Source organism: Brachyhypopomus gauderio, chromosome 5, assembly GCF_052324685.1.
Source record: "Brachyhypopomus gauderio isolate BG-103 chromosome 5, BGAUD_0.2, whole genome shotgun sequence".
Lineage (NCBI taxonomy): Eukaryota > Metazoa > Chordata > Actinopteri > Gymnotiformes > Hypopomidae > Brachyhypopomus > Brachyhypopomus gauderio.
In genome coordinates, this window is record NC_135215.1 from 18,980,692 (window position 1) to 19,052,780 (window position 72,089).

The 72,089-nt window shown below is 43.9% G+C and overlaps 2 protein-coding genes and 1 long non-coding RNA gene across 6 annotated transcripts; 2 read left to right on the forward strand and 1 right to left on the reverse strand.

Moving 5' to 3' along the window:
* Positions 1 to 5,955: 5,955 nt before the first annotated feature.
* Positions 5,956 to 13,912, forward strand: LOC143514709 (TGF-beta receptor type-2-like). Its single transcript, XM_077006235.1, has 4 exons — positions 5,956 to 6,445; positions 9,368 to 9,503; positions 10,058 to 10,248; positions 10,651 to 13,912. Exons 1-4 carry the CDS (start codon positions 6,370 to 6,372, stop codon positions 10,887 to 10,889), a joined length of 642 nt encoding a protein of 213 aa, XP_076862350.1. The 5' UTR covers positions 5,956 to 6,369; the 3' UTR covers positions 10,890 to 13,912.
* Positions 13,913 to 15,817: 1,905 nt separating this feature from the next.
* On the reverse strand, positions 15,818 to 24,123 carry LOC143514710 (uncharacterized). The gene is made up of 2 exons (XR_013130944.1): positions 20,130 to 24,123; positions 15,818 to 18,089 (listed from the first exon to the last, which is right to left on the reverse strand). It is a non-coding gene; the product is annotated as an uncharacterized LOC143514710 (long non-coding RNA).
* A 15,587-nt stretch (positions 24,124 to 39,710) lies between these two features.
* On the forward strand, positions 39,711 to 59,626 carry tgfbr2a (transforming growth factor beta receptor 2a). Of its 4 annotated transcripts, none has more exons than XM_077006231.1 (8): positions 39,711 to 40,197; positions 42,137 to 43,679; positions 49,649 to 49,784; positions 50,225 to 50,415; positions 52,553 to 53,313; positions 53,535 to 53,676; positions 57,746 to 57,870; positions 58,429 to 59,626. In XM_077006231.1, exons 2-8 carry the CDS (start codon positions 42,215 to 42,217, stop codon positions 58,606 to 58,608), a joined length of 3,000 nt encoding a protein of 999 aa, XP_076862346.1. In that variant the 5' UTR covers positions 39,711 to 40,197; positions 42,137 to 42,214; the 3' UTR covers positions 58,609 to 59,626. The 4 variants fall into 4 exon arrangements, with proteins under 4 accessions (XP_076862346.1, XP_076862347.1, XP_076862349.1 ...); XM_077006232.1 differs by having other exon boundaries at positions 39,712 to 40,197; positions 49,652 to 49,784; XM_077006234.1 differs by lacking the exon at positions 42,137 to 43,679 and having other exon boundaries at positions 39,826 to 40,197; positions 49,652 to 49,784.
* Positions 59,627 to 72,089: the final 12,463 nt, after the last annotated feature.

The following is a 72,089-nucleotide window of genomic DNA, read 5'->3' on the forward strand; positions in this document are numbered from 1 at the left end:
CACTGCAGCCTCAACACATGGCTGTCCTGTAGTGTGAGGAAAATGCCATCACAGCTGTCCTGTAGAGTGAGGACAATGCCATCACGGTTGTCCTGTAGCGTGAGGACAATCCCATCATGGCTGTCCTGTTCTGGTGTGTCACATCTCTGACTCTGTTTTTAAAGTGTTATGGCAAGAATATTTAAACTATGTACTTTATCTACATAAATGAGGTTTCGGGGACAAAAGAGATTTGATTAAGCTGTTTTCCCGCTCTTCCAGTGCGTCAGTTTCCTTGGTAATGCGGCTAATGTTTACTTAGGGTGACCAGACATCCTCTTTTTCCCGGACATGTCCTACTTTTGATACCTAAAAAAATGTCCGGGGGGAATTTTAAAATCGTCCGGGATTTTGTTCGACTGCCTCAAACATAGTACATGTACAGTACATTGTGATTAGAATAGCCACTCCGTTCCATTACACTCCATTCCAGGTTTCTCTGTATCCCAAATTAGTCACACCCTTCTCCTCAAATCTATCTATACTGCTAAAAAAAAATAAAGGGAAAACTAAAATAACACATCCTAGATCTCAATTAATAAAAATCTTTGAAATCAGTTGAAAATCTCTCATTTCTACCTGTTGTCTGTTCCATTTGCACAAGAGCAGTTGAAATTGATTCACAATCAGTGTTGCTTCCTATCTGAACATGAAGTGTGGATGACTTGGAGTTAAATTGTGTTGTTTAAGTGTTCCCTGCTTTTTTTGAGCAGTGTACTTTACATTGTGTGTGTGTGTGTGTGTGTGTGTGTGTGTGTGTGTGTGTGTGTGTGTGTGTGTGTGTGTGAGTGTGTGTGTGTGTGAAGAAGAAAGCGAGGCCTGCCTATGGAGTGATTTTTGTTTCAATAGTTCCACAGAAGCAAAAGTAAATCCAAGAGCAGAAAGTATATGTTATGAATGCAAAACAGAAAAAATATATCATAAGTATATTTTTTTAATATAATTGGTTATTTGAAACTTATTTTGGTTTGCATTTGCAGTTTTTGGTTCCATTGTTTTTGTTTTTTTGGATTTTCCCAGTAAGGTCTTTTGCTTCTGGAATCTCTCTTTGCTTCTGCTTCGTTTTTTGCTTCTGACTTTTGGAACACATTTCACGTGTGGGAGGGGCTTAGATGAAGGTGTTCCTCTGCGATCTCCATTGGTCACTGATTCCGGACTAACACAGAGCTCTGAAACCGCCTCTGGGACCAAGCCACGCCCACCCCACCAGCTTCCCAGCGTTTTGAAACATGGCGGAACGCGGGGGTTCTGTTTCACAGTAGCATGTAAACTGAGTTTTACCATTAAAGTTTATACAAAGGTTATAATTAATTGCTAAATGGTCTGTAGATATTGCAAATGTACACTGTATAATAACTACATTAAGCATGACGGTTAATATTTAGCACACTTCACCAGCATGGGCTTTTTAAAATTTTATGCAGTCTTTATCCTATCCTTCAAACTGACTGGGAGTTGTAGGTTAGGCAAGATAATTGTCATTTCAATACATTAAATTTGAAAATGGAACTGCTCATAAAATTTTATTGAAATCTAATTATTGGCACACAATTTTTTTCAGCTACTCAAAGTGATGTGAAAATTATAAATCAGAGATTAAACTACTTTAGCTGAATGTTAGAATTTTGTTAGCAATATAAGTTAGATCTGCATTAGAAGACTATATGTGTATCATTACCAAAATGGCAGGTCCACCATTGAGATGTGTGTGTAGAGAAGGCAGCTATGTGGTCGTGTGCTTGAAGCTGGGTGGAAGCTCCAGTGGGATGAGACAAGCTGCAGTTCAGCCACAGCCGTCTCACCCAGATAAACACACTGTTGGTCTGACTGAAACAACCCAATGGGTTTTGTAGTGTGGAGGGCCAGTTTGTTGTTGCTTTATTCTATTTAACCAGAGAACATCCTTTTTATTGATTTGTGAATGGTTATGTTACAGTGTGGTGTTCCTGTGGCCTGGTCTTGTGGTAAAGGTAGAAACAGAATGCTAAGGAACACATGTGTCTCTGTATGAAAAGATGAAGAAACCTGTTGGATGCTAAACATCTGCATGAATTCATGTGTAAAAGATGTGAGTTGTCAGGAATAGCAGATAACATAATCACGTTCACCTGTCTCACCACCACGCCCACATTCCGGGCATACTTAAGCACCCAGACTTCACTTCCTGGTTGCGAAGTATTGCCTCATGTCGTTGCATACCATGCCGTTGTTCCTGATTGTCTCTCTGTGTGCCGAACTCTGCTTGTCCCCTAGACCACGTCTCCTGCCTGATCCCTGGATACCTCCCGGACTCTGCCCTCGCCTCTCGACCCTGGACAGCACTGACCACCGCTCCCACGCTACTGCTCTGCACCTGCCATACGTCACTTTGCTCATCGTGTGGCTAGTTGTACAGAGTTATTCAAATAAAGAACGTGTTATTCCGCATCAGGATCCCTCTCAGTGTGTTCTATACGTTACAGAATACTTCGCCAGCCTTGCCATAAGCTCAAGTCTAGATACATCGGGCCGTTCAAGATTACCCGCAGGATAAACGCTGTTTCCTACGAACTGCTGCTGCCCCCTCAATACCGCGTCCATCCCGTCTTCCACGTATCCCTCCTAAAGCCTGTTCACTACAGTCCCATGTCTGTAGCCCCGGTTCTGGATCGCCCCCCCGAGCCCCTGGACATTGACGGCCGACCTGCGTATATAGTACGGGAGCTGCTGGAATCACGTCGACGGCGTGGGGGTCTCCAGTATCTCGTCGACTGGGAGGGCTATGGTCCCGAGGAACGAGCCTGGGTAGCCGCTCGCGATGTCCTCTGCCCGTCGCTCATCGCCGACTTTGACGCTGCACACCCACATTTCCCCGCCCCCCGGGGCCGTGGCCGGCCGCCTTCGCGGCGTGGAGCGTCTGGAGACGCTCCGTTGCGGGGGGGTACTGTCAGGAATAGCAGATAACATAATCACGTTCACCTGTCTCACCACCACGCCCACATTCCGGGCATACTTAAGCACCCAGACTTCACTTCCTGGTTGCGAAGTATTGCCTCATGTCGTTGCATACCATGCCGTTGTTCCTGATTGTCTCTCTGTGTGCCGAACTCTGCTTGTCCCCTAGACCACGTCTCCTGCCTGATCCCTGGATACCTCCCGGACTCTGCCCTCGCCTCTCGACCCTGGACAGCACTGACCACCGCTCCCACGCTACTGCTCTGCACCTGCCATACGTCACTTTGCTCATCGTGTGGCTAGTTGTACAGAGTTATTCAAATAAAGAACGTGTTATTCCGCATCAGGATCCCTCTCAGTGTGTTCTATACGTTACAGAATACTTCGCCAGCCTTGCCATAAGCTCAAGTCTAGATACATCGGGCCGTTCAAGATTACCCGCAGGATAAACGCTGTTTCCTACGAACTGCTGCTGCCCCCTCAATACCGCGTCCATCCCGTCTTCCACGTATCCCTCCTAAAGCCTGTTCACTACAGTCCCATGTCTGTAGCCCCGGTTCTGGATCGCCCCCCCGAGCCCCTGGACATTGACGGCCGACCTGCGTATATAGTACGGGAGCTGCTGGAATCACGTCGACGGCGTGGGGGTCTCCAGTATCTCGTCGACTGGGAGGGCTATGGTCCCGAGGAACGAGCCTGGGTAGCCGCTCGCGATGTCCTCTGCCCGTCGCTCATCGCCGACTTTGACGCTGCACACCCACATTTCCCCGCCCCCCGGGGCCGTGGCCGGCCGCCTTCGCGGCGTGGAGCGTCTGGAGACGCTCCGTTGCGGGGGGGTACTGTCAGGAATAGCAGATAACATAATCACGTTCACCTGTCTCACCACCACGCCCACATTCCGGGCATACTTAAGCACCCAGACTTCACTTCCTGGTTGCGAAGTATTGCCTCATGTCGTTGCATACCATGCCGTTGTTCCTGATTGTCTCTCTGTGTGCCGAACTCTGCTTGTCCCCTAGACCACGTCTCCTGCCTGATCCCTGGATACCTCCCGGACTCTGCCCTCGCCTCTCGACCCTGGACCGCACTGACCACCGCTCCCACGCTACTGCTCTGCACCTGCCATACGTCACTTTGCTCATCGTGTGGCTAGTTGTACAGAGTTATTCAAATAAAGAACGTGTTATTCCGCATCAGGATCCCTCTCAGTGTGTTCTATACGTTACAGAATACTTCGCCAGCCTTGCCATAAGCTCAAGTCTAGATACATCGGGCCGTTCAAGATTACCCGCAGGATAAACGCTGTTTCCTACGAACTGCTGCTGCCCCCTCAATACCGCGTCCATCCCGTCTTCCACGTATCCCTCCTAAAGCCTGTTCACTACAGTCCCATGTCTGTAGCCCCGGTTCTGGATCGCCCCCCCGAGCCCCTGGACATTGACGGCCGACCTGCGTATATAGTACGGGAGCTGCTGGAATCACGTCGACGGCGTGGGGGTCTCCAGTATCTCGTCGACTGGGAGGGCTATGGTCCCGAGGAACGAGCCTGGGTAGCCGCTCGCGATGTCCTCTGCCCGTCGCTCATCGCCGACTTTGACGCTGCACACCCACATTTCCCCGCCCCCCGGGGCCGTGGCCGGCCGCCTTCGCGGCGTGGAGCGTCTGGAGACGCTCCGTTGCGGGGGGGTACTGTCAGGAATAGCAGATAACATAATCACGTTCACCTGTCTCACCACCACGCCCACATTCCGGGCATACTTAAGCACCCAGACTTCACTTCCTGGTTGCGAAGTATTGCCTCATGTCGTTGCATACCAAGCCGTTGTTCCTGATTGTCTCTCTGTGTGCCGAACTCTGCTTGTCCCCTAGACCACGTCTCCTGCCTGATCCCTGGATACCTCCCGGACTCTGCCCTCGCCTCTCGACCCTGGACCGCACTGACCACCGCTCCCACGCTACTGCTCTGCACCTGCCATACGTCACTTTGCTCATCGTGTGGCTAGTTGTACAGAGTTATTCAAATAAAGAACGTGTTATTCCGCATCAGGATCCCTCTTAGTGTGTTCTATACGTTACATGAGTGATATTCTAAAGACGTCTGAGAGAGGCGATTTGAAGTGCTTGGTGCTACTACTGTAAATATCTGTGCTTGGTGCTACTACTGTAAATATCTGTGCTAGGTGCTACTACTGTAAATATCTGTGCTTGGTGCTACTACTGTAAATATCTGTGCTTGGTGCTACTACTGTAAATATCTGTGCTAGGTGCTGATGTTTCTGAAATTTGCTCACATTCTCTCATGCATGCAAGTGCACACATACATACCCACACACACATACACACATAAAAAAATCTAATGAATAACTTTGTTGTCATTGAAACATTGGTCTACCTGCACGTCCAGGTGAGCAAACGCATGCACAAGCACACACGCAAATTCACACACACAAATGCGCACGCACGCACACACACACACACACTACATACACTACATATTCACATGCACCAGCAGAAACACAGACACTTTAATTAAACAGACTTTCATACGAATTAGCTTTTTTCTATTCTTTCTTGTGCTGTGTGTGACTGAGCTGAGATAACGCCATCATAGCTGTACCCTTGTGGTAGAGTTTACACCACAAGAAGACGGATCAGTGCAGCACATCCAGACTCGGAGCAAATCTCCCCTCTCCCTTCATCGCCGCCCTGCTGGCTGAACAGGCAAACCCATTTCCCTTGTTCACCTGCATGACTGCAGGTCTCCACAGCACATCAGCAATTCTGCTACACTGTTCAAATGTAGATGTGGTGCTGTTGTGTGGTGGCTTCTCTCAACGTTTTCTCCTCAGGCCAATAGTCCTTTATCACCGTCAACATCTGCTTGCTGTTCAGTGTTACATAACCCAACTTCTGAAAGCGATTAAAACATGTACATGCCCAGACAGTATTCAGACACTTTGTCATACTCAGTCAATGCACACACACACACACACACACACACACACATGCACACAGAGAGACTAAACAGACATTCTGCTTATCTTCATAGATGTTCCCACATTGCTTTTTTTTGGCAAGCTCTAATGTCTGAGAATGTGTTAGCCATGATAGAGAGTAGAGACAGTCGAGAAGAACGGCTAGACATTGAGTCAGAGAATCAGACATAATGAAAAATCTTCTGTACTTCACTAATTTCCAGTAGTGGTGTCCTTACACACTCGGTGATTACGAGAAGCGGGGTGCAAGAGTGATCAACACTCCTACCTCGAGCCTCGTGTTCCCTTCCGCTGGAGGTGGTAAAGTGGAAACTAACCGCAGCCAGCTGCGGATAAAAAGGGGTTCGTCTCATTGCTTGAATAGCTGTCAGCATTCAATGAACACAACGAAGTAATACTTATGGAGCGTCTATGGTTTTCCGTTTATTGGTATGGAGAGATATTCTTCGGCATTTCGCTTATGAGTGGGCACACTGGTGAGTACGAATGATATTATTTCGGCATAAATGAACTGTTAAATGGATTGAATTTGGTTTAACATCACATCCGTGATCCGTTTAGCTTCTAGAAGAGCGCGCGTTTGCTGAAAATGTTCCTATAGAAACACGACCGTTCTGCACGTGATAAGTATAGACACGATATCGATGTGCAGAAAGTTCTTCATGTGATATCTGCTGAATTATGAGAAAGAGTGGATACGCACGAGGCCTAAAAACTGCTAGCATTACAAGTAAAACATTATAAGTAAAACATTTTTCATAAACATATGTGCACATGTGTAACGTTTCTCCTGTTTAAAAGACACCTTCATAATTCCTTCATGCCAACTGGCTTACATAAACGTTAATAAACGCTGATTCCAAAAGGTGACAAATGTGTTATAAAGGACGTTTTTACTGGGTGTGCAGATCTGTGTGTAGGTCATTGCATTGTTTTCATTATTATTATTACTACAAATAATAATGCATTCATATAATGCTAAAATAGTTTACACCACAATTAAATATAATAGAATATAATGAAACATGGGCAGTTTAAAGCAGTTAAAGTATATTGAACAAATGCGTTTTAGGATTTCTTTAAAAAGTGCCATTTGTATGTCCGGATGTCAGAATGCTGAGCAGTGCTGTAGCTTACAGAGTGACGCTACGTCTATAACGCACTTGGTTGTGAGGTTGACGTGAAGAACTGCTGCGTCACATGGCCTAACACAGATTGCCATGGTGGTCCAACTCGTCTTCTGTGTCAGGTCTGGACTGTGGCCGTTATCAGTCTAGTTTAGTTCGGTTCAATTTATATCAGTTCAGACTTTTACAACCATTTTCAACTATTTCTGTAAATACTGTACATTAATTATGTAGTTCATGGAATATACAGTATAATGCTTTGTAATGCTTTGTATATACCATATACCTGAATAATTAAGCATAAATAATTATAGCTACAGACATAACACATTATAATAAAGCTCTTTGAAGAGACTTTTTAAATGTTTTATAAAGTTATATAATGCATTTCCTAATTTGTTGATAAGGACATTGCTTTTGTAATTATCTAGAATAAGTTCTTATCTTGATGTATTCCAAGCTATAATGTATAATGTACAGCTTGGTTGGGTTTCTCAAATTGCTGTCAATTAGACAGGTCAGATGTGTGCAGATAAATATCAAGGGTTTTAATCTCACTTGTAGTTGGGCAAAAATACAGACTAGCACAATCAGGTATATATGGGTGTGTGTAAGTGGGGAACAGATGTAGATAAATAATGATAGGAATATTGGACCAGCCAGGCTGTGAGATTCTGAGTAATGGATTTTTGGGCGCTGAATTTAAGTCAACAAAAGGACAAATAATATAACCAATACTTACCAAAATGTCTTCACACTTCTAACTTACTATATGTGCATACTCTCAAAAACAAAACATGAAAACAAATACTTTGAGAGTTCCTGTCAAATTCTCTCTAAAACCACATAACTGAGTACTACCCTTAACTCCTCCCTTTTAGTACTAATCTACGGGTGCTAGCAAGCTGCAACTTTCACTATCTAATGCCAACCCAAATTAACATACATGATACCGTAGCGTAACCAGCTGAACTACCTTTGGCTTCAGCTCTCGCACACATGCATACACCACCACAATCTTTCTCCAAAAACCCACATGCTAGTTATGATGTGTTTTAATTTAAGTTTTAATTTAAGCAAAAATTTAAGAATAAAACAATGTCTAGACCAATGTTAAAATACTTCTAATAAGAGATAATGCTAAATTCCAAACAACTACAACACAAGTACAGGTTACCTAGGAAGAGAGCTGTAGATTAAAACAACCTCTCAGTGCACCCACATCTAGCTCCGCCCTCCCCACAGAGCTCTCAGTGCACCCACATCTAGCTCCGCCCTCCCCACAGAGCTCTCAGTGCACCCACATCTAGCTCCGCCCTGCCCACAGAGCTCTCAGTGCACCCACATCTAGCTCCGCCCTGCCCAAAGAGCTCTCAGTGCACCCACATCTAGCTCCGCCCTCCCCACAGAGCTCTCAGTACACCCACATCTAGCTCCGCCCTACCTACAGAGCTCTCAGTACACCCACATCTAGCTCTGCCCTTCCCACAGAGCTCTCATTGCACCCACATCTAGCTCCGCCCTGCCCACAGAGCTCTCAGTGCACCCACATCTAGCTCCGCCCTCCCCACAGAGCTCTCAGTGCACCCACATCTAGCTCCACCCTCCCCACAGAGCTCTCAGTGCACCCACATCTAGCTCCACCCTCCCCACAGAGCTCTCAGTGCACCCACATCTAGCTCCGCCCTCCCCACAGAGCTCTCAGTGCACCCACATCTAGCTCCGCCCTGCCCACAGAGCTCTCAGTGCACCCACATCTAGCTCCGCCCTCCCCACAGAGCTCTCAGTACACCCACATCTAGCTCCGCCCTACCTACAGAGCTCTCAGTACACCCACATCTAGCTCTGCCCTTCCCACAGAGCTCTCATTGCACCCACATCTAGCTCCGCCCTCTCCACAAAGCTCTCAGTGCACCCACATCTAGCTCTGCCCTCCCCACAGAGCTCTCAGTACACCCACATCTAGCTCCGCCCTACTTACAGAGCTTTCAGTGCACCCACATCTAGCTCCGCCCTCTCCACAAAGCTCTCAGTGCACCCACATCTAGCTCCACCCTCTCTACAGACCTCTCGTGCCATTTAGGAGCCCAACTACCCATGTTTGCATGTCATATATACAACTCTACTCTGGTCTTGCAATACCCTAACCAGCCAGAAGACTCAGAGGAACAGACAGGAAAACTAATCAAACATCCAGTAAGATCTAATCTCACATCTGAACTGTTTCTTCTCTCTCTGTTGGTCTTTTCGTCCATCTCTCATTATCTTTAGAAGGACTTCCCTTCAACCAACTCTGCAAGTTCTGTGACGTTACACTAACTGACTGCAAACCCACTGGAAGCTGTCTGTCCAACTGTAACATCTCCTCCATCTGTGAAAGACGGGAGGAGGTCTGCGTAGCTGCATGGTAGGTGTGGCCAGGTGCTCCCAACTGAGACGTGGTCCCTGAGTGGTCAGCTCAGCTGTCAGTCAATCAAAGCACATGTTGGCCAGCTTTTCAGAGAGCTGTATAATTACCAGTATATCACTTATTCCACCCCAATATTGTTGTTACATTGTGTCTTTTACATTGTTATTGCTAAGTCATAACTATTAAAATAAACATAACACACTAATTTATTGCAATATTCAGTGTAACAGAGTTAAATACTTCTTGTCACCAGTCAAGAGTGGTGGACATTTGTGTTACAGGCAGTTACAGAGAAACACAGCACAGCTGTTTGTGTTACAGGCAGTTACAGAGACACAGCACAGCTGTTTGTGTTTCATGTTCTGTCACAGAGAACACAACTGTGTTTCAGGCATAGAGATGGAGAGATCATGACTGTGTTTGTGTTTCAGGCACAGAGATGGAGAGATCATGACTGTGTTTGTGTTTCAAGCACAGAGACGGAAAGATCATGACTGTGTTTGTGTTTCAGGCACAGAGATGGAGAGATCATGACTGTGTTTGTGTTTCAGGCACAGGGATGGAGAGATCACGACTGTGGAGACTGTTTGCCATGATCCCTCACTGACCTTCCATGGTATCATGCTGGAGAACTACAAAAGCACAAAGTGTGAGATGAAGCAGATTAAAGCACTGGGCCCACACTTCTACATGTGCTCCTGTACAGGGGAGGAGTGTAATGATGAACTCATCTTTACACCATGTAAGTGTGTGTGTGTGTGTGTGTTTGTGTGTGTGTGTGTGTGTGTGTGTGTGTGTGTGTGTGTGTATGTGTGTGTGTGTGTGTGTGTGTATTAAAGTACTTAATAGTTGCTCTCTGTGTCTTAGGTTATTTTGTGTGAAAATATTGTCCTATACAAGCAGGTTTAATCTCTTTATGTGTTAGTCTCTATATGTGTGTTCAGTTAGTCTCTATAAATTTGTTGTTAGTCTCTATAAGTGTGTTGTTAGTCTCTTTAAGCATGTTTGTGTGTGTTTGTGTGTGTGTGTGTGTGTGTGTGTGTGTGTGTGTGCCTGTCTATCTGTCTGTCTGTGTGCTTTCAGTTCTTCACATCAAAAGCTGATCTCTTTTATTTTCTCTTTTTCTTTCCTGTCTGGCCTTCAGTAACGGCGCCTCCAGATGACACAATCCCTCGTGTTCCTGTGATTCTTGCCAGCCTACCTTCCATCCTGCTGCTGGTGCTTCTCATCATCTCTGTCCTCTACTGCTGCCGCGTGCGTGTCTTCCACCACAGCCGGTTCAGGAGGCGGAGTGAGTGCAAGGGCCCTGCCCACAGTGACAGCGAGACACATGACATCATCAGCAACGAGGAGCACTGTTCAGAGGCAACATCTGAAGCCTAAAACCTTGCCAGTGCAGTGGACATGATGGACTTCCTTCCTGCTAGACCAATATGTTTCAGGTGATCCTGCTCTTCCCTTGAGGCCTGTTGGTTTCACAATGAATCCTTGGGTCGGGATGTCTGAGGCAGCTCCAGAATGTGTCCAGGAAGATCTAGGGCTCATAATTCACCCCTGTGTATCTGTGTGGGACTCTCCAGCAATGACACATGCCAATACTGTTCTAACTGTTCCAAAACTGCGCGGGGGGGCTTGGGGGGGGGCGCGTGTAACGATTGTCGAGCGGCCAAGGGGGCACCATGTAGCGATTGTTGTAAAATAAATGGGTCTTATTTTTTACATTGAGGGGGTGGGACACCTCGCCTGAGGGGGCGACGCCCCCATTCGGGGGAAAATGGCGAACAACGTCAGACAAACATTGACTGAGAGAATTAAAATGAGTAAATGCTTCTCACTGCAGTTAGATGAATCCATAGATGTCGCAGATTTAGCCAACTTGCTTGTTTCCGTGCGATATGAGTATGAGGGCATGTCGCACGAAGACTTTTTGTGCTGTAAACCCCCACCAACACGAACTACAGGAGAACTACATTATAACATATGTGTGTAATGAGCAGGGTTGCCAACTTTCACGCATTGAGCGTGAGACACACGCATTTGACCGTCTTCACACGCCACACATCCGATTTCTCACGCCGACAAAAAAAATCTAGTTTATTTACCTCTGATCCACATCTATGATTCAATGAGTTACTAGTTCGCTCTGGCACCAACCACCGCGATATAATACTTATCTTGTGTCCATTTTACATCCTCCCGGTAACAATTTACGTTCGCTAACCCCCCGTCAACAACTTAAACTCGCCAAACAGCTTTTTCTTTTTTTTTTTTTTTTTTGGTACGTGGAGGTTTTTCGTTTGACAGTTGGTGGTACTTTGTGTAAAAAGTTTGAGAACCACTGTTCTAGTTCATCCTGTATGTTTGATTTGTATGTGTTTATTCTCGTTCCCTCTCTCATATACTACTACATTATTCATAGTCTTTATTTCAGCAACCCATATACAATAATGTACTATATTATTATGTAAAGAAAAGTTTAATTGCACGTATCAGCCACTTCATTAAACATGGTGTGTGAGCCATGGTTGTCCCTCTACATCAGGGGTGTCAAACTCTTTCTCACCGCGGGCCACATCGGCATAATCGATACCCACGGAGGGCCATATGCAGAGCCGGAGTGGCTAATCGGGAGATTCGGGAGGATTCCCGATGGGCCGGTTCATGTTAACCTCTAGTTTGGGCCGATTGGGAGGGAAAATAATTTTGGGCCGGATTTGGGCATAAAACTCCCGGGCTGAAAAAGTGTCCCACTCCGGCCCTGGCCATATGTAACTTATAAATGTACCTACACCTTAATGTTAAATACCTCTGAATTTATTACTTATTCAAGTTACAAATATTACAGATATATTTGCGTAAATGTAAAAAAAATGTTTGCTTGTTGCTGTTATTATAACATAAATCCTTTAGATTTGTTAGGTTATGAAACCCACATTACTCCATTAATCAACGATCAAACTATCCAAGTGAATAAAGAAAAATTGATCAAATATATCACATTTACTTTGTTCAAAACTTGAAATATCAAATTACTGTGAAAATAGCGATTGCTTCGAAAAATGCTCCCTTGAAAAAGACTGAAGCCCGGCGATTTCTTTGGCCACATCAAAGCAGCTTTTACTGCCGTTTCGTTTGTGGTTGTGAACACATTCTGTTGCGATCACAGTTTGCTTTTTAATTATGACGTCAAATCTAAGTCAATAATCGCGAGCGCGGAAAATCATTTCGCGCGAGGAAAAGTGCTTATTCGCGCGAGCAAAAATGCTCTCGGGCGCGGAGAAAGCTTCCTCGCGCGAGCAAAATATGGAACGCCGTTTGGCTCAATACGTCTAGAATGACGTCCGTGTTAACACGTCAAATTTGGACGTCTTAAGACGTACAAAAATGCCGTGTTAAGACGTAACTTTTGGACGTCTTAAGACGACGTTTAAAATTGGGTGCTACCACTTCATCAACCTCTGAGGGGAGAAATCCAAACACTGCCAAAAAGCTCGCCCCATTGTGAAAGCAGCAAAAAGAGCAAAGAGAACACAAAACCCCTTCTCTTTAAGTAAAGATTACAGAGATGTTCTCTGGTTGCTTGTTTACTTGTAAGATTTGGCTATAAAAAATAAAAATAAAAACTTTTATCTGCTATAAAAGCCAGTTCTGTGCTAAGAAGATCAGCCATTTACATCAGAGAAATGGTATGCTACTGTCACTTGAGTCAAATTCCAGGGCATTTCAAATGTTTTATAATTAGACTATACTGTTCTACATTTTATAATTGAATAAAACATGCAGTCTACAATACTATGCTTAATTTGATTTTTGTTTAAGTGCAGACAGAACCAACCTAATTTCATGTTGTTGTCAGCTTCATTAAATTTTTAATACACACCATTCCTGCACGTCAACCCTGCAACACATTTTTAAAAATGATTTTGCTTGTTTAAGGTGATCGTAATTTCAGGCCATTGCAGAAGGCATTGCACTAGAATGATCAGGCTATAAATGCTGCGGAGTGTATATCAGGATTTGTACATTGAGAAGGGGTGGTACAGTGCAGTGAATGTCTTGTTTGAATCAATCATATGTGTCTCCCAGCAGTGGCAAAAATTCCAGTCTACTGGAAATTCCTGTCAGAACTACAGCCGAAACATGAAACTGACTGGCAGGGACCATTGGACAGTTATAAGCCTTGCTACATGTTATGCATTTCTCTGCAGAATGTTATTTTAGAAAATGGTTGTGAAGGACCTGCATTTACTTCTAGAAGCAATTATTACCTGGAACTAAAGCAATTTTGGTCTTGACTAGAATTCCCAGCGGATTGGGATTTTTGCTACTGCACAATACCATTCGATACACCTGCATACTACATCTACATCTGTTTTGTGACCATTTGTAATAAATGGCTGAGACTGCTTGCTTATTCTAAAACTTAGTGTAATGACCTTAATTCAAAGTTGTATTACCTCACTGTCACAACCGATATTTTTACATGAACTTCCTATAGCCATATACAAAGAATTAACATGACAATCATAGAACAAATTGATATTAAATCTGTCTCACTACCCTGGCACCTTGAAATAACTTATACCATTAACAGTTTAGAACATATTTGGTAAAAGTTATACTTCATCAAAATGTGAGCTAGTAGTAGTTTAATCACAACCATGGGTATTGTCTTCTGTTTAGCGAGAATCGTTGGTTTCTTCAAGAAACACAGGAGTGGAGATTTCCAAGAAAGAAGTTTATTTTTGTGCGCTTCTTATTCCAAAGTAATCTGACAGTCTACCAACATATAGGTTATATACAGAAAAACCACACCGCTTGAGGTTTTAAAGAATTTACATACAGACATACATTGTCAAGGGGGAATCCCATATGGCAGGCTGTAACAGACCCGTAGCCAGCATTGTGATGGGGGGGGATCTTTTTCCCCCAAAAGTGGACTTCATTTGCCTCTCTACTCCAATGCCCCCTAAATACACGAGCACACTTCAAACCTTTTAATTTACACATATTTTATTCATTATAAGCAAGGTTGCCAACTTTTCAAAATCACTAGGACTGAGATTTGATTTGGGGGCGGGGGGGAAGGGGGTGGTGTGTGTGTCAAACGCTGACAGGGGGGGGGGGCGGGGGGTTATGTCTTATATGTTTCCTCGATCGATCACCAGTGGTTGGCGCCAGAGCGAACTAGTAACTCATTGAATCATAGATGTAGATCAGAGATAAATAAACATGATTTTTTTTTCAGCGTGAGAAATCGGATGTATGACGTGTGAGCACGTGAAAACGGTCAAATGCGTGTGTCTCACGCTCATTGCGTGAGAGTTGGCAACACTGTTATAAGTTTGTTGTGAGTCCGTTGTTGCTGTCCTTATTTGTTCGTCTGTATATTCACCGGAGATTAACAATTCATTCATTGAATAGCCCACCTATCTTGAGGGGCATGTGTGTACGGAGGGAGGGTGCGGGGGCAGTGGGGATCGAACGAACCCTTCGATCCCCCCTGGCTACAGGCCTGTGTAAGATAACCCCAGCGGTTGTTACATCAAAGGAGCGCACCATGATAGATGCAATCAAGATTAACACAATAGGTAAATAGAACAAAGAGAGGTCTCGCGGGAGATCGGCACACACACAAATCATGTATGTTTTTTATGCAAATAATTAAAATCAATCCAAGCTGCACTATACCGTATCTTGAAGTAGTTACTCCACCCCTTACTTGATATATAAATTTTATGTGTTTCCACTTAGAATTTCCTATTTAAATGTCCAAAATACACAAAAATTTGGATGGAGGGGGCCACCACTTTGAATCACAGTTCATGCTTTATCATGCTCCATCAGGCACTCTATTCCAGATAAGAGCTAATTAGCACAGGTGTCTGTTAGCTAATGGATCAGAGCTAAGCAGTGTTCTACTGCGAACATGTTAGCTTCCTTGTGATGCTGCATCAGTGTTAGTTCAAGACAGTGACTGTCTTCACATATATCATGTGTTATTCTACATCCCCCTGGTGTGCAATTAGATTTGCAGTTCCAAAATTATTAAATTTGTAGACAGAACAATTCACAAATGTTTCATATAAGTGCTTTATAAAAAAAAGACCTATCAACACATACCTTAACTGTCGCTTCACTGTGCTTCTTGATACACCTAATATATTTGCAATCTGTTTACCAGAAAAGTTAATTGATAACATCATCAACTGTTGTTGTGTTACTTGACACACTGATCTCCCCACGTGTCCTGCCCTTCGTGGTACAGTGTGTCGTGGAAATTTCCTAATAAATGGATGAGGACTCAGACGTGGTTAAATGATTAATTTATTACAAAAATATAAATATATATAAATAGGACAAAGACAGATACAAGACAGACACAGACATGAGAGTCTCATTCAAGCATGACAACTCTGAAGGCAGGGGGGCGCTCCCCCTGCTTATATACAACCTTAAACACAATTCAGCAGTTCTAACAGCAGGTTATCTTTAGCACAGCATGTTCCAAAACATAAGCGTCCAGCAGGCTACTTTGTCTCACATGTGTGTATCTCCTAATATGGACTTCCCTAGAGTTAGCGGAAGCAACTGATGTAACAGTTGAACACAGAGAAAGCTAAATGACCCAAGACTAGTAGCCTAGTGACTACCAGTTAACAGAGTGCTCTTACCCTCAGCACTCTCCCTGACCTGGGTCACGTATAGCACACATGCATAATATGAACTAAACATGGTTACACTGAATCACACTACTTCATTATTGTAGTCCTTCTGCTTAGTCAGAATGGACATGTACTAAATCATAAAGTTCATAATGATCTCTTATAATAACTAAACATGATCTAATCAATGATAATTAGTCAATAATCAATAATTTCTCTCACACTTCCCCCCTTTGATTCTGTGTAATCATTAAAAAGGAGAGAATAAATCATTAATTTCATCATAGAATATCAACTTAAAACAGGCCCTGGAGTCAGTTAAGCTGCTCAGGGCCATCGGGCACAACCCAGCCAGTCGCCAGGTCGTCTCAGACGTCTTCCTTAAACAGACGTCCCAAGGAGTCTGCTATCTCAGGCTCCTTTAAGTCGTCATGCAAGGCCATCTGAAAATGCTGACGCATAAGGCCAGTAAGCCACGACGAACAGCAAGACAAAATACAAGGCACTAAACACAACAACAGCTAAATGATTATTACAATTGGTAAAATCATAGTCAGCATCCAATGTCCCCATGGGCCTAGACATGAAGTGATCCACCCAAACCAGGTTCTTGAACCCCGGCCTTCATGTGATCAATTAAATCAGTAATATTATCATAGTAATCTGGAATGCTGAAACAACATGAAACATTGATTTTCTTACACACATCTCCTTCTTTTATGAGGAGGAGGTCTAAAGCTAGTCTATTCTGGACCTATACTTGTCTAATTTTTTTCACTTCTTTGTTTAATAGGTCCAGGGCAGTCTCAGTACGAGAAGCCAAAGTCAGAACTTGCCATGCAAGTCCGTTGATCTTATCTATCGTCGCTGTAGTTCCCCCTCCGAGGAACAGTGACCATCCCACAGCAACCGCTGGGGTAGTCCAGGGGTCTGCCAGCGTGTAACCTTTAAACTTACCAGGGATCCCCTCCAGTGAGGCCTCCCGTGGGACACGATCTGGTATGGTATAAATTGACCCTGGGGGGGTAAGGAAAACTGGAGTACAACATCCTCCCCAGGCGAACTGAAAACTGACCCCTGTTGTATGATCTCTCAGGTAGAGCAGAGTAGGTTTTCTCTCTGCATGCCCACATCGTCGCCCAATCTGTTACTGGGTTCACGATGCCATGACAGGAGGTGAAACTCCATTTTGCAGAGGAGTTATTTAGTCTAATGGTGCATGTTGATTCGTCTCTGCCTGTTGCTACCAGATCAACCTGGCACTTGGTGTGCTCTATCCAAAGATGGCCTTCAAGGCCCCCTCTGTGCATAGACACCACTCTCCCTCAACAGGGGTGGTGTCAAATGTCATGTTGCGAATGCCGACTCGTGACACCTCGTCATTTGAGTCGCAGGCGTTTATTTCCTATGATCCATACTTGCAACATCATCACCTACCCAATCAGGAACCTTACCACTGTGAATGATGGCGTGAGACATGTTGTAGAATTGACCTGTTATCAATCTCGCATATGGGTCTGTTAATTAACATTGTAGCCATTTCGTAAGTGATTGGTGTTGGTGTTCACGGCATGTGGAAAGGATGGCAAACCAGGCAGGGCTGGTTTGGTTTCACTGCAGTAGCAGTGACATTGGACATTACACATGCTTTCTTTCCCTCACACCTCTCCTCCGGTGTGGGGGAGATGACAGTTACCCCTCCTGTTGAGAAAAGCATCATGTAAAAAACAACAGCATAACATTCATTCTGGCGGCTGCTCTGGAGCTCTTTTGCAGTGGGTGTGGTGTGTCCACGTGGCTCGGCCGCTGGTCTTTACAGCTGTGTTGGTTGTTAGCAGCACGTGGATCTCTGATCAGCACCCAGTCTCCCGGCTGGAACTCGTGCAGTGGATTCTCCGACACCTCTGACAGCTTTGACCTGCTCAGACAAAATAGAGACAAACTTGTGCAGGATAACATATTAATGGCTCAACGTGTGTGTGTGTGTGTGTGTGTCCCATTCCGGCGGCACTACTCCCATGTTTGGAGGCCTTCCAAACACAATCTCAAAGGCTGATAAGCCTGTGCGAGCTTGGGGCAGAGTGCTGCTCTGTTCCCTGTTTCCTGAGTTAATTTCCTTTAAAATTTAGTTAATTTAGCTCCTTTAGCCCTTCGTGTACGAAGGGAGTGCCATTGTCACTCGACACCCTCCTGGGTAACCCCCATAGTGGGATTATTTCCCTTAGTAGCATCTTTGCCACCGTATCTGAATTCTGCTTTGTGGTGGGGAAGGCCTCCGTCCATTTGCTAGACATACATACACACAAGCCTGTATTTCAGCAGGTGTTAGTTCAACAAGATCAATTTGCCAGTGTTGAAAGAGTTCGGTCGGCGGCAGGTGTCCGGCGGTGCATGTTTAGGTCTGTTATATCCCTGTGGTGGGATACCAGACATTGTGTATAAAAATTTTGGGTGAGTGTGGTTATTCTTAGTGCATGCTAGTGCATGCTACTATCCCCCCTTTTGCTCATTGTGACTCCTACCATGAGCAATCTCAATCAGTCCTCTCATGTAGGCTGTAGGGACACACGGCTTACCTGTCTCCGTGTGTGTGTCCAGACTCCCCCCATTGTTTTGCACCCCCCCTTTTGCCCATCTCTGTTTGTCTTACATTGTGGCTTGTGTTTTTATTGCTCTGGTTGTTAAGGGTGTGTCTTCTCTGTTACTGTGATCTGTTAGCATCATTTGTGTGTTTGGAGCCTGCAAACCTGTGTTGGGCTGTGGAGTCTGTGAAGGCATTGCCTTTTGCTACTGTGTCGCCTGTTCTGGTGTGTGCGGCACATTTGATGATTGCAGTTGTGAGATTAGTTGGTGCTTTATCTTTGACCTTGAGCTGGTAAGGAATGGTGAGCTCAGCTGCTTGGGCAGAATAATGTGGCAGGGGTGTTATTGTTTACAAAACCTTTTTTTTCCCTTTAAAATTCGAGAAACAGCATGTTTGACCCAAAGGGCGAGTTGAGCGTACCCCACTATATCTCTGAATGCTACCAGTGCCCGCACCCCGGCTGCCCCGGGGTCTAGTTTTCCTGAAAAGTAGGCTACTGGCCTCTGTCTGTCACTGTGGGCTTGAGTCAAAACACTGGTCCTCTAACGTCAACACTCCCCACACACATACGAACACTGAACACACACATCAATTCCGAACTTTTATTTCAGAATTCAAAACTGTTCTTAAGACTCATTTGTTCAAACGGGCTTATTCTCTTTAACAAATGTTATTTTTATCTCTGTTTGTTGTGTCAGAATTTCAATACATACTACGTCATGACCCAGGAAGTGCACTTTTTTCAGCAATATTGCAATTTTGCTTAGGAACCTTGTGGCCTTCCCTTGCTAGGTGATGTAGCAATGCCACTGTGGCCCTCTTTGCATACTTCTCATGTGTTTACACAGAGTATCAGAACATCTATGTAGTGCAACAGTGCAATGCCCTCTGGAAGTTTCAGAGAGGCCAGACTGTCTCGCAGCGCTGCATTGTAAATGGTGAGTGATGTGTATGTTTTTTTACTTCAAAGGAAAATGCCAACCAGTACTGGCTATCTGGATGCACTGAAAATGCATTTACTAGGACCACTACACTGAACCACTGGCTATCTGGGGGAATCTGGGAAAGAATATTGTGAGGATTTTGCACTTTTGGGGCTCTAACGTGTACTGCTGCATTGACAGCCAGCAAATCCTGCACAAACCGCCATTCTTCCCGCCCTGGTTTCTTAACTGGAAAAATTGGAGTGGGCACGGGTGAGTTAGGGCACAGTACGATCACTCCAGCTTGCCTAAGTGATTGGAAAAACTGGCCTAATTTCCTTTGAGCGCCTCAGGCTTCAAAGGGTATTGATGTTGTTTTGGCCTATAGTCAGATTTTGGGGTGATGTGTATGGGCTCACACCCCCTGTATGAGCCCCAACATCGCTCTTACCTGGTGCCCATAATGTTGCAGGAACAGTTCTGAGTTCCTCTTCCTCTCATTTTTTTTTTTTTTTTTTTTTTTTTCCCTGAGAGGGTAAGGGAGGCAGCTAAAAAAATATCAAGGGGGTTAATCAGTTCCACTCCCCGCCTGCAGGGGAGCCAGCACGGCGCCGGCTGCATCCACGCCCTCCTGCTAGGGCTAAACATGGTGTTCCTGCCAGGAACTCTCTCCCAATCGGTAATGTCAGACATCTCTGTCATCCATTCACCGATGTCCTGCCATTGAGGCTCCTCGCACACGTTTGCTAGTGACACGTGTGGTTTAGATCGAGGAAATGAGAACAGGTCTTCCTGTTCTAATGGGGTTTGCACCATTGCCGCAGCCCACACGCAATCCCACACAATAGCAGTGACAACCAAACAATTATGTTTTCCAACCTTAAATTTATCCTCAAAACCTCTATCGGGGCCCTCACTCACATGCAGCGTGCAGTGCAGTGACCCCTACGGTCTCAACATCAAATCACCTGGCAACAAACTACACACTTCACACATGAAGTGTTCCCAACGCTCTCCTCCTGCACTCTGCAGCTCATAAGCATACAGTGGAACTCCTGCTGATAACTGAACCCCAACACAGCTAACTCCCACTCCATAAACAACCCCTCAGGCCTGCTACTCAGGCCCAATTTACACATTAAATCAAAACCCATAACATACATTTAACAGTTAAAATTAAAAATTAATGTTCAAATGTATTATTTCATCTACATCGGAGAGGCTTTTTTTTTTTTTTTTTTTTTGAATGGGTGGCACCACTATAAACCTAAATCTTTTATTTTAGTGCCGTTTACAGTCAGTGTTATTTTAGGCAGGCCCTGCGGCCCTACACTAATCTTCTGCAAGCATTGATAAATTAAATGATAATTTAAACCAGTTACTTTCCTTTTTGTCGTCTTCCAGTGGTCCTGTACCGTCCAGCCTCTCCACTGCCCGTCAATCTCTGAAAGTTCTGTTTCTCTGCTCAGCATTTTCTTCATTTTCAGGACAATCTCTTGCAAAGTGTCCTAGTTTTCCACAGTTGTAACATTCACCACCTCTCCTCTGGGGTAACTCTCTCGTCTCCATCCACCTCGTCTTCTTCCTCTGCCTCTGACATGGCCCCTCCCGTGTTCTCTGGGAGTTCTCTGCACCATGGTCTCAGCTTGCTTCTGGATTTTCTTGTTCACTCTCCATGCCAGCTGTGCCTCGTGATGCTTGGCATGATCTTCTATGGTTTTCAGGGTGGCGTTGTTGTACCCAATGCACTGGGCTCTGATGAGGTCACTGATGTCTTTTCTCATGCTTACCAGGAAGCTGTTTCTCAGGTGGGCTTCCCATGGGCTGGCCTCCGCCGGCCTCCGCTCGTGTGCTGGTGCTACGAGGCCGCTGTGGTCGGTGTGAACTCTTTTCTCACGAGGAAGTCGCTGACAGGTTCTCCATCTTCTTGTTTACATGCAGCTATTTTGGACGTGTTGATAGTGGCTGGGTGTGCAGCTTCCAGCCTTGCGACCAGGCGTCCTACAATCTCTCTGTAGGGCCTGTTTGGATCCTCCTGTCCAGCTGCTGTTCCCACTCAGTGTTGTGGAGATGGACGTCTCCTGGTGTCTGGTCTCGGTCTATCTTGTTTGACTGGATGACAAGACTGAACAAAATCTGTTAGTTCTTCGCCGGAGCGCTTACCTCCCATCTCTGTCGGTTTACCCAGGCCCACCGCCGCCTTCATGATGTCATCTCCTGTCCAGTGACGGTGGACCATGATGTCTCCTTCAGGGCCTGTGACCTCGACCATTGGGAAGGTCGTTGCGCACCCTGGGGTGGTCAGTTCAAGCATCACCTGACCCTTTCTTTCTGTGGCACGGCTTCTTGTGTGTGCTGCCACGGGTGAAGCTGGCGGCGGGGGTGGTGGTGGCGTTGGGGAGGTGGCGCTTCCCATCGTCCGGCTGGCGCATTCCATCGCCTGGCGGACGTCATCATACGGGACTAGCGGCCCTGGGTGCAGCGGCAGCTGTTGGGCTGGTGGGAGTGAGGGAGGCAGAGGTTGTGGTTGTGATACCTGATGGGAACTGATGGCACTGGAGCTCGCAGTGCAAGTGTGGCAGACAGAGTTTGCTGTCGTGGTGGCGCCAGAGCTGGTGGCGCTGGAACTGGCGGTGGAGGTGCGGGAGGCAGGGGTAGCGGCTGTGGGTGCATCTGAGCGTGGCGCAATTGCTGAGCCGGGTTGGCTGGCGCAGATCTCGGTGGGGCAGCGTCGAGGTCTGGTCGGCTACAACAACACACTGAGAGACTTTGTTAGTACACTTTTTAATCCCTACCTGTCGTGCTTGCCTTTTCTCGGCTTCTTCAAGCCAACATTTAGCTTTTTCTTCCATATCTGCTTTATGTTTAACAAAATACTTACGAGTTTTTTTCTATCTGCGACCTTGGGCTCTGTTTTTATTCTCTCAACTAGTCGGCGCAGATAGTCTACACTCAATGTTCCCTTTGAACCAAACCCATAATGCTAAAAAAAACCCACATGTCGAGTTACATCTTCTAAATAATCTCTGGTCATTTGGTAATTTACACTTATAATAATAATTATTATTATTATGCTATGAGCCTCCGATGCTTTACTCTTATTATGTATTCTACCCAAATGATGTTTACCCATAATTCTAGATAATCCCAGAGATGACCCTTCACACTTTTTTTTTTTTTTTTTTTTGTGAGGGGTCCAAAAAAAAATCCCAAATCAATTAAACACGTCAGAAAAAGTCCTCAAAATTTAGATCCGCTACTGCATACCAACGTAACAAACAGTTCCACCCGCCCCTATCGGATATCTCTGCCGCTCCGGAGCTAGCCAACACCGTATTACGTCTAATCAGTGCGCTTCTGCCCAGCTGGATCTCTGGCCAGACTGACGGGCGCTAGGCTAAGTCCTATCTCGCGTGGGCGATATCGCAGTATCCCCACCTTATAGACTTTATATTCTCAGGCGATACCTCTCTGTATCCCTGTAGGCGATACCTCTCTGTATCCCTGTAGGCGATATCTCACTATATCCCTATCGTATAAACAGAGATCATCCGGCGGGCAGACACTGGCGGATATTTAACACTTAAAAACAAAAAAATTCCTAGAATTTTATAAACTGAAAATTCCCACTCACTGCGGTTTGTTTGATCGGGCGGAGAACACCACCGGAGACTGGCGGTGACATCACTCCCTGGATAGGTACTTTCCCTTTGCTCGTGGGGTTCCCACTTTGCCCAGCCCAGCCAGGGATCTCATCCCCCGGGGAGCGTCCTCGAAGATCAGTCACCGCCTTTCCGGGGTGCCTCTCGCCGATCCTGTTCGTGACGCCAAATTGTCGTGGAAATTTCCTAATAAATGGATGAGGACTCAGACGTGGTTAAATGATTAATTTATTACAAAAATATAAATATATATAAATAGGACAAAGACAGATACAAGACAGACACAGACATGAGAGTCTCATTCAAGCATGACAACTCTGAAGGCAGGGGGGCGCTCCCCCTGCTTATATACAACCTTAAACACAATTCAGCAGTTCTAACAGCAGGTTATCTTTAGCACAGCATGTTCCAAAACATAAGCGTCCAGCAGGCTACTTTGTCTCACATGTGTGTATCTCCTAATATGGACTTCCCTAGAGTTAGCGGAAGCAACTGATGTAACAGTTGAACACAGAGAAAGCTAAATGACCCAAGACTAGTAGCCTAGTGACTACCAGTTAACAGAGTGCTCTTACCCTCAGCACTCTCCCTGACCTGGGTCACGTATAGCACACATGCATAATATGAACTAAACATGGTTACACTGAATCACACTACTTCATTATTGTAGTCCTTCTGCTTAGTCAGAATGGACATGTACTAAATCATAAAGTTCATAATGATCTCTTATAATAACTAAACATGATCTAATCAATGATAATTAGTCAATAATCAATAATTTCTCTCACAAGTGACACTGGGCAGTTGTGGCCTGGTGGTAGGGAACTGGTCTTGTGACCGGAGGGTCGTGGGTTTGATTCCCAGACCTGAGGCCATGACTGAGGTGCCCCTGAGCAAGGCCCTTAACCCTCAATTGCTCACTTGTATAAAAAATTTAGATAAAAATGTAAGTCGCTCTGGATAAGGGTGTCTGCCAAATGCCATAAATGTAAATGAAACCAGGAAAAGCTATAGTACAAGAGAAAGTAGCGTGAATTAATAAAAATAATAGAAAATGGAAAAAAACTTGTCACGTAGGGCTACGCCCCCCTCTCCCCACTGTCACTCCAATGTCTGTTCCTCGTGTTTTCTGTTATTCCTTGCCCGTTAATCCCGCCCCGCTCGTTTGTCTTCGTGATTCCTTGTTTGTTACCACGCCCCTGTGTCATTGTTATCACCTGTCCCTTGTTTCAGTTCTATGTATAAAGTCCTAGTATTTCCCCAGTCCAGTATCCGTGATTTTGTCTATCCAGTTGTTCATGCTGTTGGTTGTGCTTCCCTGTTCGCTGTTTGGTCCCGCTCGTGAGTTCGCTTAGTGTTTACCGTCATCCGTGTTCGTCTGCCTGTTCTGTGTTTCCCCGTCGGTTTAGTTCCCTGTCTGATTATGCCCGTTATCCTTTCTTGTTCTGGCTGCCCTCCCGGTTTGACCCATGCCTGTCCGTTTAACGTTGGTTTTGGTATTCCCATGAATAAATCTCGCTCTCCTCAGCGTTTGTGTCCGTCTCCTCGCTCCGTGGCGCGAGCCATGTTACAAAACTAATCATCTTCAGATTTGAAATAGAAAAACCAATGAGCCCAAGTAAAATGATTTGCTTTGGAATTTCATATGTTGGTTATACAGTTATATGGGTATATATATATATATAGATATATATATATAATGGATTTATATTAGGGGTGGACATAGATTAATTTGTTTAATCTAGATTAATCTCAGTGAAATCTTAAAATTAATCTAGATTAAATGGCTCATATGCGTGCTACCCAAGTAATGACTAAAAGTCAGTTTTTGAGATAGGGTTTCTTACAGTTTTTCCCAGTCGGTTTGGTTCATTTCTCACATCATGCTTTACATTGGCATCACAACTAGTGCATTTCTCAAAAGTTAGTGCAAACAGCAAAACTCAATGAAATACCAGCAAAATCACATACTTCACTCAAAATTCTTTGTTTTTGCCCCAAAATCAAATATTTAGGTCAGTCGATTTGTCAGTGCCATCAGAATATCTAGTCTGTGTGCCATTGCCTATGAACAAGGCAGTCAAAATACTTAGTCATGTTGTCAGTGCAACTATAAGTCACAGTCATTGTAGACTGTATATTCTGATGGAAACTAGCTAAGCTTTTGATTTCAAGAACGCTGCACATTCTGTGGTATATCAAATACATGGTACACACATACACACAAAACTACAGACGGAACACAGTTACACATGACTGTATGTGGGAGACTGATAGCAAGAAATTGGACTGGAATCAAATTTGTACAGCAATATTGTTTGACGGTATTGTTCGCACTGCAATTTGTTGACAAAAACACTGACTGAAATTCAGAAAAAACAGACAACTGACTGGAAAAACTGCAAAATTAGAAACTTATTCTACACATTCAAAACAACCTGAGCACATACAGCCTCCTCTTGCTGTGTGAAAATTGAACCTCTGCTACCACTATGAGCTAGTCTTGATATCCTATATGGTATAAGAATGCAAAAATGCAAAAAAAAAGAATAACATGTCAGAAAGTATGTCAATGTGCAGCATTACAGCAGAGAGCACATTTCTGAATTACAGTACAGTACATACATGTTTTCTCTATGAAATGTTTGAACGATTGAAGACACAGATCTTCCAATATTCGGCTGCACCCAGCAACCGGCTTCAGCCATTGTGAGACCATGACTTACATGTAAAACATGGTCCACAATTGTTGTCCTTACTGTATTTCACTGTTTTGTCCCCTCAGCCTTACACCACACAGTCTTACCCATCTACACCATATAGTCTTACCCCTCTACACCAGAGTCAAACTTCTCCTATTGACTGTTCACCCTATACATGGCCTTTCCATTATGAGACTTTGTGATACTGCCGTGTTTAGCGTCTATAAATGTTTGCCAATTACAGTAAAGGTTCATGAGACGCACCTCTGACCTGTGGTTGAGACCATTGGTTGATCTAAGCCTTCACCAATTCCCTTTCTTACTGTAACTGAATGTTCACTTGCAAACAATTTAATCAAATTAGGATAAATCACCAAAATGTAACAAAAACATTAACTAAATAAATGTAAAATGATGCCGTAGAGATTATGACAACATGTTCAGCACTTTTGCATATAATGACCTAGGCGATGACCTAAAGAGTAAATGTTTGGGAGGGTAAGACAATTCAACAGCCAATCCATACAACACATTTTGATAAACATGTCATAAGCAACTGATAATGTAAAAAACAACAGACAACTGCCCATGTCCATTTGCAATATGTACAAAAGCATTTGGAAAATGTTAAACACAAGGAGAAATTCAATTATGATGTGCACAAGTGACAAGGAGATGTGGAGACTGAATTAACTGTTTTGAGAATTTCAATTCTGATCTGAGAAATGAACTAAACCGACTGAGAAAAACTGTAATACAGAGGGTGCATTAGACCAGGGGCTCATCTCCTGTTTCCAAAATGCATCAATGACTGCTTGAGAAAGCTGTTCTACTTTGATACTTGAAGAAAAAAAACATGCTCAATAAAATGTAAGCTACTCGTGTTCAACGGTTTATTCAATTAAACATGAATTTGTAAGCCTATAGCCTACTGTACATTAAAAGGGGTTGATACATGTTTAGTCAGCTAAACATAATATTTGAAATGTAAGCTAACATTTAGTACATTTAACCTCACGGACGTAATTTGGGGGGGACTTTTTCAAAAGGTCTTCTGCAGATTTAACGGTTAAAAAGAAATATTTAAATAGCGGCGAATCTAGCGCAAGGACCATGCAGAAAACGACCGCTCCGAGTTCCGCTCCGTTAACACTTTACGTTCCTAAAAATGAATTTTCCATGAAGCAAACCTGGCGACTTCGTGGCTGCATCCACACGTACGATTAGTAATTCACAGGTTTGAAAACTCGTTCTCGCCCCTACTGTGCAATTTGATTAGGAATACAGCCGAGCTAATCTATCAAGTTGAAAGTCATCATAGTTTGCTTACCCATTTTGGCCCAGTTCCCAACCCAACTTTAAGAATAGATTAACGGCGATAATTTTTATATCGCCCGATAAGAGTATCAAATTAACGAACACTGTTAACGCCACCACTAATTTAAACATATTATTAATTTTAAGCAAGGTTGCCAACTTTTCAAAATCACTAGTGAGATTAGATTGGGGGGGGGGGGGGTCGAACGAACCCTTCGATCCCCCCTGGCTACGGGCCTGCTCTGGTAAATGTACGATGTAGTGGTAAATGTAGTGGTAAATGTACGCTCTGGTAAATGTAGTGGTAAATGTACGCTCTGGTAAATGTACGCTCTGGTAAATGTACGCTCTGGTAAATGTGGTGGCAAATATGATCTGGTAAATGTAGTGGTAAATGTTCGCTCTTCTGTCTTGTCCCCGGTGTAGATAGCACTAGGTCCTGCTTCACAACATGAATGAAGAAGGTTCATATAAACGCAATTTGGCTTCTGTGATGGATCTGGGCGGAAATTGCTGGCCACTGTGTCATTGAAATTGCCGATTTCGGAAGTGCTGTTTGCTTATTAAGTCAATATGATAATATATCTATAGAATATCTCCCGGACCCCCCCCCCCCCCCCCCCCATAAAAAAACTCCTCGGATCTACACTATTCGCGTAGGTCACCCTTTTCAACTTCAAAACGGCGAATGACAGATTTTCATGCCTGCACTTTAAAATATCACAAAGCCACAACTACATTTATGTGAAGAAACCACAGTATATCAAATAACAGGTTGTACTAGGGCTGGGTATTGATTCAAATTCCAAGAATCGATCCGATTCCGATTCTGAAGATTAAGAATAGATTTTTTTCGATTTAATCCGATTTAATCGATTCGATCCAATTCGGGGGTTAGTGTTATTTAAAATGTATTTGAGCTGTTTCCTGACTGTGTACAGAAGCAACATGTTAAAACTAGTATTATATAGATATTAATCAGCAAATAGTTACTGGTAGTTGGTAGTTACTGATGGCTGGAAGACTGGTGAAAAGGGTCATCATAAATCTACCTTCAAGAAAGGTAATCCAGGACAATAAACAGAGGACATCTTTGAGGTGTCTATATCTGCAACAGTGGGCTCCTACTGGGACACTAACCAGTGCATTATTATTATGATTGAAATAATTAAGAATTCACCCAAAAGCTGTTGCTACCAAATGCATTTTTATTTTTAAAGTGCTCACACTTAATAAACTGAAAGTATAAAATGTAAACGTGTATTTTTCTTTAAAGTGAGAATATAAGAACAGAACTCTCACGTTACGGTCCCCGACCCCTCCGTTTTGGGCGTGTTAACGTCGTCTGCGTCTAATCGTCTACGTCGGTGTATCTCCGTGGGTGCGGGTGCGTCTTGTGATAGTCCTCACCTGTGGCTCGTCTCGTAATCACGTGGGGTTGATGTGGTTTGTCTATTTAATTTGCGCGCGCGCAGCGTCCTGTGCTCGTCGTTGTTTGAGTCACACATGTTCTATGTAAACGTGTTTTATGTGCACTGTCTGCGCTTCGGTAAATGTAATAAACGTAACGATTTGGAAAGTGCAAAGGATTCTGTCTCGTCCATCGCCTTGCGCCCAACGTTACAAGAACATTTTAAACTTTTTTTAAACTGTAAAAACGCTGGGTAAACGGTCAGTGACACGGACTAACTGTAAATAGTCACTGACACTGGATAAACTGTCCTTCTGTTTTTACATTTCCGATTTGACTATCGTCGTTACCGGCACTGTCCGACGCCAAGTCGTTTTACAGTTAGTTAGACCGAGCACGCCTGCGTGAATTCAGTGACGAGGCGGGGGTAAAAGTTCACTAAAAAATCGATCTTTGGACGTACAAATCGATAATCAGATCATCATATGCGAATCGATTCTGAATCGGAAAATCGATTTTTTCAACACAGGCCTAGGTTGTACATTATCAAGTTGCTGATCATCCGACGATAAAACTCGTGTACACTCTAAAAATGTTCTACGACAGTTGTTCAAAAAAAATCCTGGACGCCATCGCGTTCTCTACTCGACCAAATTACCTGCGCAAATAAACCCACATGGACTATTCCAAACACACCTTCACAACCGCGTCTAAGGCACGTGATAGATACGTAGCCCCAGAAACAGCCCACGTAAGGCCCATGTGACCACAACGTAAAGCCCATGTAAACACAACGTAGAGGCCATGTCACCACAACGTAGAGCCCATGTGACTAAAACATAACCCCTACGTCAACAAGGGGTGGGTATATTGGCGGCCACCAATAGTATGGAGGTCCTAAACATCTAAACATCTTAAGACGTTCAAATGTCACGTATTAACACGGCACATTTTGTCGTGTTAAGATGTTAAAACGTCTTAAGACGTTAAAAATTTACGTCTTAACACGGCATTTTTGTACGTCTTAAGACGTCCAAATTTGACGTGTTAACACGGACGTCATTCTAGACGTTTTGAGCCAAATGGCGTTCCATAGCAAAACGACTTCCGCGCGCGAGGAGAGAGTTGCTTGCGCGAGGAAAATTTGTCACACCCTTTCTGCTTGCGATTAAGCTCCTGCTCGCGGAGCAGATCGTTTGATTTTTGAAAGTCGTGGGAGGGACCCAGATAGGATTGGCTGCGGCTGTTTTTAGGATGTGAATTGTGATTGGCTGTCAGTAGGATCCGGTTCATGTATATTTTTTCGCGATATCAACGCATTTAGGCAGCTGGATGCTCCAAATACTATGAACTATGGCAAAACAAATAACCAGCTAGCTAGTTAACCTAGCTAGCTAGTTATTTATAAGTCTGACGTTTGCATTGTTTACATGGTTTGTTAGCTAGCTAGCTAAGTTGGCTATTTGTAGTACACAAAATAAATCTGCCTTAGCAATGCACTTGGCATGTAGCTAGCAATACACGATTAAAGCTGAGGGATAAATGGTTCAATACAGGTAATAGATATGTTGCAGATATCTTCCCATAATTTGGTAGAAATGGGAAATCGGTGAATTCTGCAGAAAGTGCAATTCGCTTCCATGTCCTTTATAAACCATTGTTAAAAATGTTTTTGATGGATAAACTGTAAATTATTTTAAAATATACTTCTTTCACTTTATGTATGATATATATTTTGCTGGCAAGGTCCAGATCTCATTCCAGTCGAGGTTGTTAAAGATGGTGTTCCAATAGATACATATGGATTAGATACACCATCTTTCTGAAACAGTGAGCATATATAATGATTACTATTGTGTGATGTAGAAAAACATATTTTCCCTATTTCAAGATTGGTTGGGTCGATGGGTAATAATGTTGGATCATGTCCTGGTGTACTTTTAAATAGCATACTCACTCCAGCATGTATAGCATTTTATAACTAATTCAGCAAAAGGAATTGCAACATTGAATTTAATTAATAAAACTTAGTTACTAAATATTTACTAAATTCTTGATTTGTCAGTAGAGAGCCATTTGAGTTAAATAACTGTTGTACCAAGAATATATTGTGAAACCATAGATGGTAAAATAAAGATTTGTTTCTATATACAATGTATTTGTTGTTGCGATCTCTAGGTGAATAATTATCAAAACAATTTTGGATCTTTAAATTTTCAGGTTGGTCTTTTTTTTCATTATATCATTCAGGCCATGCCATATATGACCTATGTTGCTATAACTCAAACCATGTAAATTCTGAAAGCAAGGGGCAGTCCCCCTGCTTATATACAATCCTAAACACCATTCAGCAGTTCTAGCAAGCAGGTTATCTTAAGCACAGCATGTTCCAAAACATAGGCGCCCAACAGGCTACTTTGTCTCACGTATGTGTATCTCCTAATATGGACTTCCCTAGAGTTAGCGGAAGAAACTGATGTATCAGTTGAACACAGAGAAAGCTAAATGACCCAAGTATAGTAGACTAGTGAGTACCAGTTAACAGTGCTCTTACCCTTCACACTCTCCCTGACCTGGGTCACAGTATAGCACAAATGCATAATATTAACTAAACATCAGTACATGATTACATTGAAACACACTACATTATTGTAGTCCTTCTGCTTAATCAGAACGACATGTACTAAATCATAACGTTCATAATGATCTCTTATAATCTAAATGACGTAACCTAATCAAGAATGACATAATTTCTGTCACAGTGATCAACTCCTAATTTCAAATGCTGTCAGGGATTGAGGTTCCTGTGATGTGCTCCAAGTTTGGTTCAAATTGACCTGTCGGGGACGCTACTGTACACAAAAACCTCTAAAATCATCAAAACTAATGCTGCAATCCTGTCATGCAGAATACAGAGAAGTAATGAATCTTATGGTATGATTCAGACCAATGAGCCAAATAACTTTGTAATTGCATCTTATAACAAAAAGTATACTGCCTGACCAGGAATGAACATTTTATTTCACTAAAATTTCTTTTCATCGCTGTAATATCTGTATGGTAGTACTTTGGCTCCATCTACTGGCCAAATACTGGAACCTACTGAAAAGCATTGCTTACATGAAACACCTTGCAAACACATACACACAAAGCTAATATCAGCATGTGATTTAGTTATATGATCTGAATCATTTTTTGCCAATACATTTAGCCACATTTTGATTTTTTGTAGATTTAGTGCCTCATCTGAGATAAAAAAAAAACACTTCATACATTCATATCAAAGGTCAAACATTTGCTCAAAACAACACATTGGTTTTCTTTGGCTGCTTAGGCCTATACGTGTGTGAACCTGCAATCTCTGCTTGTAGCTAGATTTAAATAATTGCTTTTATTAGTCTGACATGCATAAAAAGTCAAATGGTTTATTTTACATATACATTTTTTTTAAAATAAAGTTATTCAACTGTCCACATATGTGGACACCATACAAGAACAGAGTGAATATTTTCTATAAAAATTGCCCAAATATATAACAAATTGTGAGAATCTATCCTCTTTTCATTAAAACAAGTAAGTTTTGTTCTGTTAAAATAATCTTGAAACAAACACCTCTTAACATTTGAACAGTTAATTGCAATTTAATGCCGTTCAGGCTACAATTTAGCTTGAATTGGATAAATAAGGATAGGCAGTGATGTCAAAATATTCAGGTTATTCCACAGCTATTTCCTTGTATGAAATCCCTCAAAAACAGTCTCATCTATTAGTGAGTCTCGAAACAGATTGGAGAATAACTCAATGGGTACCTCACCCTGCATTTTCACCTTTAAAATCCCCATGAACATAGGTGGGACTCAATGGGAATCAGTACACTTGTATCTCCAGATTCTATTCCTGCCTCTGACATTCTGTTTTCTTTGCTAATTATTTAAACCTTTGTTCCCTTCCTCGCTTTATTTTTCGCTTTTTTTCACTTCGTCTCACATCTGGCTCATATTCTCCTTCGCTGATGTCACTGTCACTGTAAGTGGACTCTGACGTACTACCTACTGGAATATCCTCAATAACTGTATAGTGTGATGTTGATGATCTACACTGCCCTGGTTGAAAAACAACACATATACATGTGTGCTATAATGTACTGTCGTTGAAATTTGAACCTTAATGGTGAGCAAGAACAGCCAAAAGCAGTTTGGTATGGTATCAGAGTAGAGTACAAAGTTTATTAAAGACAAAAGACAGAAAAATAGAAAGATGGATCGATCCAGAGATCTCCGTTACACACACTCAAGAGAAAGCTGCCCCCCACTCACAGACAATAGTTCTTATATTATTTTTGCTACATGATTACATCATACTTCCATGACATGAGTTAAGCATGTTAGGTCTCATTGGTGGCCCATGTGAGGTGAGGTGATGGGGTGAGGTATCACCCCCATCACTCCTTCCCTGCCAGGGTCATTTGGCCAAGGTCTCCTTGTTCCTCCAGTACGTCAGATGCACCATTCTGATGCAGCTCATCCTTATCTACAAACCAGATACCTTCAGGGCCGTCTGCCTCCATCTCACAAGGAGTGCCTTCACACAATGTACTACTTTATTACTAGAGAGAGTGCCTACAAGCATGTAAGGCAGGTATCACCAAATGGCGGACCGCGGTCCGGATCCGGACCCGAACGCCGTCCTGTCCGGACCCAATCACATTCCTGATTAACTGGATACGGACCCAAATGCCAAAAATTTGGGGGGCGCCCCCCCCCCCCCCCCCCAACAACTTTCGTTCGCCACCGCAGACCCGGACCTAAGGTCTGAGCTATCTGCCAAAAATGGACCGCGGAAAGATTTAATTGATTACCCCTGATGTAAGGCATACAATGATCAACGTGTACTAGGCCTAACATATGTTCAATATATATCTTAATAACGTCATTTCCATTCTACTCACTACTAAGTGTAATCAATACATATGTGTATATTGATGAATATTACAGTAAGACAATATATGAATTTTTCACCAACAGTACACACACACACACACACACACACACACACACACACACAAGTTCGTAGATTTAGCTTTTTAGGCAATAAAAATGGAAAATTTTATATTTGTTTCTATTTACAGCAACAACACATTTTGTACAAATTTACTATTATTATTTATATGAACGGCTTAAAAATCTATGACATGGTACATCGTTCAACGTATTGCCATTATTGCATAATGCCAACATATGTGGACACTTGGTTTATGAGGTAAAAAATCCTTAGATGTTAATGTGAAAACTAACAATACCTTGCAGCAAAACTTTTCTTTGAGTATGTTAAAATAAGTCCGACATTAGCATTGTATACATAGTTAGTTAGCTAGCTAGTCGGACTTATAAATATCTAGCTAGCTAGCTGGTTATTTGTTTTACCATAGTTCATGGAGCTTCCAACTGTCTAAATGCGTTGATATCATGAAAAAATAAACATGAAACAGACCCTACTGGCAGCCAATCACAATTCACATCCAGAAGCCAATCCTGTCTGGGTCCCTCCCACGACTGTCAAAAATCAAACGATCTGCTCCGCAAGCAGGAGCTTAATCGCAAGCAGAAAGGGTGTGACAAATTTTCCTCGCGCAAGCAACTCTCTCCTCGCGCGCGGAAGTCGTTTTGCTATGGAACGCCATTTGGCTCAAAACGTCTAGAATGACGTCCGTGTTAACACGCGCGCGAGAGCATTTTTGCTCGCGTGAATAAGCACTTTTCCTCGCGCGAAATGATTTTCCGCACTCGCGATTATTGACTTGGATTTGACGCCATATTTAATTCTTTGACAAATCGTCGTTTTTCTTGATGGCAAATTTTGGCATACACAGCTCCGTGTTTGGTCGCAAAATGCCGATGTATATTGTATTCTTTGACAACCGCTACCGCTTCATACCCGTTTTTCTCCTTGAAGCACAAACGTATTCGCTTCCCCATCTTTCTGAAAACACCCTTCTATCTGCATCAATATTTCTCTTCCTAATCATTTTGGGATCATTATTTGTATTTCCCAATTACACTTATTGGGAAAATCGCATCGATATGGAAACACTGCAGTGTCGAGATGCCGTCACTTCGCGGGTAACATAATTGTGGGAAATGTAGTTTTTGCTCACATTTACTTCTTTTCTTTTTGGACAATTTAGCTTATTAAGCTCTCGCGGGCCACATAAAATGACGCGGCGGGCCACATTTGGTCCGCGGGCCTTGAGTTTGACACCTGTGCTCTACATGGCTGATCATTTTCACATGGAACTACAGCTGGATGGGCACTCACAGTGTAGCTGCCACACTGACACTCACAGAGTAGCTGCTACACTGACACAGTGAAGCTGCCACGCTACTGACACTCACAGTGTAGCTGCCACACTGACACTCACAGAGTAGCTGTCACACGGATACTCACAGTGTAGCTGCCACAATGACACTCACAGATTGACTGTGTGTTTGTGAGAGTGAGAGTGTGTGTGTGTGTGTGTGTGTGTGTGTGTGTGTGTGTGTGTGTGTGAGTGAGTGGGTGGCTGTATTGTTTCAAAAAGTGCTTCTACCACAAGCTAAAGGGACTCAGGCAGAAGTGTCCTAAGGAAGTGGAGGTGAGGCAGGGTGAGGACACTGTCCAGCCACCTCTTACATAGAGGACATGGCTGAGGACACTGACCAGTCAGCTCTTCCTTAAAGGACAGGGCTGAGGACATTGTCCAGGCACCTCTTGTGTAGAGGACAGGGCTGAGGACACTGTCCAGCTGCTTGTGTTTGCTGTGTTTGACAGATGCTCTTATCCTCCCCTGCATTGTTGCGTGTGCTCCCTGGAAATTTATTCTACAGTAACTACAAAAACCTGGGCTGGATTAAAAGGCATGGAGTGATTGTCTGAAGTGTGAACAACATGGGTGGTGTCTGAGGAAGGAGGTGGATGCATTTACATTTACATTTACGGCATTTAGCAGACGCTCTTCTCCAGAGCGACTTACAAAAGTGCTAAGTGTTTAGTCAGAATATGCATCTCTATCTAGTATAAACAGGTTTAAGTCCAAACTCAAGCACTGCCATAAACAGTTGCCAGTGCTGATACCTAGAAAGAACAACAACAAAACATAAGATTAGACACAGAGCAATACCTAGCAAGACTGAAATACCTACAAGACTACATGCAGTATGAGTGCAATAATTAGCAAGTGCTCCCAGAGATAATGTGCAATTACGATTTATACCAATGCTTCAGTAGATTAGTGCTTATAAGTGCTTTACAAAGAGATGGGTCTTCAGTCTGCGTTTGAAAACCGCAAGAGAGTTCGCTGTTCGGATAGCCAGTGAAAGTTCGTTCCACCATCTGGGAGCCAGGACAGAGAAGCATCTTGTCGCGTGTCTTCCATGAATCTCGAGGGATGGCGGGTCAAGCCGAGCCGTACTTGAAGCGCGAAGGGCTCGAGGTGCGGATCAACTCTTGACCATTGCCATAAGGTATGAAGGAGCTGGTCCATTTTTGGCTTTGTAGGCAAGCATCAGAATTTTAAACTGTATGCGAGCAGCCACGGGAAGCCAGTGAAGGGAGCGCAGCAGTTGAGTGACCTGAGTGAACTTGGGTAGATTGAAGACAAGCCTTGCTGCTGCATTCTGGATCAGTTGCAAGGCCCTGATGGCCTGCAGAGTAAGACCAGCCAGGAGCGAGTTGCAGTAGTCAAGCCTTGAAATGACAAGAGACTGGACAAGCACCTGGGAGGCCTCCTGAGAGAGGAAGGGTCGGATACGTCGGGTGTTGTAGAGAAAGTATCTGCATGACCGAGTCAGGTTCGTAATATGGCAGAATCACCCCAAGGTTTCTTGCATCTTTAGACGGAACAATCAAAGAGTTCTCAAATGAGATGGCAAGATCCTGCTGAGGACCTGTAGCTCCAGGGATGAACAACAGCTCAGTCTTGCTGGGATTGAGCTTTAGATGATGAGCTGCCATCCATGAAGAGATGTCAGTGAGACATGCAGAGATACGACTGCAAACCTGAGTATCAGATGGTGGGAAGGAAAGCATTAGTTGAGTGTCATCAGCATAGCAGTGAAACCATGAGAGGTAATTACATCACCAAGAGAACGGGTGTAGAGTGAAAAGAGGAGAGGACCTAGCACTGAGCCTTGAGGGACACCAGTAAGGTGCCTGCAGGGAGCAGATGTAGACCCTCTCCATGTTACCTGGTAAGAACGCCTCTCTAGATAGGACTCAAACCACTTCCATGCAGAGCCCGCGATTCCCAGGTCAGCGAGGACAGATAGGAGGATCTTGTGGTTCACAGTGTCGAAAGCTGCAGAGAGGTCCAGAAAGATCAGAACAGATGACAATTTGGATGCTCTTGCAGTCTGGAGCTTCTCAGTCACGGCTATGAGGGCCATTTCTGTTGAGTGTGCTGGTTTGAAGCCCAACTGGTTGGGGTCGTGGAGCAGGTTCTGAGTGAGAAAGAGAGACAGTTGGTTGTATACAGCACGCTCAAGAATTTTTGATAGGTAAGAAAGGAGTGATACCGGTCGGTAGTTGCAGACATCTGAGCTGTCCAGGGTGGGCTTCTTCAGAATTGGGACCACTCTGGCAGTCTTGAATGCAGCTGGGACCTGGCCTGATGACAAGGAGCTGTTCATGATGAACGTGATGAAGGGTAACAGATCCATGGAGACTGTCTGGAAGAGTGAGGATGGAATGGGATCCAGTGGGCAGGTTGTTGGGTTGCTGGATTTAAGTAGCTGTAGGACCTCATCTGTGGAAAGAGGAGAAAAACATGTTAAGGAATTAATGGCAAGAGGATGAGTATTGGTGAAGGAAGTAGAGAAAGGAAAACGACTGGCAGATTTTGTTAACCTTCTCCTCAAAGAAGGTGACAGAATCCTCTGGGGTAAGTGAAGAGGGTGGTGGGGGAGGGGTAGGGTTTGAGAAGAGAGGAAAAGATATTAAAGAGCCTGCGTGGATCTGACGCTGATGCTTCCAGTTTCTCCTTGTAGAAGGATGACTTGGCAGCAGTAACCTCTGTTGAGAACTAGTTGTTGGAGTTGGATGTTGGAGTTGGATGCAACTCCATCTGAGATAAAAAAAAATGATCATCTTTAAAAAATGTAAAAAAACATTTGACTTTATTTATTTGTATCATACAGAATTGGGTTTGCTTTTGTGTAATTTTGATTTTTATTTTCTTAGCATGGAATAAACTCCCAGGTCATCACATGGTCAGAGGTTACACAGCACTTGTACATTCTGTGGAATAGCTCAGTGGAAGAACACAGTGGTCCAGCCACCTCCTGCCTAACCAGCTGATGAAGGATCAACCCACTGCCCTGGACCCTCTCACCACCCCAAATTCTTCCGTTTCATGAACTTTCCAGCAGCACTATAGTGAGTGTGTGTTTGTGTGTGTGTTTGTGTGAGTGTGCAGGGGCGGACTGGCATACATTACTACCGGGGATTTCCCCAGTGGGCCAATGGGTTAGTGGGCCACCGGCCGCCGGTGGTGTTAACTCAGCCCGTGGAGGAGCCATTGCCGCACACTGCGGCCCCGGCCTGTAGTCACGCTGCTGTTTAACGGTGCCTATTACCTCTCCCCCGCTCCAGCAAGGCAAACCTGCTCAGCGCGTGGCCACAGACTGAGCCTGTAAACATATGAACGAGTTGGACCACGGCTGCGGACTGGGCCAGCTGATGCCGGCTGACTATGCAGCGGAGATCTGGAAAATCCGGGCCGGTGTTCTGTCGAATTTTCCTACCTTATCGACATTTCCTACAGTGTACGAGGGCATCGCGTATTTGTAGACGTATCTCTGTAGAGTTTGTTTACCTTATGGAAACGTCATAATGTAGCACAAATCAGCATTTAAAAGGTAGGATAATCTTTAAATTAAAAGTTTATTTAGCCTGTGTGTCATTATAAACCAGCATTAAGTTCATTAACACTACAGTTAGGAAATTTCGACAGCCTAAATGTCATTATGAAACATCATTAACCCATCTGTGCAGTTAGAACATACACACACACACACACACGTGATTACTAGGGGGCTGTGGATCACACGGGCCCAGAGCGGTGGGCAGCCCTAGCCCGGTGCCCGGGGAGCTGTTGGGGTTAGGTGCCTTGCTCAAGGGCACCTCAGTCATGGCTTCAGGTCTGGGAATCGAACCCGCGACCCTCCGGTCACAAGACCAGTTCCCTACCACCAGGCCATGACTGCCATGTATAGATTCATATACAGTATATACAGTGGTGTAGTCCTAAAAAAATAAGTGGGGGGTCGGTTTTGGCGAACTACTAACGCATCATGTATAAACCTATGGTTTGACGTAACAGTCTCAGCAAGAGCAACATCCTGTTAAAATAAGTGGGGGGTCGTCGTCCCCCCGCGACCCCCCCCCCCCCCACTACACCCCTGCGTACAAGTGCTTGAATTTCACCTTGTAAAAGGTGGAGAAACCTGACTTTGTTCACTGCGCTGAAGCACGGCACACGCAAAGTTACAAAAATCGAGAGGTGCCCGAGCTCGTAACGAAGCCACCGCGATTGCGTCATTTTTGCCGCACGGACCCTCGCGCCGGTCGCAACGCATCAAATATAAACCTAGCTTTAGATGTAACAGTCTCAGCAAAAAACAGTCTCGGTAAAATAAGTGGGGGGACGGTGTCCCCCCGCGACCCCCCCCCCCCCCCCCCCCACTACACCCCTGAGTATATACACACACACACACATACAGATATATATATATATATATATATATATATATATATATATATATATATATATATATATATACACACACACACACATAAAATATAGTGGGCCAGACTGTCAGGAACTCCCGGGCTCCCGAGCCACTTTTTCTCCCCTTTGTGTGTGTGTGTGTGTGTGTGTGTGTGTGTGTGTGTGCGTATATGTGTGTGTGAAAGTGAGAGAGTGTGTGTGTAATTATGTTGCGCTAAAATGATTGGAGAATGGAGATGCATTTGCATCTGTTTACATATCGCCCAGTGTGTACAGATAAGCACAGTAAATGACAGGTTTCGTAGCTGGAGGCGGGCCATACACAGACAGTGGTTACGAGAAACAGGAGGGAGACTTAGTGACTTTTTTCTTTTTTTCTGATTTCCTGCCTCGTCGCAGCCTCTGACTCATAAGTTCAAACTTCTGTCTCGTGTGTATTCCTGTTCCCGCTGTAATGGAGGAGGGGGAAAGGTTGAGAAACGTATCTTTACCAGCCAGCCGCGGATGAAAGGGTGTTTACCAAACTCGTCGGTTGGGTAAAAGTCAAAGTACTTAATGAAAACACAAAATAGTATTTATCCGTTAACGTATGGAGCGAGCACGCTTTTTGGTTTTCTGGTGTGGAGCGATACATTGCGGCATTTCACATCTTAATGGACATACTGGTAAGTTGTAGCTGTCTTGACGTGGGCGAATGGTTTAAACTGACCTCGGGTTAACGACCAAGTGGTGCAGGTTGCCGTTTTCACTTTACAGTAGTCAATTTATAATAGTCTTTAACATTTGGTGAGTTTGTTAAAATGTGTCTTAGCGAAAAGACCTTCCAACGGTAAAACGGTAGCGGGGAAACCTAGAGAACGAGCTGTTTAAACGCTACCTGTAATGTTGAGGCCAGTACGGGAGCGCGCACAGGTCCTCGCGCACAGGAATTGGTTAATTTGCGAGAGCGCAAATACACTCGTAGCTGTGAGCAGGGCAAACAAAATATCCCACATGCTTAAAAAAGAAAAAAATCAGACTTAAGCTTTCTTTGAGCGGAATTAAATGAGCGTGGCGTTGGCTGTAAGTCGACAATATCAGGCTTTAGTGGGGGTGTTTTGTTAATTTGTTTCTGTGTTTGTGTGTGTGTGGGGGGGGGGGGTCTTGTTGTCTAGCTTCTGTATTTTATTTTCGGTTCGTCATGTGCCTTTGGTTCATAAGGCATTCATGTGTGTCCTACTTAAATGTCGGTTCACCACAAACTTTGACATAAATAAATAATAGTAAATAATAGTTCATTTTTATTCTGGGTGGACGTTAAGACAGTTACTAATTATTTGTCCATGTTTTATATTTGTTATATTTATTTATATTTGAAATAGTACAAGAAACAGAAACTAAACGACGCGCCACTGACAACCATCTTGTGTAGTTTTGTCTTTCTGTCCGTTGTTCTGTGTGCTGTTCCGTCAGCTGTTCGGTCTGCTGTGGTATTTGTGTCTCAACGTTTAAATACACTGTAGGTATTCGACGTCAGCAACATTGGCTAGTTTGGTCAGTTATTATATATAGCCTCAGGGTTGCCAACTTTTGATTTGACGTTCGCTTGGAGTGAGATTTTAACCTGGAGCCGGTGGCGAGTGTATCTTGTTGAGCGCGCGGGGGGGGGGGGGGGGGGGGGGGGGGGGGTGGCGGCGAACGAAAGTTGTTGAGCGGGGGGGTTGGCGAACGTAAAATGGACACAGATTCAGTGTTATATCGCCGGTGGATGGCGCCAGAGCTAGCGAACTAGTAACGTATTGAATCATATATGTGGATCTGAGGTAAATAAACTGGATATTTTTTTCGGCGTGAGATATCGGAAGCGTGGCGTGTGAAAACGGTCAAATGCGTGTGTCTCACGCTCAATGCGTGAGAGTTGGCAACCCTGTAGCCTACTGCTAAAAAAAAAATAAAGGGAACACTAAAATAATACATCCTAGATCTCAATTAATAAAAATCTTTGAAATCAGTTGAAAATCTCTCATTTCTACCTGTTGTCTGTTCCATTTGCACAAGGGCAGATGAAATTGATTCACAATCAGTGTTGCTTCCTATCTGAACACGAAGTGTGGATGACTTGAAGTTACATTGTGTTGTTTAAGTGTTCCCTTTATTTTTTTGAGCAGTATATATATATATATATATATATATATATATATATATATATATATATATATATTGTACTAGCCAATGTTGCTGACATCGAGTATATATATAATATATCCCAAGGGCTGGACCTTGGGAGCTGGACCTCGTGCTCACACAAGAGAGGAAGAGAGGAGAAGTGTGTGTAGTTGCGCTACTAGTTATCCTATCCTGAGCTGTTCGGCTGGAAATAAAGAGAATTTGCTTTACTTGTAACCCGACTATCTTTCTTTCCACCCCTCAGAAAAGAGACCAGAATAATTCACCTTCACATTATAGGGTTACATAATCATAATATATTATATTATATTATGATGTTTCAGAGTGTTTAAATAATTCTTTACTGTATTTGTAACTTAATCCAGTTACACTTAACTTAATGAGTATTTGTTTTAACAACATGTCTGACAAAATTTAATATTACAAATGTTTGTTCAGCACTGGAAGTCATAGTCTGAATGAGATAGCTGCGTGTCACGCGCACACGCAGGCATTCCACCGTTGGCCGCAAGCAGAATGCAGAGATGGGCCCTGCTGCTGTCGGGCCATAACTACGACATCAAGTACCGCCGATCTGAACTACACGGTAATGCAGATGGTCTCTCCCGCCTACCACTCCCAGTGGCGAGGCCAGTGACCCGACAAACTGACATTTTCTACTTCCAGCAAGTGACCGACACCCCTGTCACAGCAAAACAAGTGAGACATGCCACACGGAACGATCCAGCATTATCTATCGTGATGGATGCCATCATCACAGGCAGGAGAATCTCCAACTCACCGGACACCAAACCTTACTTGGCCAGACAGCAAGAACTGTCTGTCCAGTCAGGATGTCTGCTGTGGGGCAGAAGGGTAATCATACCCCCTTCTCTGCAAAGCTCCATGCTGAAACAACTTCACGTCGGGCACTGCGGTATAGTGCGCATGAAGGAGCTGGCCCGGAGCTACTTTTGGTGGTCGGGGTTAGACAAGCACATTGAGGAAAAGGCAGGCCGTTGCACCACCTGCCAGACTGTGCGAAACGCACCACAACCAGCAGCAGTCCACCCATGGGAATGGCCCGCGGAGCCGTGGCGGCGCATACACATCGACTTTGCTGGACCATTTGAGGACAGAATGTTTCTGGTGGTGGTAGACGCGCACAGCAAATGGCCGGACGTGGCCATAATGAGGTCTACAACTACCGGGAAAACCATTGAGCAACTGGAGGAAATGTTCAGCCGGTATGGAATACCGGAACAGCTGGTGAGTGACAATGGGCCCCAGTTTGTCGCTGAAGAGATGGAGGCTTTCCTCAAAATGAACGGAATTCAACACATTAAGTCAGCACCTTACCACCCGTCCACCAATGGACTGGCGGAGAGATTTGTACAAACCTTAAAGCACAGTCTAAAGGCGTCAGTGAACCAAGGCTCCCTTCATCATAGACTGCACAGTTTCCTGCTGACTTACCGAAACACGCCACACAGCACCACTAAGGCGTCGCCCGCTGAGCTCCTCCTGAAAAGAGCGCTGCGCACCCAACTGGACTGCATACGCCCACCGTCAAGGAGCCAAGTGGTAAAAAGCAGTCAGCTAGAACAGAGCCGACGTAGGTCAGGCACGCCGCGGTCTTTTCATATAGGAGACCTTGTCCTAGCTCGCAATTACCTAAGGGGTCCCAAGTGGGTGCCAGCTGAGATAGTTGCCATCACGGGTCCGCTGTCATACCAAGTACGCACCAGCAAAGATGCAGTATGGCGTCGTCATATTGACCAACTGTTGGCCAACAAGGGCCCCGCCTTGGAGCCGATGGACTCTCCAGCACCGGACTGCACAGACCAGGCTGACATGGTGGAGGACCTGGCTGCCCCCGACACCCTGCCGGCCACACTTCAGGAAGACAACACTGCAGACCAGGTCTCTCAGCCCCGATCAACAACGGAACCAGCGCCGCTGCCGTCTCCGATGAATCACCATCCCCACCGGTACCCCACACGTGAGCGGCGGCCTCCTGACCGTCTGGACTTGTAACTTAATTCTTGCTGAAGAAATGCCATATCCTTTTGAATTCTATTGGAGTTATTATGTCTCACTATATGTTATTCTCTGGGAACTCTTGGGTTAGTCTTATAGAATATGGGGGGAGGAAATGTTAGGTAGGGAGCAAAGTTACTGTCCTCATGTTTGGCCAATTGAGGCCACCGTAGCCCCACTATGCCTTGGGTGGTTTTCCCTGTATTCCGACAAGTTCAATCTGGAGTAAACACACCGTTACCTCACTCTTGTCTGTCTCCTCATTATCAAGCAAATACACGACACATACTGCATTGAAATCTAGTGCCTACTGCTTAAGTACAACATTTCGGATTCAGCCCTAGTCTGAATGAGTTAGCCACGTGTGTGCTAAAGCAGTCCTAGTCTGACTGAGTTAGTTGAGTGTGCGCTAAAGCAGTCATATTCTGAATGATTTAGCCGCGTGTGCACTAAAGCAGTCCTAGTCTGAACGAGACACCTCAAACACCTCAACACGTTTGCTGTTCGGTCCCTGGCATCAAGGTTTTGTACGCATATAATCTCTGAGGGTGTTTTATTGTACATAATGCATTTCACATAATAAAACTAAACCATTTCAGCAAGATTGAATAAATAACGCTCATCATTGTATATCTCTAGCCAAGAGAAAAATGGCAGAGACAAAGTGAGACAGACAGACACCTTCTGGTACATACAGTGAAGTGACTTCAAGATGTCTGTCTCACTTCACTGTATGTACCATCTCTCTCTTTCTCGCTCACCCTCTGTCTCTGCTGACCAGCAGGTTTTGATTGGTGGATCCTCTGTTCTTTTCTAGGTACCACTGCATTTCCACAGGTTTGATTCACTCTGTTTACGTTTGTTTGTGGTATGTTAAAGAAAAAAGTATTAAGCAGTAATTATTTTAGAGTGCGGGTCATTACAAGGTTATGATTCTCACTGTCTTTGTGAATGTCCGAATAACACACACACACACACACACACACACACACACACACACACACAGGTATGTGCAACATGTCAGTGACAAACCCAGGTCCTTCACCATATATCATCTCTCAACAGTGCTTTTTGTGGTATCTACTACTGTTACACTCTGAGGTTAACAAACATCAAAGCATAATAGCAGGCAGTTGGTTGACGTTTTTGTTATGTTATTATCCATATGGGCCATTTGTACCTGAGACATAGGGAAAGTTTATAGGGAAGATCCTACAAAGGCAGATAATGTAACGAGCAGTGTTAATTTTGACAGCAATTTTTGATTTAGTTTTAGTCTTAGTCTTTTGACTAAAATGTCATTTAGTTTTAGTCATAATTTAGTCATTGGATTTGTTTCCGTCTAGTTCTGTTCCACTAACGAAATCCAGACGCAACTTGTTCCCGTTAATTCAAGCCAGGCTTTTGTAATCGGCAATTATGCGCGTGTATGTAATATAGCCAGTAGCAGTAGCGAACCGTGACCATTAAACCTGGGCCCGCTCCCATCACCCCCCCCCCCCCCCACCCCCGAAAAAATTGTTTCCTTTCCTAATTAACTGCAATAAACAAATTTAAAAAAACTGAGACGACAGTACAGCTTTAGAAATGCAATAAACAATAACATATGTGCTAGATAACTTCTTAAGCAAAATAAGGTTCCAACAAAATAAGGTTCACAGCTCCGTGTTCCTCGGGAGCGGAACATGTAAACAACACGCACGAGGGCATCAAAGGAATGAATCGAAACTAGCTAGCGGCGGTATGCTAACGACAGCTAGCGTCGCCACAGCGGGAGGGAAATTATCATACAGTTAAGCCCGCCCACTAAGAGGGAAGATATGATTGGTCAATTTTACTGTCATTTGAAACTGGTATTGCGCTGAATTATAACTGCCAGGCCCTCTGTAAACGAACAGCGGGCATCACAGCCCTGATAGGGGGAGACAGGCTCACAGGCTTCCACTTAACCCCTCACCTTCCAACACAGACTGAATAGACACGGGTGAATAATTTATTTGCTTATATTTTTGTAATTGTTTAGATGTTGATTGTCAAACTGTAAGTAGATTAAAAAATGTAATAAATTATATATATATTTATGTTTTAAGAATATTTTAGGCCCTCTGAGAGGGCGTAGAGCAGGGGTGCCCACAGTTTTCAGCTTGCGAGCTACTTATAAGATGACCAAGTCAGAAAGATCTACCGGGGTGAGCGGGGGGGGGGGGGGGGGGGGGGGTGCAGGAAATTAGGGGTGCAGGAAAAAATAGATTCAAGCTTGAATCGCGTTTCTAACATTGAACAATTCAGAATCGATTCTCATTTTTAAAAAATCTGTTTTTTTTGGGTGCGTGTGTGCCTTCTCAGCCACCGTAGTGCTAGGCAAAACAAGGCAACAGCTTTGACTATGCAGGCATGCTAGTAAAGCTACAGAGGGTTGTGTAGTGTACGGTATTATTATATATATATACGGTGTTATTTAGCGCCGCTAAAGTATGAATTCCAAACAGCTCCGCGGTGTTTGAAAGCAACCATTTAGAAACACTTTTACCGTCAACCCGGCGCGGATAAGAATGGGCTTGATCGTTTGCACACGCATAAAGATGCTACAGATGATATTCGGGAGTTACAGTGATTATAACTCCTGGTAAAATAAAGTTAAAATGAAAAATAAAAATAACTTAGTTCATTGAACACTCTAGTTTTGTCCTAACTAGATATTTAGACATAATACTGCTGTAATACTGTGAAGTCGTGGTCAGAGGTGAACTTCGTTATAGCCAGTGTGTATTTTATTTAAAATAATCAACACTCTTGAGCCACTGTGTCTTTGGACATAGATAATGCCATTTGCTGTGATGGATAATTAAAGTCTAGCTCTTATTTATGCATAGAAACGTAAATCGACAATATAATCTGTAGCGTCTTCATACGGATAAACGAGGGGAGTCGGAATTCAGTTCAATTCAACTTTATTCGACACAACACTGTCGCACATGAAATGCTACAGGCACCGTTCAGAAACTGATCAGTTCAGTTAAATGTATTCAGTTCAGTAGATATATGTGGCTTTTAGAAAATACGGTATATATATATTTTTTTCATCTGTGAAGTGGAAGTTCTAGCAGCTAACGTAAGCCTACCCATTTTATTAATGTAACAGCACTTTTATTTTTGGAAGCACTTTCATATATTTTTTATTTTTGTGATTTGTTAAAGAAAAACGTGTAATTTTGTTTCTGGAAGTGGCATGTTATCAGAAATAGGCAGCTAGCCTAAGCCTAATTCTTGTACGAAGCAATTTGTTGTTTTTTACAGAAAGAGCAGTATTTTTGTATAATAACATTTTTGAGTAGTGGCCAGTTCTGGCAGCTAGCCTAAGCCAATTTTATTTATTTTACTACAGTTTTATTAGTTTAATGTAGTGCTCTGAGTGTCGGCCTCAAACAGACATGTTGTCTTGGATTTACTTTTTGTGTTTACATTATTGCAATATGTTGATAAAACCTTTACAATTATAATATCTTTATAAATGTACTCTGCTTTCATGCCAGCAGAGTAGCTCGTTTTGAATTGAGAATCGTTTTTGAATAGGAAAATAATCATTTTTGAATCGAATCGTTGGGATCTGAAAGAATCGGGAAAAAATCGAATCGTGACCCCAAGAATCGATTCTGAATCGAATCGTGGGATTCCCAAAGATTCGTAGTCCTAGTGCTAATGTAAGAGTTAGTGTTAATGTAAGAGTTAGTGTTAGGGTTAATGTTAGTGTTAATGTAAGAGTTAGTGTTAGGGTTAATATAAGTGTTAGGGTTAATGTTAGTGTTAATGTAAGAGTTAGTGTTAGGGTTAATGTTAGCAGAGGTGGGACCAAGTCAGTGTTTTGCAAGTCTCAAGTAAGTCCAAGTCTTTATCCTCAAGTCCCGAGTCAAGTCTCAAGCAAAGACAGTCAAATCAAGTCAAGTCTCAAGTCAAGACAGGCAACAGTCAAGTCAAGTCCCAAGTCTGAAACTTGGAATTTCAAGTCCTTTTGAGTCTTTTTTTTTTTTCCAATGTTGCAGGTATATTTTAAATGTAAATAATAGACCATGTGTTCTTTTTTAAATCTGTATTATCCTCAAATCTTGATAAAACACATGCAACTGAAAACATGAAGTATAAAAAAATATATTAAAATTACACCTCAATTTGTTAAACTTAGCTGCAAAAATATTCATACTTTAAACTACAATTTTCCAGAAATAAATATTCTGTGAAAAAGTCATAAGTAGAACTCCATGTTCAAATAAAAAAGTGCTGATATTTTCACAGTACAATACAAAGAACCATAACGGCATTTTTCCCTCTCTTCTCTTATCTGGTTTCTTAGAGAATATGTGTTTCTATGTGTGAGTGACAAGACAAACAAATATAAGAACTGAACAATTAACAGGAATCTGCAACTTTAGACATTTCAGTAAACTATTCTGCATTGCATTTCCAAAAGACCAAACTGGCCAAAACTGGCCGATGAGGCCGTAGAATTATGCCCCCATAGCTGAAAACTCGCTCAACTTTTGTCAATATATTTTTTTCTCGACGTAGATGTCTTCAAATACACAATCCATGCGGAGATAGAACTGGATATGATGGTGACAGAGAGAGGCTCTCTTCTCTGAGTTCAGATACAGAACCCAGGGTTGCCAACTCTCACGCATTGAGCATACCTCTGATCCATATCTATGATTCAATGAGTTACTAGTTCGCTCTGGCGCCAACCACTGGCGAGCGATCGATTGCGATATAATACTTAATTTGTGTCCATTTTACACCCTGCCCGGTAACAATTTACGTTTTTATTGAGTACTTTGTAATTTATGTACCCAAAAGAAATTACTCTCGGTAGCGCCATTATCTGCATTTAGCGTTTTTTAACTTCCGTTTTCTTTTTTTGTTTGTCTTTTTAATTTGATTGGTTGTGCTGCAGCTCATGCACACACACACACACACACACACACACACACACACACACACACACACGTACAGAGTATGGAAAAGCAGAGGACCGGTCTGCGTCAGAAGGACGGAAATTAAATTAATGGGGCAAACTTTAATTTGGGGTAAAAAAAAAATCAAGTCTTTGCAAGTAAACAGGTTCAAGTCCAATTCAAGTCCCAAGTTATTGGTGTAAAAGTCCAAGTCAAGTCTAAGTCTCTGAATATTTTTTCAAGTCAAGTCAAAAGTCTTAATATTAATGACTCGAGTCTGACTCGAGTCCCAAGTTATGTGACTCGAGTCCCCACCTCTGAATGTTAGTATTAATGTAAGAGTTAGTGTTAGGGTTAATTAAGTGTTAGGGTTAATGTAAGAGTTAGTGTTAGGGTTAATGTTAGTTTTAGGTCTGGGTGTGTTACAGAACACGCTGCCTTTTTTGTGCATTTTTGTGCTGTTTCAGTTTGAAAGGTCTGTGACAGCCTGGAACATTCTGCAGATGAATGAGTAAAGGTGTTGTGAGTGTGTGTGTGTGTGTGTGTGTGTGTGTGACATCCTTCAGAACAAATGTTGGCATGTGTGTGTATGTGTGCATGTGGGTCTGTGCGCATGTACTGTATGTGTGTGTGTGTGTGTGTGTTTTTGTGTGTGTTTGTGTATGTGTGTGTCATGTTGCTGTTGGTTTCTTAAATCATCTGGGTAACAGTAGATGGTGGGATCTTAGTGTCAGATATTGTGTTGTACTACAGCTGATCACACCATGCCTGGATTTGGTTCATGTGCTGGCTGGTAAGGGAAACCAGTGGTAAACCAATATGTGCTTGTGTTCAGTGCAGCAGAGGAAGCTGTAGATCAGAGTAAATATTCATCATGTGTGATTAGACAGGAAAACTAATCAAACATCCAGTAAGATCTAATCTCATATCTGAACTGTTTCCTCTCTCTCTGTTGGTCTTTTCGTCCATCTCTCATTATCTTTAGTAGGACTTTCCTTCAACCAACTCTGCAAGTTCTGTGATGTTAGACTGACTGACTGCAAACCCACTGGCAGCTGTCTGTCCAACTGTAACATCTCCTCCATCTGTGAAAGACGGGAGGAAGTCTGCGTAGCCGTGTGGTAGGTGTGGCCAGGTGCTCCCAACTGAGACGTGGTCCCTGAGTGGTCAGCTCAGCTGTCAGTCAATCAAAGCATATGTTGGCCAGCTTTTCAGAGAGATGCATAATTATATCACTTATACCACCCCAAGCCCATTTACATAATAAAAATATTGTTACATTGTGACTTTTACATCATGTGTTACTATTACGGACTCAGTTACTGTTACCGACTGTTACCAGTCAGGAGTGGTGGACCTTGTTTTACAGGTAGTTACAGAGACGGAGAGATGACAGCTGTGATTGTGTTTCAGACACAGAAATAGGGAGAGCACAGGTGTGCAGTTGTTAAAGAGAGAACATGGCTGTGTTTGTGTTACAGGCACAGAGGCTGGGAGATCATGACTGTGTTTGTGTTTCAGGCACAGAGATGGAGAGATCATGACTGTGTTTGTGTTTCAGGCACAGGGATGGAGAGATCACGACTGTGGAGACTGTTTGCCATGATCCCTCACTGACCTTCCATGGTATCATGCTGGAGAACTACAAAAGCACAAAGTGTGAGATGAAGCAGATTAAAGCACTGGGCCCACACTTCTACATGTGCTCCTGTACATGGGAGGAGTGTAATGATGAACTCATCTTTACACCATGTAAGTGGGTGTGTGTGTGTGTGTGTGTGTGTGTGTGTGTGTGTGCTTGTGTGTGTGTTTCTATGTGTATACATTAGAGTGAATTAAATTAAACATGTCTGTGTTTATCAGTTTTATCTCTTGAGAGTCTTTATAGTCTATAAGTATTGAAGGAGTCTCTGACAGCGAAGCAAAAAAAGAAAGAAATTGTAGTAGTGCTTTAACAAAGACAAACAGCCTTCTGGGTAAATTATGTGAGACGTGGTTTAACCTGTCATGACATATTTTCAGACATGTTTGGTCTCACTTATGCATGTATACACACACACACACACACACACACACCAAGCATGCTCTCAGCAGAAAGAGAAGAGACATGTGGTTTCCTGTCTGAGATGAGGACATTCTGTGAGCATTGCCTTAAACAAGATGTGTGTGTTTGTGTTGTGTGGAGGCTGGGGGAGGCTGTCTGAGACTGACAATGTGTGTTAGAGACTGTGTATGTGTTTACTTGTAGCATTGGCACTTAAATCAATGTGATTGGTCTGTAGAGCTTCATACAATTTATTGATGAAGTTATCAGGAATAGCAAAGAATTCAGTCTTACATGCCTCCTAGAGATATGAAGAGACGTTTTGGAGAGATGATTTGGAGATGTTTTTGACAAGCCCAGGTCCGGCAGACCCCACAAGACAACTGCTCAGGAGGAACGTTTGTTGGTTAGAAAATCCAAAGCCAGTCCCTCTTCTACTGCAGCAGAGCTCCACCAGGCCTGGTCACCTCAAGTCCCTGTGTCAAACTAGAATTGTTTGTAGGATTCTGTCTCGAAATGGCCTCCATGGTCGAATCAGTGCCCAGAAGCCAGCACTAAACAAAAGGCAGGTAAAAAACAGTGTGGCATTTGCCAAGGCCCACAGCCTGCTAAACGAATGGATGCTGGAAAAGTGGCAGAAGGTGGATTTCTCAGATGAATATTCAGTTGAATTACATCACAGCCGCCGCAAATACTGCAGGAGACCTACTGGAGCCCGTATGGATCCAAGATTCACCCAGAAAACAGTTACGTTTGGTGGTGGAAAGATCATGGTCTGGGGTTAAATTCAGTATGGGGGTGTGCGAAATATTTGCAAGGTGGAAGGCAATATCAATAGCCTAAAATATCAAGAAGTATTAGCTACATCTTACATTCCCAATCATAAAAGGGGTCAAATTTTGCAGCAGGTTGGTGCTCCATCTCATACATCCATCTCTACATCAAAGTTCCTCAAGGCGAAGAAGATCAAGGTGCTCCAGGACTGGCCAGCCCAGTCACCAGACATGAACAACATTGAGCATGTTTGGGGTAGAATGAAAGAGGAAGCTTGGAAGACAAAACCAAAGAATTTTGATGAACTCTGGCATGTAAGACTGCATTCTTTGCTATTCCTGATGACCACATGGATGCGGTCCTTCAAGCTTGTGGAAGTCACACAAAATATTAAATAAGACTCTAATAGCACCACGTCATTCACCAGTGTTATGAAGCATATTTGTATATGAAGTGAATTATTTGTTTGATTTTCACCTTACTTTCTGTGGGCGACAAAACTTTTGTCTTTTTCAAAATCTGACCTTTCTGTGTTAATTTAATGATCTAGGGTTAGATCATTTTTATTTCTGCAGTAAAGCAAATTTATTTTCATAAATTAAATCTCATTTGGGAGGGTTTCAGCTTTCATATGAGTCATTTCTAAAACCAATCGATGAATTTAAAGTCAGGTTATAAGCTTTTGTTTCCACAACATGGAAAGGCGACAGAACTTATGTCAGGGACTGTATGAACTCTCATCTTGACATGGTATAACCACAAATGTGGGTGTTGGTGTGTGTCTGTGTTGAGTTAACCTCTGTCTGAGTTGAGTTATTCTCTCTATGTGATATTCTCTCTGCTCAAACAACTTTATACATCCCAATTAAAATGTAGGAATTTCTGTGAAGTACAATAAAAAATACTAAAATGTAGAATGTAAACAAATTTGTGTAGTAGAATATATTTCCTCCCTAATGAGATCGCCTGTGTTAGCAGTTTCTGGTATCTAGGAACAATCTATTGGTTCTCTTTGTACAGTATCTTGCTGTTTACTTTGGCTTTTCGGTTTTCTTCCTGTCTGGCCTTCAGTAACAGGACCTTCAATCATCAATGTTCCTGTGATTCTGATCAGCCTGCTTCCCGTCCTGTTGCTGGCTGTCCTCATCATCTCTGTCTACTACTGCTACCGCATACAAGACTTCCGCCGCAGTCGTCTCAGGACCAAGCGTGGCCCCGCCCACAGCTGCAGTGACACCTGCACCATCATGGGCAAGGAGGACTACACCAACAGCATGAACCACAACACCGAGCTGCTTCCCATCCAGCTGGACAGCGTGGTGGGGAAGGGACGCTTCGCTGAGGTATACCGCGCCCGCCTGGAACAGACGTCCCACACCCCCGGCCCCGCCCCCTTCCAGACGGTGGCGGTGAAGATCTTCCCGTCGGAGGAGTACGCCTCGTGGAAGACGGAGTGCGGCATCTTCTCCGATGCCGAGCTGCGGCATGAGAACGTGCTGCACTTCCTGACAGCGGAGAGACGGCAGACGCAGGGGCAGTACTGGCTGGTCACGGCCTACCATGCGCGCGGGAACCTGCAGGACTACCTGAGGGTGCACCTGCTCAGCTGGGATCACCTGCAGAAGGTAGTCTGCTCACTGGCCCGTGGCCTGGCCCACCTGCACGGCGACCGCACGCCCTGCGGACGACCCAAAACTGCCATCGCGCACAGGGACCTGAAAAGCTCCAACGTCCTGGTCAAAGACGACCTCACATGCTGCATCTGCGACTTTGGCCTCAGTCTGCGGCTGGACACTTCCATGTCTGTGGATGAGCTAGCGAACAGTGGGCAGGTGAGACACACACACACAAACACACACATACACACACTCACACACACACAAACACACTCATGCACATACACACACATACACAATATACTCTTTCTAGGTGGGCACAGCCAGGTATAATGTGTGGTTATACTCTCTCTAGGTGGGCACAGCCAGGTATATTGTGTGGTTATACTCTCTAGGTGGGCACAGCCAGGTATAATGTGTGGTTATACTCTCTCTAGGTGGGCACAGCCAGGTATATGGCACCTGAGGTGTTGGAGTCCAGAATCAACCTGGAGAACATTGAATCTTTCAAGCAAAGCGACGTCTACTCTATGGCTTTGGTATTGTGGGAGATCACCTCCAGATGCACTGCCATTGGAGGTACTGTATTCCAAAATCATCAGCGTTTGAACATCTTGAGTTTAACAGGCAAAGGAAGCTGTCAAGGAATGTTTAGCTTGGCCTTGCTAACTGCTGGTGTTTTCATGTGGCTAATGGACATAACCATATACAGAAACCTTCTGGACATGGAAGCAAGCAGTTAGGAAGCAGTTAGCACAACCTTGATAACATGACAAACCATATCTGAAGAAAGATGGTGGTTAGCCAAACCATGCTGTTGTGGCTAACATTTAACTGAAGACCAACATTTAAACCATTCAAGAGGGCGGTTAGCAAAACCCTGGCTGAAAATATCCGTTAGCTTCTGGAATACTGTTTATCATACAGATTGGAACAGGAAGTAACAGACACCAGCACAATACTGAGCCTGAGAATAATAATGGATGAATCATTATTAGCAAGTTCCTGTTCTTGTCTTTCAAGAGGGGGAGTGTGCACTGGGGGATGGAGAGAGGGTGGAAGACAGGAAGATGGGGAGTGGGGAGGAGAGAGAGAGAGAGAGAAAGAGAGAGGGAGGGAGTGGGTAGATGATGAGAGAGGTATGCTGAACCCAAACACACTTAGAGAAAGGATGCATTTGGGAAAGACATGATGGGAAGTCCATGTCCCTCTCAGCCAAAGAGGTGTTCGTCATGGTGTTCGTCATGGTGTTCGTCATGGTGTTCGTCATAGTGCTCGTCATTGGTGTTCGTCATGGTGCAGAATGTGCAGGTGAATAGAAAGTCCTGCTCATCTATGGTGGCCTAGTGGTGTTATTTAGTTCTCATGTGCTGTGTGAAACACGGGGCCTTCGCTGGTATCATCTTAGAGACTAAGACTTCTTACCCTGGATGATTTCAGGAATTTCCTACACACACACACACACAAGGAGAAAGAAAAAGTGACACTTTGACATGCCCCCACAAACTCCCCTCCCGCCCAACACACACACGCACCAGTAGCGAACTGTTACCATTAAACCTGGGCCCGCTCCCATCCCCCCCCCCCCCCCCCCCCCCGAAAAAAAAAATGTGTTTCCTCTCCTAATTAACTGCAATAAAGAAAAAAAATTGAGATGACATTACAGCTTTAGAAACGCAATAAACAATAATACCTGTACTAGATAACTTCTTAAGCAAAATAGGTTCCAACAAAATAAGGTTCACAGCTCCGTGTTCCTCAGGAGCAGAATATGTAAACAACGCGCACAAGGGCATCAAAGGAATGAATTGAAACTAGCTAGCGGTAGACAGCTACCGTCGCCACAGCGGGCGGAAATTATCAAACAGTTAAGCCCGCCCACTAAGAGGGAAGATATGATTGGTCAATTTTGCTGTCATTTGAAACTAGTATTGCGCTGAATTATAACTGCCAGGCCCTCTGTAAACGAACAGCGGGCATTACAGTCCTGATAGGGGGAGACACAGGCTCACAGGCTTCCACTTAACTTAACCCCTCACCTTGAAACACAGATTGAATAGACACGGTTGAATAATTTATCTCCTTATATTTTTGTAATTGTTTAAATTAGGGGTGGGAATCGTTTACTATCTCACGATTCGATTCGATTCCGATTTTGGGGCCCACAATTCAATTCAAAAATCGATTTTCGATTCAAAACGATTTTCGATTCAAAAAACGATTTGATTTATAAAAACGTCTGCTTCAGTCTATAAAATCTGCATGATCTACTACAGTCTGCTTTGCAAGACAGAACGACAAATACAGAAAATTAAGTGTCTTTCACATTTAATTAACAAAAATTAAGTGCTTTGGTAAAATAAAATGGTTTTGTTGTTACCAAAATTCTTGAGCTTCATTTTGCGAGCTGTCAAGGCTGGCTCGGATGCAGTTCCCCCAGCCGTCGCTAGGGGCACCAGAGTCAGTCCCAGACTAAACCGACGTAACCGTACGTTCTCAGCCAGTCTCTGCTTTCTCTGTGATTGCTTATCGTTTAATGGTGTCTCGCCACCTCTCTCTGTTATGCTTTCTCTTTACTTATTCGAGTATCTTATGCGTCGCTTCCTGACCCATCTCAAGTTTTCCCAATCCTGTATGTCTTCCTATCCGTTTTGCCTTTATTTTTGGGAAGGGTTTTATTTTGCTGCAGCGTTTTTTGCCAGTTACTTCTGCTGGTGTCCTTGGTTTTGTTTTCGCGTTGCATTTATCCGCGCTGTTTTTTAGTTACTGTTGTTGTTTTGTTTCTTCCTCCCGTCTCACTACGGTTGAGTGTTATTTTTCACGCGTTGTATTTTCCGCATTGGTTTTTTGTTTCTATTTACTCTGTGCCCTCACGGTTTTGCTTTCTATTCTCTTGCGCGTTGAGTCTCACGTGTTGTTTTGTTTGTTCGTTCTGGGTCGCTGTGCGCGTTTCCCTCTCGCTAATACATTTGACGAGTGTCAAACGTCTTGCTCTTGCGAGCCAGCACTTGGGTCCATCCTTCTCTATATTATTTCTCACCCTTCTCTATATTAACGCTCCCGTGCTCACCGCGTTACACAAGCCTTGCACACGTGCTACATTGTGTCCAGTTCGGTCTTCCCCGGCATTCGGTAAAAACCAAAATGAACCCATATTTTTGCCTTAAATGAAGACCGGACAGGTTGAATATCTCTTTCCTCCATGTGTTTTGAACTTTTTCCGCGCATGAGTGTGTCCCAGAACATGCTGCGTAAAGTCTCGCGTAATTTTGTAATTACGTAATGCGAGACTTCACCATGACTTAGAATCGATTTTGGGACATTTAAAATCGATTCTGAATCATAGTAAATGAGAATCGATTTTTGATATATGAATCGATTTTTTGGCACACCTCTAGTTTAAATGTCGATTGTCAAACTGTAAGTAGATAAAATAAAACTGGATAAATTATATATATTTATGTTTTAAGAATATTTTTAGGCCCTCTGAGAGGGCGTAGAGGGCCCTGACGGTTCCCCACTGACACACACACATCATTAGCTTCTTGACTCTGATAGGAAGCTGAAGTGATCAATTCCTGTTAAGTGGCTTCTGGCTTGTCAAGTGGGCCAATGATGTAAGAGCTGAAGCAGCTACTACACAACATCAGATGTTCAGATGTTTGGTTTTCATGCCTCCACTTCTGCATATCACCTCATTGAAATTTACATATTTTGTATATGAGCAAAGAAACAGGAAATGACAGGGAAACAAGAGGTCACATTACTTGATGAGAGCTGGTTTGAGTATTGATGAGAGCTGGTGTGAGTATTGGTGAGAGCTGGCGTGAGCATTGTTGAGAGTTGGTGTGAGTATTGATGAGAACGGGTGTGAGTATAGGTGAGAGCTGGTGTGAGTATTGATGAGAGCTGGTGTGAGTATTGGTGAGAGCTGGTGTGAGCATTGTTGAAAGCTGGTGTGAGTATTGGTGAGAGTTGGTGTGAGCATTGTTGAGAGTTGGTGTGAGCATTGTTGAGAGTTGGTGTGAGTATTGATGAGAGCTGGTGTGAGTATTGGTGAGAGCTGGTGTGAGTATTGGTGAGAGCTGGTGTGAGTATTGATGAGAGCTGGTGTGAGTATAGGTGAGAGCTGGTGTGAGTATTGGTGAGAACTGGTGTGAGTATTGATGAGAGCTGTTGTGAGTATTGGTGAAAGCTGGTGTGAGTATTGGTGAGAGCTGGTGTGAGTATTGATGAGAGCTGGTGTGAGTATTGGTGAGAGCTGGTGTGAGTATTGATGATCTGTCTGTGTGGTTAGGTTTAGCTTCACCTAGTCTGAAAACTGCAGGAGGAAACAAAAACAGGAAGCAGCAGCTGAGTATGACATCATTTCCTGTCAGTGTGTATATGTGTCTACATTGAGGGACACCTCTGGCTAAACTAGAAGTCATTTGCTCACTGTAGGAAATGTGGTTTCTTTGATCCTTCTCAGAATTTATAATTGTTCATCATCTCACCTTTGCAAAGCTCTCCTGACCTTACTGTCATTCAAAAGCACTCCTGACCTGACCGTCACTGTGTGTGTGTGTGTGTGTGTGTGTGTGTGTGTGTGTGTGTGTGTGTGTGTGTGTGTGTGTGTGTGTGTGTGTGTGTGTGTGTGTGTGTGTAGATGTGCTGGAGTATGCTCCTGCCTTTGGGAAGCTGCAGGGTAACCCGTGTGTGGAGAGCATGAAGGACATTGTCATCCGGGACAGAGAACGACCTGACATCCCCCACAGCTGGTGCAAACACCCGGTACACACATACACACACACATGTGCACACACACACACACACACATACACATAGATAAACACACACACACATATGTACATACACACACACACATATGTACATAGATACACACATACACACTCACACACACATACACACACACACATACAAACTCACACATACATACACATACATATATACACACACACACTCACACACACACACATGCACACACAAACATACATACATACATGTACACACACACTCAAAAACACACACACACACAAACATACATACATACATACACACACTCACACACACACTCACTCAAAAATACACACACACACATACATACACACACTCACACACACAAACATACATACATACATACACACACACACTCACACACACACTTAAACACACACACACATACACAAAACCATTAGAAAACTGCTGATCTCATATCTATTGTCTATCTTATCATAAAAACAAAAGATGAACACACTACAGTGTCCTGCTACCTGTCTTTCCCTCCCACTCTCACTTCCTCTCCCTGTGTATCCCCTCATCTCCTCCCAGGGGGTTGACACAGTGTGTCACACCATCCAGGATTGCTGGGATCAGGATCCAGAGTCACGGCTCACAGCTCATTGTGTAGCTGAGCGCTTTAACGCCATGGACCATGAGGATCACAGCCCTGAGCAGAAGATCCCCTCAGACACAGAGAGTGACAAAGTACAGCTCCCCCTGCTGGACTGAAGGACAAACCACATTCTGACATTCTGTCCAGACTCCCTGGACCAGGTGCAGAGACATCCCTTTGGTCTGAGGAACGTTGTTGGGCTTAAGCTAGGTTCCATGGTAACGGAATCACAGGGTTCCAGAAAAAGGGTCAGGGCTCAGGTGTTCTGGCCTGGTTACCACAGCAACAGCATCATTTTGCAGGCTCTTTGAACGGGAGGTCAAGCCTCCTGCTGTTGTTATAGGCCAATATGCACCCAGCACACCAATCAGTTTAAAGAACACAAGCACAACTGTATGAGAGCTGACCACAGCCATGCAATGTATGCTAATTATTAAATGTGTTAAAGAGTTAATACAGTGAATATTTAGATCTACTAAGGGTGAGAATTTTCTATATTTTTAATTTGCTTTCGTGGAGATGTCAAATAGGTTAACCAATTAGCCCACAAATACATTGTTACCTTACTTAAGTAAGATGCTTTTAGGTATCTATACGTTACTGAAGTAATAATGTTTCATCTGACTTTTTACTTTTTTTTACTTTTAATTTTTGTGAAATTATCTACTTTCTACTCCTAATGTTTTAGATATTGCCTCTTTACTCCTATTTAATTTTGGCTTGTTTTCAGTCTGGCTTGTCATCGTTAAAACTATCCAGATAAATCGTGACATCCAGATAGAGTGGATTTGATTGTGGTGGGATCAGAAGTGTAAACATACAGCACTTCCACACCCTATTGCTTAGTGCATGATCCATCGCACATGTCACGTCACACTCCAGCAATGACACAGCAGTCATGAGTAGCTCAGTATGAAGATGTTCATGGCAGAAATTCGAGAACTCGAGTGAAATGTCCCAACTAAGCACCACCGAGGAGGCTGGTATCCAGGAAGACCAGCTAACCAGCTGTATATCAAACATTGTATATCAAAGCTCCATTGTAGGTTTTTGAATGATTTGTCTTATCATTTGTGTGTTTGTCGTCATGGAAATAAACGTTTTGTTTGGTGCCCTATAGGCCCTGTGACGCGGCCTACGTTTTTGTCCTTAATGGCATTTTCCCCCTTTACTTGAAGTAGTTTTGAAACCAGCAATTTTTACACTTTTACTTGAGAAAAAATATTGAGTCAATACTTCAACTTCTACAGAAATATATTTAATCCCTAGTATCTATACTTCTACCCCAGTAATGGATGTGAATACTTTTATATTAGGCTACACAGACTCTCTGCCTGGTAGGCATTCCAAATCTGATGTGTCTGATGTAACCTTCTGTTAAACTTAATGTATTATTGCAATTTTGGTTATCAATGTTTTGCAAATATTTTTTCTAAATATGTGTTTAAGCAATAATTCTACATTATGGCCTCCTTTGTGGATACTGTAGGACAGCAGGACATTTAGACAGCCTGTTGGATGGACCAGTTGAACAGTAGATGGGTGGGTGTAACCTCTCAAGAGCTTCCTGCTAGGCTGAGGATATCTTCTAAAGGTATCTGCACACTGGCGGAAGTCCGGATCTGTACTGTGCAGCCCAAAGGGAACAGGAAACTAATATGAAGTGGGTGGATTTTAGTGTGTGTATGTATATGTGACTGTGTGTGTGGCCGAAGATGATTCCAGGTGAATAACTGTAGAGAACTGCAGTAAGATATATGGAGTAATTTAAAACTAGTAAAACACACGAGGTTTTCATAGAAACAGACGTTTACAACAGAGGTCCTTCATCAACTGTGCAAGGAAAACATATTTAGGTGTGTATTCTACGTCACACTTACATCAGGTGTGTATTCTATGTCACACTTACATCGGGTGTGTATTCTACATCACACTTACATCAGGTGTGTATTCTACGTCACACTTACATCAGGTGTGTATTCTACGTCACACTTACATCGGGTGTGTATTCTATGTCACACTTACATCGGGTGTGTATTCTACGTCACACTTACATCAGGTGTGTATTCTACATCACACCTCTAATGACTTCAAGAAAACAATCATTTTTTATCTTTCAAGTTATGATGTCCATGGATTTAGTGTGTCCATACCGCATTACTGCGTTCCTGTATTGACATACCAGCTGTGTTGTGTTCATGAGCACCTGTTCTGGTCGTCCACATGGCCATCACACCGTTCTGTTAACATCCTGTTTGGTTTCTCCTCTCCTGCCATGATGTGTCCTGTTTATAGGGGAGATGGATTAAACATTAGCACTCTGAATAATACAATAATATAACTGTAGATACATGTACTCTAAATAATACAATAATATAACTGTAGATACATGTACTCTAAATAATACAATAATATAACTATAGATACATGTACTCTGAATAATACAATAATATAACTGTAGATACATGTACTCTAAATAATACAATAATATAACTATAGATACATGTGCTCTGAATAATACAATAATATAACTGTAGATACATGTGCTCTGAATAATACAATAATATAACTGTAGATACATGTGCTCTGAATAATACAATAATATAACTGTAGATACATGTACTGTGGATAATACAATAATATACCTGTAGATACATGTGCTCTGCCTCTGCTGAGTTAATCAGTACCACATGTGTTTAGCTTCGAGTTAAGGTTTTGAATTTTTTGATCTCCTGTCCAGCAGGGGAAGTGTTGCAAATGCAGACTTGCTCCAGACCTGTAGGTAAGTCTACTAAATACTGGGCTTTGATCAAGACTAAGTCATGGGAGTGAGGCGCTGGGTGTGTGGGCTGAGTCATGGGAGTGAGGCGCTGGGTGTGTGGGCTGAGTCATGGGAGTGAGGCGCTGGGTGTGTGGGCTGAGTCATGGGAGTGAGGCGCTGGGTGTGTGGGCTGAGTCATGGGAGTGAGGCGCTGGGTGTGTGGACTGTGTTCAGAAACATGGCAGATTTAGCTCCATTGGTTGTGGTGTGTTCGATCCAAACAGCTTGACTCCACACAGAACACCTGTGGTAGCCGCACATCACGTGATGACCATGAAGTCAATTGACGATCATTTCCAGCGTTTTCTAAACACATTTTACCATTTGTTCATTTTTTGCTAAACTATCAAACGTTACATGCTACTGTTGCTTTGAGGTTCAAAATGTTTCAAATCTGCTCGAAGACTGAAGAATTTATTGAAGTGGATTAGGATCTGAACATACACCTACCTCACATACCACTTAATAATTATATATGTGTCATTCTTAACTGCATCTTTATGAATCTTATAGTAATCTCTTATTGTTTAGATCACCCTGTGCTATTACAGATTCTTTACACAAGGTGCCCTCACTCCACCTAAGAGCGCGACCCATGCCATATTTTGTTATCCAGCAGGGGGCGCTGTGATTCTATATTCGAATCACAATAATGGTTTCTTATACGACATACATTTTAAACATTTTGAAAGGCAGCATATGAGAATCCAAATTATTTTAACCTTTGTGCTTAAAAAATGTACTCCGTTGTCGACTGTTTATACGTAACCTGATTTAAAGAACTATTACATTAAAGTAGCGTAGCCTGATTATTAACGTTATGTTTGGACTTGAACCCATGAACTGCCGAATTGTTCCAGAACACCGGTCCACTACAGCGCCAGCCAGTGTGGACACCAAAAGAATTTTCTCTGCGCAGACTCATGAATTTAGGAGAGGTGTAAAAGTTGTCCTTGTGTAAATGTCCGCTGTCCAGCTGTCCAGTAATGTTGAGATGGCCCTGCTGCGGACCAGTGTCCCAACACTCCTGTCAAACTGGTGCGCTCCCCCAGTGGAAACATGCCAGCAGGGCCAGCGCCAGAACAGTGAGGGAGCGTCAGAAAATTTCGGGGGGGTGAACTTAAGTTGTTGAGCGGGGAAGGGGGGGGGTGTGGGTGGCGAACGTAAGTTGTTGAGCGGGGGGGGGGGGGGGGGGGGGGGGGGGGTGGCGTGTAACGATTGTCGAGCGGCCGAGGGGGCACCATGTAGCGATTGTTGTAAAATGGGTCTTATTTTTTACCTTGAGGGGGCGGGACACCCCCATTCGCCCCCCCCCCCCCCCCCCCCCCCCCCCCCCCGTGGCGCCGGCCCTGCATGCCAGACAGATATAGAATGGTTTCACATCGGTGAGAATAACGTTCATACTAATCCCGTGGTGTTTTGTTAGAATATACAGATTAAAACACTTTTCTGCCAGAATGTATACCGCTATAAATAAACCTGCGATGTTATTGTCTAGCACAGGGGTACTCAACTGGCGGACCGCGGTCCGGATCCGGACCCGAACGCAGTCCTGTCCGGACCCAATCTCATTCCTGATTAACTGGATACGGACCAAAACAAAACCGTAGCATATATTTCAGGGCTATTGAAAAAACACTCCGTCACGAGTGTTACGTTCGCCACCCCGCTCAACAACTTACGTTCGCCACCCCCGCCGCACCGGACCTCAGGTCACAGGTATCTGCCAAAATTGGACCGCGGACAAATTTAGTTGAGTACGCCTGGTCTAGCATATACAAAGTTTATGTATATTAACATTTTATATATAATAAATACATTATACACAAAAAACGTTTTAACGTTGCAAAAACCCTGTTCACAATAAGCAAAGTTATTAGCAAATTGCGACGTGTGCATTAATGAAAGCAAAGAAATGCGCGTTTGTTTCCTCTCAGATGATACATGTTCAACCTTCATATTTAAACACACATTCGGTGAGGGTGGTTAGCGTCAACAGTGATGGGAACCATGTAAATAACAGCAATGTGGAGTAAACGATGCTTGTTAAGATGTAATATAATGTTCTAATATGTTTGACGTAGTAACATTTATGTTGACGTTACCAACCGCACGCTCTGCAAAACCCCTTTCATCGCGAGAACTGGGCCACGTTGTTAAAGGTTCCGTAGCTAGCACGCGACCTTCGGAACAGCTCGCGCGGCGACTCTGGTACAGAGGCTGTCGTAACGGCGCGTGGGAGCCCAGCCTTCGCACACGCGCTGAGGGAGATGTGTTCACTCACATACAATAGGAAGGGAGAGAGGCCTGCCCGCGCGCCGTTTACTTATCAGTGCATTTCTGTAGATTCATGCGCGCCATCAGGGACTGACCTCCGACCTCTGAATAAAAAAAAAGCCTGTTGTGTCAGAACGATGAAAATACAAATCATCATTTAAATCATTCTGGATGGAGTCATAACCCTTCACTCTGTGTGGGCCTGCTGCCTCTCAAATGAGGCTAATGTGATTCAAAAGCATCTCGTAATGCAGCATCCCATAATGACTGCAGGACATTTCTTTCAGACAGAACTTAGAACGCACCTAACCCAGATACAGCTGGTAAATCTATCAGTGAGTTCTGAAAGCTGTGTTTGTGGGAGCTGTTCCATGCCTCTGCAGGGTGAGCATGGCCTGTGCAGGTTTAGGGGTGTCAGTCCCCATGTTGCTGTGCTGGGCCTGTGAGCCTGTGTCAGTTGAAGTATGTCCCTCTCTACTGCTGCCTCAGTCTTCAGACATTAGAGATGCTTTACTGAGCTGTATGTGCTGCAGTGAAATCACTCTGAGAGGCATTAGGCTGAGATGAACAGATCAGACACCAGCGTCTCCTGGACCCACAGATCAGACGCCAGCATCTCCTGGACCCACAGATCAGACGCTAGCATCTAATTTACATTTACGGCATTTGGCAGACGCCCTTATCCAGAGCAACTTACATTTTATCTCATTTTTTATACAAGTGAGCAATTGAGGGTTAAGGGCCTTGCTCAGGGGCACCTCAGTCATGGCCTCAGGTCTGGGAATCGAACCCACAACCCTCTGGTCACTAGACCAGTTCCCTAACCACCAGGCCATGACTGCCCTAGACCCGCAGATCAGACGCCAGCATCTCCTGGACCCACAAATCAGACGCTAGTGCCAAGGATGCGTGAAGAAGTTCGGTACGAGTTTCTGATGCTGTATAGTAAAGATCACAAACACAGATAGATAACACAGATAGATTACTCTCCAAGATGAACTGCTCTCTTAAGGTTGTTCCCTAAAAGGCTACCACACACACACACACACACACACACACACACACAGACATACCCCTCTGTTTTAATAGCCATTGCTCCAGCAGATTTAGAGTCTGTGTCTGTGTCTGGCGAAGGTCTCCCATAAGACACAAAGGAGAGCTGTCTGCTATCTGATACCTCATCTTTTCTCACAAATCCTCTCTCATTTTTGCTCTCTGACTCTCTCTCTCTTGCTCTCTTTCTCTCTCTGTCTTTCTGTCTCTATCTCACTCTCTTTCTCTCTCTCTCTGTCTCGCTCTCTCTGTCTCTTTCTGTCTCTCTCTCTCTCTCTCTCTCTCTCTCTCTCTCTCTCTCTCTCTCTCTCTCTCTCTCTCTCTCTCTCTGTCCCTACAGAGACACTCAGGCCTAGGGCGTCTCCAGCTCGCTGACCCTGCAGGGTGTTGGGAACCCTCACTCTCACCAGGTAAGTGTGTGAGCATCAAAGTTCCAGGCCTATGCTATAAACTTTATTTAAATATAGATAGATAGATAGATGGATGGATGGATGGATGGATGGTAAAGAGGAATGGAGTAGCTGTGCATATCGCCCCCTGGTGGGCAGCGAAGGTGGCAGTAGGAGCCTCAGTGTAGGGGATCTGGAGACCTGCCTGTCTCTTCTCCTCTGTCTTACTTTTATCTGACTCTCAGAGAGTGGTGAGGGTGCTGAGTTGCTCTCAGTGCTAAATATGATTGCGGTCTGCTTGCTGAATTACTAATGATCCTCTTGCCAACTAAACACAATCAATTGAAGAGCTTTTATAAGTCGGGAGGATTTCTGAGGTCTCCGGGTTAATATCTTTCTATTCGATCATTTCTGTTCTAATTGACTGTGTCTCTTTTTAAGACCGAGTGGTGATCATGGTCAAGCTTAGAGACACTTGTGAGAATGGCCAACAAGAGAGACTGGAGCCATGCTGAAGTGTGGAGGTCTACAGGGGCGGAGCCTTTCTAAGGAGCAGAGCCTCTGTGAGGGGTGGAGCCTCTGAGGGTGGATGTTTCCTTTTGGGTGGAGTCTCTGACGGTGGACACTTGCTAAGGGGTGGAGCCTCTGAGTATTAGTGCCTCTCTCATTATGTCAAAAATGAACAGCAAGAGAACCTGTGTTGTTCTCTTTCTCTATCTCTCTCTCTTGTTCTCTTTCTCTATCTCTGTCTTCCTCTCTTTTCCTTTTTTCTCCTTCCGTCTCTTTCTGTGTCTCTGATGCTGTCAGTTCAGCCTGTCGTGTGGAGGCGGTTCAGATGTAAATGATTAGTCATACAGAGAGACGAAGAGTGAGTCAGACTCAGAAGACTTAGGCCTTCACATGGATGCTGTTGGTTTTTAAGATCAGAGTGTGAAATCAAACCATATGCCATCTAATCCAGACGTCTGAGAGGCCGTCTGGGAGGAGGGAATGGGCAGAGAGGCTGGCTATGGCCAGGCCATCACCATTTACCAGCGCAGTCTCTGAGGCACAGGGTCAGGGTTTATGGTCAGGGTTAGGGTCAGAGTTGGGATTAGGGTTTAGGGTCAGGGTCAGGGTTAGGGTCAGATTCAGGATTATGGTTTAAGGTCAGAGTCAGGATTAGGGTTTAGGGTCAGGGTCAGGGTAAGGTCAGGGTTAGGGTTAGCACACCAGCACCCAAGACATTTTACCTCCTTGCCCATTTAAGGATCAATTCCCCAGGTGCGGTCATTCCCAGGTGCAGTCATTCCCCAGGTGCGGTCATTCCCAGGTGCAGTCATTCCCCAGGTGCGGTCATTCCCAGGTGCAGTCATTCCCAGGTGCAGTCATTCCCCAGGTGCGGTCGTCCCCAGGTGTAGTCGTCCCCAGGTGCAGTCGTCCCCAGGTGCAGTCGTTCCCAGGTGCAGTCATTCCCAGGTGCAGTCATTCCTCAGGTGCAGTCGTCCCCAGGTGTAGTCGTCCCCAGGTGCAGTCGTCCCCAGGTGCAGTCGTCCCCAGGTGCGGTCGTTCCCAGGTGCGGTCGTTCCCCAGGTGTAGTCGTTCCCAGGTGCAGTCGTCCCCAGGTGCGGTCGTTCCCCAGGTGCGGTCGTTCCCAGGTGTGGTCATTCCCTAGGTGTAGTCGTCCTCAGGTGCAGTCGTTCCCAGGTGCAGTCGTTCCCAGGTGCGGTCGTTCCCAGGTGTGGTCGTTCCCAGGTGTGGTCGTTCCCAGGTGTGGTCATTCCCCAGGTGCGGTCGTTCCCAGGTGTGGTCATTCCCCAGGTAGTTTGTTTTCCTCCAACTGAGAGGTACGCTTGAAGATTGCAGTTGTTTTGGTCTGTTTGTGTATAAACATGTTATCTTTCTTTTTAGGGTCAACACCTTTTAAAGCAAGTTCTTTAATTTGAGCAGATTCACTTTAACTGTTTTAATCTGTTCTTAGTTTAAATGTTGTCTAAACAGTTCTCAGCATTTTTTAAATTGTTTTTTTTTTTTTGCTGTGTACTCTTAGTCTGTTCAAGCTGCTTTACGTTGTCTTGGCCTCTTATGTATTATGACATTTGTTTATCTGTTATTCTATGACATGAATAAATTGCTTACAATCTGTCTTTTATACTTTGATTGGAAAAGCAGCCCTACATAACTGGAACTGTTGATTGTGGTAAAAACACACACATGACACTAGTCCTTCCTTTGCACACATGACCCTAAATCCTCCTTTACATACACATGACCTTACAGACCACAAACACACACACACCTACAGCCCGCACACACACACTAATGATCACATCTAAAGTCACACACACACTCACATGTTGGAGAACACACACACTCTCGCACGTTAGTGAACACACATACATTTCACAACTGCATTTGATCTGGCAAGCTTCCATTTACTATTTGAGTACCTTTCTCAGTGAGCTAACACTCCCTCCCTACACAAAATTTCTCTGTCTGTCTGTCTCTCTCTCTCTCTCACACACACACACACACACACACAAAATATCAACTCTTCTTTCTCTTTCTCTCTTACCTCTTATCTTGCTCACACATACATATTGTACAATGATATTCAATATTTTAATTTCTCTCACATTCTCTGTCTGTCTCACAGTCACACACACACACACACACACACACACACACACACACACACACACACACACGTGGTATCTACCTCCCGCTCAAAGATGAGCATTCCTTTGTTCCTTTATTTGCGTGTCGTGCTCACTGTTGTACAGTGGCTGTTCTGAGTCTGTGCAGACTGTGGCTCTAACATCTGACCTGTCCAGCACAGCCTTTGGCCTCCCTGTCTGTCTGTCTGTCTCCACACCCTGTCTGTCTGTCTGTCTGTCTCCACACCCTGTCTGTCTGTCTGTCTACACACCCCGTCTGTCTGTCTGTCTCCACACCCCTGTCTACACACCCCATGTGTTTCCACACCCTATCTATCTCCACACCCTGTCTGTCTACACAATCTGTTTCCACACCCTCCACACTAACTAAACCAAGACTATTGCTAACACTGTCAGTAACACTAACTAAACCAAGACTATCACTAACACTGTCAGTAACACTAACTAAACCAAGACTATTGCTAACACTGTCAGTAACACTAACTAAACCAAGACTATCACTAACACTGTCAGTAACACTAACTAAACCAAGACTAACACTAACACTAATCCTACCACTAACACTGAAAACTCTTTGTGTTTGGGCTTTCTCATGTTTCTACTGTCCAAAAATGAGAAGGATCATATTAAAAAACTCATACACACATACACACACATTGATTTACAGATATTGTGTTTATGTGTGGTTCTTGTGGCCACACACTATGAAAACAAGTGTTTCCTCCATCCACATGACACATCATTTGCATAAACGCATTTGTTTAACTGCCGCATGTCACACAGGTTCCCCAGTCAAACAGCGGCATTGTCTCACCTCATGAATAATTCATGACCAGAGCAATGAATCAGGCATCTCTCTTGCTTTAGTGTATGCTAATGAAGTCAGCCAGCACATGTCTGTCACCTGATCAAAGGAAGTGGCACTTAGATCAGCCCAGTTAGATCAGGCCAGCCAGTGCTGTCGTACCCACACACATTCATTCAACCCGGATCCTTTTGCTTGGGGACACAGATGTCCCTGCCATGGGCGAGTGGCATCAGCTATCCTGGGTTTGCACTGCACGGGGGGGCAGAGGGCAGGGGGGGGGGGGGGGGGGGGGGATAGAGGTTGGTTGATTAAACATTCAGGGCAGCTGTGTGGCTCAGAGAGGGGCAGAGCTTATATAGAAAAGAAACCTCCACCAGGGCCGTTCAGGTGTTCAGGGTTCAATGGTCGCAGGTTAGCAACATAGAATCACGCCCCCCTGGGGAGAGGTCCCCAGGCCAGCCACCATGTTCACCACACCAGTGGACACCAGTCCATAAGTATTTGGACAGGGATACAAAGTGCTTTGTTCTGTCTCTCCACAGCAGCTCACTAGATCAGAAAAGAAAAAAATAACAAATAATTATTAGCGCAGAAATTCATCTTTAATTCCTGGGTATGTATGCTTATGTTGAGGGAGACATAGAGGAATAACAGCTGCTTTATGCATAGTCCTCTGATTTCAGGACACCAAAATTAATTGGACAGCACTGACTAATCTTTAAATGAGTCCTCAGTCCTTTGTGCCAACACTGACTGTGTTCATTGAAGCAGATGTGTGGTGTCTGCTGCACTGAGGATCTGCCCCCATGTGATGCGACATTCAGCCTTTTCCTACTGGCTTAATGGCTCTTGTGCCTGTTCTCAAAGGGCCTCAGTGGGGATCTTGTCCAGTATGAGGTTCTGGTCAGTCATTGGGTTCTGGTTGGCTGTGGGGTTCTGGTAGACTGTGGGGTTCTGGTAGACTGTTGGCTGTGGGGTTCTGGTCAGCTGTGGGGTTCTGGTAGACTGTTACCTGAGGAGTCTGATTGGTCGCTGATTGGTCCCATAAAGTTTCAGCGTTTGCACATTTCTCTTGAAGATCACTGGGCCCTGTGCAGGAAGCAGTCCCGTAGTCCAGTAGTCCCGCAGTCCCGCAGTCCCATAGTCCGGTAGTCCCACAATCCCATAGTCCCGTAGTCCCGCAGTCCCGTAGCCCCGTAGTCCAGTAGTCCCGCAGTCCCGTAGTCCCACAATCCCATAGTCCTGTAGTCCCGCAGTCCCGTAGCCCCGCAGTCCCGTAGTCCTGCAGTCCCGTAGTCCCGCAGTCCCATAGTCCCGCGTCCTGTCTTCACTCCGATCCATTGCTTTTCTCTTTTTTTCTCCTCTTCCTTGCCTGTAGCACATCAGAACTCCCACATTTTAATCATATGAGTGACTACAGAAGACACTCCTGTGTCTTGTATTTACCAATTTTCTCATGCTTTGAACTTTCTCTCAGGCATGAATTTGGTTTTTATACACAGACTTCATACACTGTGACAAATACGACTTTAATTACTGCGCCATTGGAGTCCCAGTCACCAGGAGTGTGCTGTCCTCCCCTGGTGGGCATACCTGACCTGGCACTGGAGAGCCCTGTCAGGAAGTCCTCAGGAGTATATCATAAAGAATTAAAAATGTTTGCATGCAATTAAGTGTCAAAAACGCACCACTACAAAGATAGACTCATTAGTCCAGGATGAGAATCACCTGGGCATGATTTAATATTCTAATGAGCACATCTGATTGACAGCCTGTTATCAGTCTTGCAGTCTAAACAGGGCACATTTCAACCTGCCGCTGAAAAAACGATGGACATCTGTACAGGTAGAATCGTGTAGACTTTCCTGCAGAATAACTTTGCAAACCACTGGTTAGCTTGATCTTTTTCCTATAGTTTGTGTCAGTGGAGCCTGACCTGATAGCTGTTTTGATACATTTAGATTTTCAAAATCTAAGATTTAACAAAAGCCAGTCATGGCATTACTGGGACAGCAGGAACTGTGCAGGCTTTCTCAGTGTGTAAAACCTGTAACAGTGATCTGTGTGTGTAAACACGAGAGTGAGTGAATTAGTTCAGCATCACAGCCGTGTGTGTGTGTGTGTGTGTGTGTGTGTGTGTGTGTGTGTGTGTGTGTGTGTGTGTGTGTGTGTGGCTCAGAGCCAACACTAATGATCCTGAATGCCACACTGCAGCTTCAGCTCACTGGGACGTGCAGAGTGGAGGAGGATGTAGCATAAGGACCGCACATTTTACATCACAAACCCCGCCCACTTTAACATCAGAAACCCCGCCCTTTATCATAGGACAGTTAGTATTTGTACATCGTGTGGCCTGAAAAACAAGGTGAACCTCATTAGAAAACGAACCCAGATCAGGTCTGCAGGGGCTTTGCTGTCATGGGCATCGTTAATTTTATAGCTAGTGCAGGAACTTTAACACTGTCTGGTTCATTACAGTAAAATAGCTGCAGACAGGGCTCCTTTCACAAGCAGACCTGACGCTAGCTGTTAATGACTATATACTCTATAATGACTTTACTGTAAACTGTCTATAGTGCTTTACTGTAAACAATAAGGTAAAACAACAAAGACCTGACATTTTTTGTAACTAATGAAGTTGGTTTGACTTACACACGTGCGTCAACATGGGGAACGGAGAACAGGTACATGGTAAAAAAAACTGTGAGATCTGACTACCTTAACGAATAGGAGGATTATATACAGTCATGGCCCAAAGTGTTTCCCAAAATTATTGCAATTACACGTTTTGTTATACACATGTTTATTTCCTTTGTGTGTATTTGAACACAAAAACAGAGGGGAAAAAAGGCAAATTTAACATAATTTCACCCAAAAGTCCAAAAATGCACAAAATTATTGGCACCCCCAACTTAATATTTGGTTGCACACCCTTTGAAAAAAGTAACTGAAATCAGTCGCTTCCTGTAACCATCAACAAGCTTCTTACACCTCTCAACTGGAATTTTGGACTACTCTTCTTTTGCAAACTGCTCCATGTCTCTAATATTTGAAGGGTGCCTTCTCCAGCTGACAAGTATTAAGATCCCTAACAAATTTAATTGATCTAATTTTGTGTTTTTACTTGTATTTAAAACTGTGGTTTATCATCGGTGACAAATATTTTTGGATATATCATGATGAACAGAAGACCAGAGAAGCAGTTATGCAGTGGTTGAGTGAGAAATGTTCTCAGGATCTCAGGGTAAACTGCTCCTCTCCAGGTCTTGGGCCTGTCTGGGTTTTCCTCTGGCAAGTGACAAAGGCATAAAATATCAAAGTCCACTACATTCATTCCACCTGAAGTCCTGAGCCAATGAGCAACTCCAGTCCAGGTGTTTGAACAGTGAGGCCTCACTGTAAATATCTCATTTACCATCCAGCACACTAAAGAGTATGCCATCACTCACACACACACACACACTCTTTCAGGTCACCGGTTCACACAGGAGTGTTGGCTGGAGTGTGACCAGCTCATAAGTCACATTCCACAGAGCCGAATCCTCAGTACTCTAGAGTTCGGGATTCTGGGAAGGCAGACAAGGGGTCTGGA

Excerpts from the sequence above, each read along its gene's own strand:
- LOC143514709 (XM_077006235.1), top strand. The coding sequence starts at position 6,370 with ATGGAGCGTCTATGGTTTTCCGTTTATTGGTATGGAGAGATATTCTTC. Across the intron at positions 9,504-10,057 it reads GAGGTCTGCGTAGCTGCATG|GCACAGGGATGGAGAGATCA; the intron begins GTAGGTGTGGCC and ends TTTGTGTTTCAG. Across the intron at positions 10,249-10,650 it reads TGAACTCATCTTTACACCAT|TAACGGCGCCTCCAGATGAC; the intron begins GTAAGTGTGTGT and ends TCTGGCCTTCAG.
- tgfbr2a (XM_077006231.1), top strand. The coding sequence starts at position 42,215 with ATGCAGAGATGGGCCCTGCTGCTGTCGGGCCATAACTACGACATCAAG. Across the intron at positions 50,416-52,552 it reads TGAACTCATCTTTACACCAT|TAACAGGACCTTCAATCATC; the intron begins GTAAGTGGGTGT and ends TCTGGCCTTCAG. Across the intron at positions 57,871-58,428 it reads ACAGCTGGTGCAAACACCCG|GGGGTTGACACAGTGTGTCA; the intron begins GTACACACATAC and ends ATCTCCTCCCAG.